This window comes from Vicia villosa, linkage group LG5 (genome assembly GCF_029867415.1).
Source record: "Vicia villosa cultivar HV-30 ecotype Madison, WI linkage group LG5, Vvil1.0, whole genome shotgun sequence".
In the NCBI taxonomy this organism is placed as follows: domain Eukaryota; kingdom Viridiplantae; phylum Streptophyta; class Magnoliopsida; order Fabales; family Fabaceae; genus Vicia; species Vicia villosa.
Window position 1 is genome coordinate 161,076,641 of NC_081184.1, and position 51,458 is coordinate 161,128,098.

At 31.9% G+C, this 51,458-nt stretch overlaps 4 protein-coding genes across 6 annotated transcripts in view; 2 read left to right on the forward strand and 2 right to left on the reverse strand.

Annotated features, from left to right (window-relative positions):
- Positions 1-3,287: 3,287 nt before the first annotated feature.
- On the forward strand, positions 3,288-5,374 carry LOC131603581 (mitochondrial phosphate carrier protein 3, mitochondrial-like). The gene is made up of 6 exons (XM_058875942.1): positions 3,288-3,735; positions 3,831-4,192; positions 4,392-4,435; positions 4,622-4,836; positions 4,950-5,074; positions 5,169-5,374. The coding sequence occupies exons 1-6, from the start codon at positions 3,451-3,453 to the stop codon at positions 5,215-5,217; spliced, it is 1,080 nt and encodes a 359-aa protein (XP_058731925.1). The 5' UTR covers positions 3,288-3,450; the 3' UTR covers positions 5,218-5,374.
- A 192-nt stretch (positions 5,375-5,566) lies between these two features.
- On the reverse strand, positions 5,567-11,729 carry LOC131603580 (uncharacterized). Its single transcript, XM_058875941.1, has 14 exons — positions 11,548-11,729; positions 11,411-11,477; positions 11,211-11,321; positions 9,645-9,742; positions 9,103-9,186; positions 8,842-8,978; positions 8,630-8,702; positions 8,495-8,540; positions 8,245-8,354; positions 8,039-8,146; positions 7,903-7,962; positions 7,084-7,145; positions 6,431-6,743; positions 5,567-6,216 (listed from the first exon to the last, which is right to left on the reverse strand). Exons 1-14 carry the CDS (start codon positions 11,623-11,625, stop codon positions 6,013-6,015), a joined length of 1,551 nt encoding a protein of 516 aa, XP_058731924.1. The 5' UTR covers positions 11,626-11,729; the 3' UTR covers positions 5,567-6,012.
- An 8,995-nt stretch (positions 11,730-20,724) lies between these two features.
- On the reverse strand, positions 20,725-23,472 carry LOC131608001 (transcription factor BC1-like). Its single transcript, XM_058879946.1, has 7 exons — positions 22,934-23,472; positions 22,673-22,843; positions 22,386-22,451; positions 22,068-22,136; positions 21,877-21,960; positions 21,587-21,781; positions 20,725-21,311 (listed from the first exon to the last, which is right to left on the reverse strand). The coding sequence occupies exons 1-7, from the start codon at positions 23,231-23,233 to the stop codon at positions 21,219-21,221; spliced, it is 978 nt and encodes a 325-aa protein (XP_058735929.1). The 5' UTR covers positions 23,234-23,472; the 3' UTR covers positions 20,725-21,218.
- Positions 23,473-50,582: 27,110 nt separating this feature from the next.
- LOC131603582 (sialyltransferase-like protein 2) overlaps positions 50,583-51,458 on the forward strand; it is a 5,027-nt gene continuing 4,151 nt past the window's right edge. Inside the window, exons 1-2 of one of the 3 annotated variants that reach the window (XM_058875943.1) lie at positions 50,583-50,864; positions 50,974-51,047. In XM_058875943.1, coding sequence (XP_058731926.1) covers positions 50,768-50,864; positions 50,974-51,047 — 171 coding nt within the window. In that variant the 5' untranslated portion in view covers positions 50,583-50,767. Of the gene's footprint in view, positions 50,873-50,973; positions 51,048-51,458 lie in introns of all 3 variants that reach the window. The other 2 variants (XM_058875946.1, XM_058875945.1) reach the window with 2 other exon arrangements.

Here is a 51,458-nt window from a genome sequence, read left to right on the forward strand (position 1 = left end):
TGATGTCTTGCCAGACCATGTTCTGATGTTGCATGTTGAACCATTTGAGACAAAGCTTCTGAGCGCTGAATTATGCATACTCTTTATATATTTCCTGAAAAGGAAATTGCATTGGATTAGAGTACCATATTATCTTAAGCAAAATTCATATTATTGTTATCATCAAAACTAAGATAATTGATCAGAACAAATCTTGTTCTAACAATCATTGTTGTGGTTCTTGATCTTTTTGCTTAAATGCTTTGGATTTGTGTTGTTGTAGAAATAGACATCATAGATCTTGATTAGGAATGATAACTGTTAGTTTCTAGATTTCAGACATGGATTTTGGGCTAATAATCGTAATGGGTATCGTGTTTAATGCCTCAGTGTTGTTTGTGTCGGTGGAGAAATCGCCGATGTGAATAGTACGGTTGAGATTTCGTCGGTGTTGCAGAAATGGACACTGATGTGGCGTCTCACATGATGCCCGGTGATTTTGATGCATATTGTGAGTGTGTTGCGATAAGATCTTTAGATTTAAGTATTAGACGAGTAGAACGAAATGCAATTCCATAACTATTTCTCTTAGACTATTAAGATTGTTTATTCGCTTTATTTACTTTTCCCGCATTTTATTCCCGCACCCTATCATGAAACTTATAACGCGAGATAGTCGAACGGCGGTTTTTCTCAACCAATCTCTTTGGACACGATAATTCCCGGATAAATATTTCCAAGTTTTGTGTTGCTTGCCGCTCTACAGCTCGAACACTCGTACTACACTTATATCAGTACAATTTAAGCACATGTCATTGTAAACCAATAATTTACAAATTACACTTAAATGTGTCGTTGGTAAAATCGGTTGGATCATCTCGGATATAATATGATGCGAATAATTTGTATTGAAGAACCAGAAGTTTCTTCAATCCAGTCAATTTTTGTGTGTTTCTAAAGGAAAATAAAAATTTGAGAAATTGTGTTTTTATGACATTAATTGTTGCATAGGTTAAAATATCATGCATATGTCTCTACTCACAACCAGAAGTTTGTGAAATTATTTTCTCAACTAATTAGACTAAGATCTTGTTTTCCGGATTTTTTTAGAAATTCGTGTATAAGTATCACATATATTATTAAAATTGATATTGAATATCATGTAATATATGTTCATAAAAAAATGGACCCAAAGATCCATTCTTCAGACGTCTAAAGTTAATTATATTGTTGATACTTATGAGATAATCAATTCCAAATTATATATTTGAAATACCCAAAGTATGATATTAAGATATTTATTCGCATTAAACCAACAAGATACTATATCTTAGTCCTCCCTAATTTATTCTAATACTTCTCATCTTAGTGAACATTTGGATGTGTTGTGTATATTCCAATTGCTCCAATATAATACATTAAGATGAGTCATGAAATAATATTGGAAAAATATAATTAATATGACTCTCAATTTTGAGGATATAATTTGAGAAAATAATCAAATACTTGATTGCAGCCCAGTTGGTTGATTATCACTTGATAAATTAATTTTCCCAATATTAGGGGAGGGAATAAACAGCTGAAATCATGAACAAGAAGTTCAAATGAACAATTTAAAATAAACTGTTGTCTTGATCCTCGTACAAATCAATATGAACCAAAAGTTCAAAATATTATTCATTTGCAAAGTTTATGAAATAAATTATCAACTGATAATACTCCACTCAAAATGGATTCTCCTATTGGATAATATAATATTGCAAATGAGTTGTTGTTGCGCCTGAAGCGTGGTATGAAAGTCGGTTCCAATATTAAAAGTTCTCTACTAAGAAAAGAAACTAAAGATGACTCAGGTGAGGATATGAAAATGCTAAGAGCACTTTGACCTAATTTAATTTTCAGTTCCAGAAGAACAAATCAAGTACTTGAAATATAAAATAAAGAGATCTCGATAAACTATGTCATGGATAAAATGAAATGGAACCGAAATTGAGATAATCAAATAAAGTCAATATTGACAATGTCTTTGTATACACTATAGCGCTAAAAGTGATCAATGATAACGAGGATCATGAGTCAAAGTCTATTAAAGATTGTAGACTAAGTGAGAATTGACCAAAATAAATATATTCAATTGAAGAAGAATTAAACTCACTTTACAAGTGACTCACTTTTGGACATGTAGTCCGAACACCTCAAAGTGTGAAACAAATTGGATATAAATGAGTTTTTGTGAAAAAGAAAAATAAGAATGATATAAAGTTTGATTTACTGCTCAATAATTTTCACAAAGACCTAAGATTGATTTTGATAAAACATACTCACGTGTAGTGGATTCAGTCAATTTTTGATAATTAATTAGCCTTGTAACATATGAAGGGCTTAATTCGAACATGATGGATGCTATGACATATTATTTATATGGTTCACTTAATAGTGACATTTACATGAAACTTCCTGAAAGATTCAATATACTAGAGGCACATAATTTTGGATCTCGAGAAAACTACTCCATCAAATTGAACAAATTTCTCTATGGATTGAAAACTACTTCGTTCCTTTTTAATTGTCACATTTTGATTTTTTACACATACCAAAAAAACTAATAATGATTGTTACTTTTTAAGCTATAATTTTTCTTTTGTCTATAACACCCTTAACTTTTAATCATTTTAATTTAATATACTTTTTTTCTCTCATAATAATTAGTTAGGGACAATTTTGACAAAACTATAATGATTACTACATTGAAATTTGAAAGTGACAATTAAATTGAAATAAATTTTTTTCTTGACAATTATAAAGGAACGGATGGAGTTTTGACTATTAATAATTCTAATAAATGTATAGTGTAATATAATAACTTGAAAATAGTGAACATAATATATATTTATATTTTTTTAAGAGAAAAAGGGATATGCACTGACAGTGTAAAATATTTTTACACTGTCAACCAATCACAACCATGTATCCAATTAAAACACAATTTTAATTTTAAAAAATTAATATGACGTGACAAGTGTAAGGATTTTGATGGATGTATGTGTAAAGTTTGTTTGCACTGTTAGTGCACAACCTTTAAACTCTTTTTTTAACTTTTAAAATGATATTATTAACATATAGTTTTGGAAGGTTTACAGATTCAAAGGGTAAACGAAAATCATGGACACATCCCATATATTACCTCTCTTCTCTTGCTCTTTTTGTTTTCTTTTCTTTCTCTCCCTTCATTTCCATAACTAAAAACTATTCTTTCTTTCTCTCCCTTCATTTCCATAACTAAAAACTATTCTTTTCTTTCTCTCCCTTCATTTCCATAACTAAAAACTATGTACCATTCCAATTTTCTAACCACAAACCCTCCTCTTTTATCGCTCATAAATCTACCTCTTCCAATAGCTTTCCCATTTTCCACCTTTTGTTAACTAGTTAGAAACATAAACACAAACAAACACTCACACATACACAACAATGGCCTTGTTTGACAAATCATCTCGCAACTCTCTTGTTCCTGGATTTCTTTACTCATCAAATGCATTCTCCCATTTGGATTCTTCTTCAATCAACCATGCACCATCATCATCACCACGACCTCATAGGAATAATATTCCTATGATGATCCCTTCACCGGCGGAGAGTAGCATCCCCATGTTTTCTCCTGCTTACTACGCCGCATGCAGCGCCGGTGGCGTCTTCAGCTGTGGCCTTACACACATGGCTGTCACCCCTCTTGATCTCGTCAAGTGCAACATGCAGGTATACGTAAAATATATTATTTTGGTTGTCACGTCGAAAGATAAATAAAATCTGGTCAAATATTGTTAATCTGAGTTGTTGTTATTTTTGATCAGATTGACCCTGCAAAGTATAAGAGCATCCCATCAGGATTTGGAGTTTTGCTGAAGGAGCAAGGTGCTAGAGGTTTCTTCAAAGGCTGGGTGCCAACTTTGCTTGGTTATAGTGCTCAAGGAGCATGCAAGTTTGGATTTTATGAATTCTTCAAAAAGTATTACTCAGATCTTGCAGGAGAAGAGAATGCAGTCAAGTATAAAACCTTTATATATCTAGCTGGTTCTGCTTCCGCAGAAGTTATTGCTGATGTTGCCCTTTGTCCTATGGAGGCTGTCAAGGTTCGTGTACAAACTCAGCCTGGATATGCTCGTGGTTTGTCCGACGGGTTGCCCAAGTTTATCAAGGCTGATGGTGTTTCCGGGTACCTTTGCCTCTAGTATTCTGTTGTTTCTTATCATACATATATACATGAGCTATGATACTACAGGATACTATGTAGCACGGACACCTCAGATAGAAGACATGTCCTGTGTTCATGTTTGTGTCGGTGCTTCATAGTAGATCAGTAGTTTAAGAATTTTTAAACTCCAAATTTGATCAGAATTTGATATGATGTGCAGGTTGTATAGAGGAATTGTTCCTCTCTGGGGCCGTCAGATACCATGTAAGTCTTTGAAAAATTATGCCAAATAGTTTTATATCTAATGCAAACAAAGTTGTTCAAGTGGTTAATGAGTTTTAGTTAAGGTCGAATCAATCGGTGGGAACGAGTTTGAACTCAAGCTGAAATAATTGTAAAACAACTAATAACTCATATTTTGTTATGTCTTTGAAATTTGGGTTCTATCAGACACTATGATGAAATTTGCTTCCTTTGAGACAATTGTGGAGATGATCTACAAATATGCGATTCCAACCCCGAAAGCACAATGCAGCAAAAGTAAGCAGCTAGGAGTGAGTTTTGCTGCAGGATATGTTGCAGGTGTACTGTGTGCAATTGTCTCACACCCTGCTGATAATCTTGTTTCTTTTCTCAACAATGCCAAGGGAGCCACTGTTGGTGATGTGAGTTTATGCATGCATGCATGCATTCATACATATATAAGAACAAAAACAGCATCAACCATGTTATGTTCCTGTGTGTAATGTTTGCTTACTTGAGTCTTATGAATTTGCAGGCAGTGAAGAAGATTGGAGTAGTTGGTCTTTTCACTCGCGGCCTTCCTCTTCGTATAGTTATGATTGGAACACTAACCGGAGCTCAGTGGGGTCTCTATGATTCATTTAAAGTTTTTGTAGGACTGTAAGTACCTCCTCTACAATTTTTTAAATTATCATTAGTATCTACGTCTCAGAGTCTTATCTTGTGTTCGGTGTTTATCTGTTTGCTCTTCCAGGCCAACTACTGGTGGAGCTGCTCCTCCACCACCGACACCTACAAATTAAAAACCATCCAAACTACTCCTGCTAGGTTATGCAGAAGAGAGATTGTTTTGACAGGCAAATAATGTTAGATTTCTAATGCTTCTCAGTTAAAGCCTACTGTATGATGTTTTTTTTGGGCATGTGTCATGTAAAATATATAATAACATTTGTTACCATTGATATGGAGTAAAAAAAAAAACAAATGTACTGCATCTAATACCATATTAAAAAAACATGAGTTATTTTTATTTTCTTTTGCATTGTTGAGCTAAAAGAGTGAAACAGCTGCCAAAATAAATTGGCTTTTAAAGAAAATAATGTTGAACATTATCTTTTCATAATGTTGAACTTAAATTTCAAGACTTTGCCATCTGAATTTGTTGTACATACAACATTAATGTTAAATTTTAGTGGTATAACGTTTGCATAACACTGTAAGAACAATATGGAAGTTTCATACTTGACAAAAGAATTATTCAATTACTAAAATAAATAAATTGGAACATAAAATAAATACATTAACTTCGGGAGATGGACGGGTTTTCCTCTTATGATTTTTCCGGCAGACTATGTACTCTTTAAGTTCCTTGAATAGCAAGATAAGTCCCGTCCAGAAGTTGTCACTACTACCCATGCCAGTTGGTGATAATTTCTGCACATACGACTCAAACGCCAGATGCTGGAATCTGACCTTCACAGCACTTCTGTTCCAATTTTGATCCGACTAGACGTTCCATTGAATGTTTACCCCGGCATCAATTTTCTCCCAATGTCTCATAAAACTTCAAACTAATGTCCTGAAAATCTAATTGTCATTTAGGACTGACCAATGCTTAATGGATATACAGTCTCAAATACAATCCTTGCAAACACGTGCCGTGTTTCTAGCAGGTCACCATGAGCTAAGGATTCATAATCAATTTTTCTGCCTTTCTTGAACGAGAACTTCTTATAACCACTTGCTTTCAGACAGTCAAAAATGCTTAGAGCCTTTAGGTACAATCCTAAAGGGATGAAAACCTGGCAAATTGTCAAAGATTAATAATACAAACTAGTAACTACAGACTAATGATGTTAAACAGTATCATTAAACCAACACATTGTTGATAGCCCAAATTCATAAAATACAATCAGGTTATCAGATAATCAAGTTCAATAATATTCTAGTCCAGTCCATCTGTAGGATAATAATGTCGAGAAGTATGTGTAAAATCAACGTAAAAGACATGCTCACCATATCTGACTGAGGGGCTTGAGGATAGTCAGCCATAGCTCGAGCTACCGAGTGTCTAGATGTCATCTGCAACAATGACACTTTAACAGACTCTGCAAGATCTAAAATCTCATTTTCCATAGCCTTTGGATTTAGATCGTAGGGATCTGATAATTCAGGAAATCTGATATCATGAGGTTTGTTGATCCTCCTAGCTATGTCTATCGCTTCCAACAAGTTTCCACCATTATGAACTGCAAGGCTAAATGCAGCAATCACCAAGGGATTCCTTGGTTCATCACTCAAAGATTTATGCAATGCAAGGATACCAACCCTGAAAGCATAGATTCATTATGAGTCTTGCCGTGATGACCCAAATGTAATCAGCTTATAAATCTTTCTAGCCAGGTATATTGTATATTTATATCACAAGGACGCTAACAGTTCTTTCTTGTTTAAAAAAAAAATTAATGCAATAATTTTTGGCGTTTTCCTTGTTTTAAAAAAATGCACACAATTGTTCACTTCAGGAGTTGAGTTTTCCTTGTTAGCAAATAACAAGTAAAATTAACACGAATTTTAGACAATAAAAATATGTAACGTTTTCACAGTAAATGGAGCCTAAAATTCTATGTAAAAACAAGAAATAGGCATTGTTGTTGCATGGATCTTACCATAAGCAGCTATGACACGGACGGTTAGGTGCCAAAAGTTTATCCAAATAGAAGAAGAAAGACTGCAGGTCAAATTCCAAAAATCAAATAAAAAATGTGCCACAATAATGGTGCAAAAAATGTGTGCATTTTAAATTGCTATTCAAGTAAAACAGAATATTTCTAAGATAATTTACCAAGCCATATGCAAATTAAGAAAAATAAACCCCCACACTGGCCCCTTCCATTTTCTGTTCAGAACTTGAAAGTCTTATGTCTCTTTTAAAAGGAAAATCTCTTTACTGTTCAAAGTCAGATGCCAATATTACTCAAATAACACCGGGCACTAAACTATGCTGATTAGTAGTCTAGTTATTCTAGATGATTGATAAAAATAAACATTCAAATATCCTCAGGTAGTGAAACCGTGGAACTCAATATTGTGCATATTCTGGTTTAATACTTTGAAAGAATTGCGCAAAAGTAGGGAGGAAGGAATTTCATTAATTCATAGACATATGCTCCTTTTGTCCCTAATGTATGGTCTTCTAAGCTTTTTATTTTTGTTCCAAAACTTTGATTGTTTTAGGAAACCAAGATACAATTTAGCATGTTTTTCCTTGTGTACTCTTACAAGAACTAAATTTATTGTTTCTTAATATGTATGCCCTAACCTTAAAGGACCAAAAATCGAGGATAACAGAGCAAGTATGTGTTTATAATCAAAAAGTTTAGTCTAAGAAACTTGTCGTTTGTATGGTATTACTAATAGACCAATCAATACATAACTTGGATCCTGGAAGTTTTCAGTATAAACTTCATAAGGAGAAATGGAGTTACCAAAAGCATATTCATTCTTTTGTCCCGTCTCCGAAATCCATGACGAACAAAATAAAGAGCCTGTAATGTCAAAAGCGAACTGAGCTAGCATTCCATGATTAAGCTTTAGAAATTAGAAAGCAGAATCATCAACTACCTGAAAGGGAAGAAGAATATCTAGAAGTCCATATTTCCATAATAACCTTAAAGAAGCTTCACCAGACCCATATGCTAGCATATAATTCATTTCCATCAGAAGCCTACCCTAAAAGGCAAAAACAGTTAAGGAAGGACACCTAAGCCGCATAATATTCTCGTCTATGTATAGAATAAAGCAGGGAGAAGAGATAACATTTTAAATACCTTATCAAGTCTTAATACTGAATATGAAAGATTTTTAATAGAACGAGCAGTTTCACTTGAAATACTAAACCCCAAGCGAGCAGTAATTCTGATTGCACGAAGAATGCGAGCTGCAGAAACAAATGGAGGCAGAAAGACCTATGTTTTCACTATTCAGAAGAGAAGGTATGTTCAATGAAGTTTACACAGCCCAAAATGAGTAATGGTGAGAAATAGGTTTTCATATTGTGAATTGCCACCCAAAACTTACCACAGTCTTCCTGAAAAGAAGTAGCTGCTGGAACTATGGTTCGGACCTGTTACATAAAATTATGATGGAAAGTTTAAATTTCTGATTAAAAAAAGAAATATAAGAAACCACGGCATCAAAGAGATACATGCACACTTTCGCTTTTATAATATCTTCCATTCCTCCCGTGTAATCATATACAATTTTTGCAAATGGATCAAACATAAACCTGAAAGAGTGTAAATTTAGTTAACAGCAGAAAGAGTTGTATTGTATAGATAGCAGAAACGTCGCAAACAAACATTTGCAGCAAAACAATAAAGGGAATCGAGTTTCTGCTTTTGAAATTGAAAGAATTGGTGCATTACCCGTTAATTGTAAAATCTCTGTTCAAACAATTCCTCCAACGAAGATAGTCCTCCTTGTCACATCCCTCAGGTGCCTCAATATCATGAGCGAGGTGTCTACCAGGCTTGCGTCTAGCGGCAGTGTTAAAACTTGAAACCTAATTGGAAGGGAGAATAAAACTATCATGAAAAGACGAGTAGGAAATAATTCAAGCAATCACCCACAGTAAAGATAACTAATCGAAGGTAAAAACAGATTGAGAAACATAGAAATATACCAACCTCAATGATTATACCATCTATATGAACATGACATATTGGGAACCTTTTACCAACTATTTCACACCATGAAAACGTTCTCATCACCTAAAAATCAAGTCAAGATTCACCAAGCAAAGTTAAGGTTAGAAAACAACAAGTTCAGAACATATATTTCAAGTTAGAAGTTAGATTTTATGCAAAGTCTGCATGTTACAACCAGTGCCTACTAATTTAGAAAACAACAAATCAAAATAGTGCAGCAATCTCTCAAATGATTCAACATCATTGAAGAGCATAATTAAAAGAAGAAGAAAAACCCATAGAATAAGAATAACCTAGACCTTTTGGTATTAATTAATTTTGATCCTGCACTTACGATTGTTTGTTCCCATTTCTCACAATAACCAAATGTGAGGCCTCATCTGAGTCACTCCTATATAAAAACATCATACGCCAATATAAAAACACCTGATGCCCTTATAAGTTCTAACTGCTTATAACTTTGCTCTTGATCTGTAAGCAAATAATTTTAAAATAAGATAGAAATAGGAAACTAAGATAACCTCTTTAAGATCTGCTGAAGTTATAATATCAAAATCTTTTGGCGTTTGCATTAATATCAGGTCCCGTACACAGCCTCCTACAAGGTAAACATTATACCCTACAACAACAAGAAAAAGGGTTACCATGCACTTCCCTCCCTTAACTCAAAGACATAAACCTAGAAACCTTGGAATTTCACACTTAAGTAATGCTCACAGACACACCTAAACATATACCATAGCATAAAGATTAATATTTCCAGATACATATAAAGATGTACAGGAAGCACCAAGCACGATTATAGATAGAAAATTTTGATCAATTTTAATCATTTGATAATGTAACTCACAAGTGAAAAATTAATAACTATTTTACTCTAAATATAAGTCAAAGGAAAAATTGGTAACACTTCACAGTGATAATGAACTATGCCTAATATCTTCTAAGAAACACAACAACAATAACAAGTTAACAACAACAACCAATCCTTACTCCACTAAGTGGGGTCGGCTACATGGATCAACTTCTGCCATAATGTTCTATCCAGAACCATGCTTCTATCCAAATCGTTAATCTCGAGATTTTTCTTAATATAACTTCTCTTATAGTTTTTCTAAGTCTTCCTCTGCCTCTAGTTGCTTGACTTCTCTCTATCTGATCAAACTGATCTACAGGCATTCTCTCTACATGCCCAAACTACCTATGTCTATTTTCCACCATTTTTTCTACTATAAGTGTTATTACCATAATACTCTCTTTAATATTGTCATTTTTAATCTTATCATGGCTAGCCTTACCACACATTCAACGCAATATCGTCATCTCTACTACACTTACTTTATTCTCGTGTTGATAGGGGTGGGAATAGGCTAGGTTAGGCTAGGCTTTATAAGGCTTGGGCCTGGCCTACGATAAACTTACAAGGTCTGAGCCTGGCCTATGGCCTACTATAGGCTCATTTTTTTAGCCTGGCCTGGCCTTTTTAAAAGTCTGGCCTGGCCTGAAAGCCTATTTAAAAGCCTTTTTTTATTAATGTTTTCAATTAATTCATATTATTTAAGAAGCCTTATAGGTCGCATATATATGAACATTTAGACCGACCTGTTTAGCATTTTTTTCTAATATATATGCATATATAGACCAATCTATTTAACACTTTTTCTAATATATATGCATATATAGGCCAACCTATTTAGACTAATTTTAATATATATGAAAATATAGGCCGGCCTACAAGGCTTTATAGGCTTTTTTAATAGCCTAGGCCTGGCCTATTTTATTAAATAAGCTTTTAAAAAAGCCCAAGCCTGGCCTTTTTATCAAATAGGTCTGGCCTGGCCTGGCCTTAAGTAGGCTAAGCTATAGGCCCCTATAGGCCGGTCTGGCCTATTCCCACCCCTACGTGTTGAGTCTTAACCGCCCAACATTCTGCTAATGAATTGCATTGGAAAGTCATTCAGAATTAAGAACATATTTCCAAAAAAACACTCGACACCAAAAAAGGGATATGTATACAGTATATAGTATACCACAATGACTAAGTAAAGGAAGTGCAAGTTTACCACACAATCAAGTTTAGCACATACCCTTTTTCTTCAACGCGTTGAGAACCTTTTTAATTGGACTAGCTATCATAGAATTTCGAAACCCAAGCTCTTTGGAATTAAACTTCTTCCATGCCGGTATCTTCTTATTTACTTCATCAAAATTCAAAATAAATATAAAAAAATCTCAATAAAACTCTACTGTTCTTCAATTGAATTCATCAGTAACTAATTTGACTTACCTTGTTTTCGATTCAAGTCTCTATTACATTCCACTGGTTCAACACAAGGTACGGATTTTGGCACAACCTAGAAACAGGAAAGAAACAATTGAATACAAAACTGAAAGAGAGAAAGATTGGATTTGAGAAAGTGGTACCTTGCGGACACATTGGAATGGGAGAGGGCGAAGATGAAGATTGGATTTGCATGCTAGCTTTAAAGTGGGAATTGCCATTGAAATGGAAATGGAAGAGTTGTGGTTTATTCAGTTGTTATGGTTTCGGTGCATTGTTGCGGTTGATAGGGTTTATGGGTTTAGGATAAGCTGACACTGCAAGGATAATTATTTCTTCATACGTTTTATTAAAAAAAAAAAATTCTAAAAAAGAAAAGCATTAAAAAAACTAAGCCAGCACCAAATCCAACCGGGAAAACGAAGGTTTTTCAGAACCGACGGTTTAAATGTATTTTTTTATTTTTATTTTATTTTTTATTTTAAAAAATTAAAACGACTTCGTTTTAATTATTTTAATGAAAAAATAAAATAAAAAATAAAATAAAATAAAATAAATAAAAAAATTTATAGATGCAGTTGATTTTGTTACTGATATTGAAAAAGGAGATCCTAATATTTAAACAGTTTTTACTTTCTTAAATTAAATTTAATAAATAATGGAATTATTTTGTTATAAATTATTCAATTATATTATGTTGCAATTAAACTTTGTTGGCAATTATACTTTATAATTTTATACTATTTTATTATGGGAGACTTATATTTAAAATTTGAATTTAAATTATGAATTCGAGAATTTATTTTTAATATGATATTTTCATAAAATTTAAGTGCTAGTTATATTTTGTAGAGGCTGAATCATACGGTTCGACAAGTTTTATACCTATATAATTTTGTTATAATGACCGGTCTATTCAACCGAGTTATCCGGTTTAACTCGGTCCAGACATGCGGTTTGACCATTGGCCAAGTGGTTCGACCAATAAACCAGTGACCCAGTACCCTCACCGGTTTGATGTTCGGTCCGGTTTTTAAAACACTGCCCACGAACAACAAAATCAGAATTTCTCTTTTCATTATTATGCCGAGATTTTCAACTATGAAAATCTTAAAATATTCTTGGATTTTTTTTCGGAGATATCAAATATCACTTTTCGCTGAAATTATGTTTGGAGATGTATTTCTAAATTTTTTTAAAGTTAATTTGGAGATGTATCTTCGAAAGTACTTCTTTTACATGGGCTCAGCGGAAGAAAAAGACGGAAAAATTATTGCATATTAAATTCAATACTAATCCTAACGGGTGAAACAAGTATTGTTTCTTGGACTTCAATCATGGTTGCTTATGTGCGAGAAGGTTTATACGATGATGTTATAGGGTTAATTGATGAAATGTAAAGCACGAGTATTAGGCCTGATATCTATATTGTCACAAGCATTGTTCATCCTTTTTTGTAGAAACTCTTTGGATAAAGGAAGGGATATACACAATTACATAATAAAGAATGACATGGGATCAAATTTGCTTGTTGCTAATGCTCTCATGAACATGTATGAAAAATGTGGAAGTTTGGAAGAAGATCGGTTAGTGTTCTCTCGAATTCTAGCTAAAGACATCATTTTGAAGAATCGTGTCCATTATCATTAACCTCAAAAAAATTTAGAGATATATCTCCGAATTAATCTCAGAAAAATTCGAAGATACACCTCCGAATTAAATTTTGCCAAAAATAGGATTTTGTGCGTTCGGAGACATATCTCTGAAAATATGGGTCTTTTTTACTTTTCACCAGGGACCTGTAAGAAGGTAACAGAGTGCACAGAGAAATTCCCATAAAAGAAGAGAAGGTCAATTCATAAACTATCACAATGTAAGAGAAACAAGCTAGAGTCTAGTACCAAAGACCACCATGAATAGAAACAAAGTGTAAATAAGTATACTATGCCCTAAGATTCAGGTCAAACACTCTTAATCGCTATTAATTTAAACAGAAAATAATGTTTTCAAGTCAGGTAGAAAAATACACTTATATACCTCAGACCAATCAAGAAACTATTTTGGAGTAGATAAAATTCTTTTGTCTTTCATGTCTTTCACGTTTATAAGCGTATCTATACAATTACATTGTTTTGGGATTTCCAAAAAGATCGCACAATCGAATATCAAATTATTAAGAGACCACCTCTAATATTAGACAACTCACTCAACGATAAAAAAATCTTAAAAGGCGAAGAAATATCTCTATGTAGAACTAAAGATCATTCAAACCACTTAAAAATCATATATCTCAACGGTGTCACTATCTCACATGTAACGATAGGTGAGGCACTGACTCTAAAGGCACACGACACAAACCACATGAAAAACATGGAGGGTTAAGTAAAACGTCATGCTTAAACGAATTCTCTCTAGTATGAATCTTGTCTTAGAGAAGTTTCCAAGAGAAAATGTTAGAAATTTTTGTGGGTTACAATTGATTGTAATTGATTTTTTAAAACAAGTTTACATTGTAAATTTGATTCATTCGATGATGCTTAAACATGATAATAATAATAATAATAATAATAATAATAATGAAATTTGAGCACTAAGATTACATCTTTTTCTTTCCCAGTGTTCGAAATGTAACGACCTTCTCTAAACACCTAAACATATGGATCACTCAAACAAATCAAATTAATCTTCATAACGGCCAGGTTAAAGGATTCGCAGTTAAGATCCATGGTAACTTCAATCGAACCTGGGGAAGAAGACATTGTGTTAGTGTCGCTAGAGAATGCAAGGTCGGTGAAATCTCTGTACACCTTGCTATTTATAAAATCCCAGTAAGTTTTTCCTATTTTTGACCTATAAGTTTTAACATATTCATCCCAAAATTTACGTCGCTCCAAGATAGTGGCAGGAGCCCCAACCTTACCCATCTCATCACACTCACGAATGACTACCATAGCGAAACTAGAAAATAGAAACACAGAAGAAAATGAAAGAAAAATAGTTTGAGGTTACTTGATGAAGTTGAGTATTCTTGGGAGCAATAGTGAATAGTCAGGGAAAAACAAAGGCTAAAAGATAACTTAGAAAAAGGAATGTTTGCTTGGGAAAAAGGATGTAGCATGAGGTTAACTTAAAGACGTTATAATAGCTACATCAATAGTCCCTAATCAATGGGAGTAATGGATGAAGCATGGATTCCCTTAAAGGAGTCATCTTTGCTGCGAAACGCTTCACATCCCATCAATAAAGTCATAATTATTATGGAAACGTTTCAGAGCAGGGAAATACAGACATGCCACCAAACACGTGGCAAAAAGAGAAATGAAAACGTCTATTGAGAACAACGCTCGATTTATAGCCCGCCATCCCGATGCAAACCATGGACTGGGTCATGTCTGCCAGACAAGTTAAACACTTCGCCCTTCATAGGCATCGCGCTTGGGGGGCTTATGTACATCCGGGATGTGTATCTTGGTTTGGACTTCCTGACCACCGAACAACTTAAACACTTCGCCCTTCATAAGCCTCGCGCTTGGGAGGCTTATGAACATCTAGGATGTGTATCTCAGATCCGCCCGCCGCCACCTGATTTCCTTATACGTAAATCCGGAATGTACATCCCATGTGTACCAGCATCTCGCCTGAAATTACCAAGCCACCCCCTTCCGTTCCTTGTATCAAGCCGCCTTTCATTGCAGAAGACATCCTTATTAAATAGAATTCAATTCCCTTTATGACCTCCCAGATGACAAGGAAACCATGGTAGTTAAGAGTTATGAATAAGAGATAATGTCAGGATTAGAGATAGCATTATAAGAAAATTAGCCTAAATACCTTAGAGGACAATCAACACACTGATCATAAAACTCATAATACATTGCGGCTTCTCCCGACTAGCTTCGGGAAAGTCATCACATTGTTTTTCAGGAACAAGAGAAATAGAAGAAAGAAAGAAAGGCGGAGAGATTAAGAGATAGAAATAAAGTATAAATAAAATAAAGCAATGGAAATTAAAACTATAAGAGAAAGTGAGCAAGAACCATAGATTTATACAGGTTCGACCTAACCATTTGGCCTACTCCTATCTCTAAAAGTTTCCTCTTGAGAGTTCAACTAAAGATGTGAGCTTTTCACAGGTTAGCCCAAAAACCTTCTTTCAGTAAAATGGAGATTTTCACTAGTTAATCTCATAAACCAAACTAGATATTTCAAAAGGATGATAGGTGCAAAATTCACGTAAAATACGTAGACAATTATTAACTTATTTTACAAGAAATCAATATAAAACCCTCCAATTGTCTATAAAATAGAGAAAACACCTGTTTGGACTTTTCAAGCTTGTATCAACTAAAAAGGTAAAAAGGACTAGAAACCCACAATTTAGAACTCAAAAACCAAGCTGCAGAAAAACCCTCAGGAGCAAGGCTCTCTAGACCTAGCCATAGGCACGCTAGGCGCAGTTAGAAGGCCAGTTGGCACGCCCAAGTCCATGTACTTTAGGGTGAAGCAAATGTTTATGAACTAAGCATATAGGCAGTGCGCTTAGTAAGGCAAGGTGGCTAGGGCCACCCGTCAGACAACTAGCATTGCTTAATGGGAAAGATAGTTGACTCGTTAGGCACAAGGGTGATGCTCCTAACAAGAGGTCCAAAATCTTACCTATAAATAAAGGCTTCCAATTCATTGCAAATGGAGTTTTGGTGGAGTGAGGTAGTGTAGAATTGGATTAGTTTCACCTTGGTCTACAATAGGAGAATGAGAGAGAGAGAGAGAGAGAGAGAGAGAGAGAGAGAGAGAGCATGAAGGCAGCAGCGTTGCTCAAGTGACGGCGAAGATAAACTTCCAAGGTCATCAGCTTTATGGGATTACTGGAAATTATGATGAGTAAGTGTAGCTAAAATCTCTTTGTTGGGGGTTATATTTAGTCGTTATATTCATGTACTAAATTGGTCATGGGATTCCTGCACGTCTTTCACGTTTTATGATGAACCAAAGAAAAGCTTATCTTTATGCACATACCAAATGGTCCACACTATAACATGTCAAATCATAACAAAGTCTCCCTTAATCTTAGCCTTAGCTCCTAAAGATAGAAAAAAACTCAAAATGGGTAATAAGATTCCTAAGAATCTACAACCCCAACTACTTAAAAATCTTATATCAAACACTAGAAGCTAAGTTACAAGTAACAAACAAATGAGAGGTAGATTCAAGGAAACCCCCACATAAGATACAAGAAATATAATGTGAATCGACTTTAACCTTCCGCTTAAACAAATTCTCTTTAAAAGGGAACCAATCCTGCAAAAGTTTCCAAGAGAAAACCACCACCCTAGATGGAGCCCAATCATCTTAAATAAGTAGAAGAATTGGATTCTACCTTCCAAGGTGAGCATCAGAAGGAAAAGTGACGTTCAATTGGACTTAAAAAATAGAAGACACCAAAAAATATCATCTATGTTATGTCTCCAAAACCACCTACCACTCTCCTTACTAAGCTGAGCCTCACGAAAGACCAAAAAGAAGTCAAATACTAGTGGTTCCTCTTGGATGAAAAACATTATCCTCAATCTAAGATCCCAAGAAATCCTCTCATCTTCCCACCTACCCATTTCACCCAGAGACCCATCATGAATTTGATATGCAGAGAAAAGTCTCTGAAACCTAATCTTAAGAGGTATATTCCATATCCAATGATCTCCCCAAAAGGATATCTGAAGACACTTATAGTGCCTTTTGATTATCAGTTGGCTCGTGATAGGGTAAAGAGACCAATTGTACCGCCTCATAGATAATATTGTGTTGACATTATTTGTTATTCTTTGAATGTAGATAAAGGGATGCAAGACTCATAATCAAAGACCTTTATGGAGGCATTAATAGATTAAGAAGAAATGGTTGATGGCGGTCACTAATAAAGAACCATACATGGGATCTTGTGAGATTATCTAAGAAACAAATGGTGTTTCGATGCAGGTGGATGCAACTTCCTAAATCAAGGTTCAAACATTGCTTGTACTTGATCAAGTTTGTTAAAAAATGATTTAAGCATTGGAAAGAAAACCAAGGTGGTTGATGGGTAAATTGGCATCACCATCAATTTTAAAGTTAATGTGGAGAAATTTGGAGATTAACTTCAAAACATTAAGAAAAAATTTGCGAGAAGGCATTCCGTTTGAAAGGAATACACCACATAGTACTTTGTGCTAAATAATGATTGATCGATACACCTAACCCAAACACATTACATAATCCACCACACTATTGACATATACAAATGTCACGCTTAAGAAGGTTTTGCCTAGTCACCAACCTATCCTTCAACAACTAAAAGGAGAAAACAACAACTTTTGAGGCAACCAACTCTTCCAACATTGATCTAGCAAACTCCTTTATCATCTGGTTTGTCCTATAGTCACCCCATTCAATAAAGGTAGAGAAACAATTATAGAAGGACGTCGGTGAAAAACTCAATTAGAATATGGATTCCAACCAAACAACCTAAGACTATTTCTTCCCAAAAAAAAAAAACTATGCCTCCATCTAAAATTCCAAATCTAAACATTCTCCTCCTATAACCCCATTCGACCCGTCGCCTGAAATTTCTACTTAGAGATGAGAAACTACCTCTCAGACGACACACTCAACGAACTCGGCCCTTCCACACACTGTGCCAAAATCGGGTTTGCAAATCATTTCCAACTACCTTACTGATAGAAAAGGCAAATCATTTAGTCAACTCAGCAAGCTTGGAGCTAGCTAAGGAGAGAAACATATTTTTACCAATGCAAAACCCTTCAAAAACCCCTTCATTGATTGACAAAGTGTTATGACTTATGTTGTCCATTCATGTGTCAACAACAATCACAAAAAGTGCATTGTTTATATTTATTTATTGACAATTATTTGAAGTTATTTGAGATACTTAATTATTATTTTTTTAATAAATGGAGATACTTTAATTATAAAAATAGTTTATGTTTTTCTATCTAATATTTTTAATTTATTTTCTTTAACTCTTTACAATAAGTCAATAACTTGAATTAGGATCCTCGACAGCTATAAGCTATGCAGCAGGATTTGCAGTCAAATTAATGCCATTGGATTCATAACATTTTGATAAGATCATTTCGTGATTTTATATTCATAAAACATGATTATTATTTTTTATTTGATCTATTATTACTTTTTTTTAAACATTGTAATATGTTTAACTAAATGATTTTAAAATTTATTCTAAAAGAATTAAAATTAATTGATTTACCTATAAAATACTCTAAAGATTGAAATTTATATTGTTATTATATTTTCAAATAATATTGATATTTTCAATATTTTCATATAAAATACTCTAAAGATTGAAATTTATAAAATACTCTAAACATGTTTAATTAAAATATTTTCAAATAATATTGATATGTTTTAATTTATTATGTAGAATTAAAAACTAATTCATTAAAATATAAAATAACATAAAGATTGAAATTTGTATTGTTATATTTTTCAAACATAATAATTTAATTAATTAAAATATTTTAAAAAATAAATATTTATATTAATTTTAATTTAAAAATTTATTGATTTTAAATTAAAAATATATAAAAATTGATATAATTAATAACTAACTAACTATTGTTATCTTGTCTTTTGATTCTTATAAAAAACGTGTTTAGTTCAAGAATTAGAAATAAATTGATCTTGTTCCGTGAAGGAATAAGAATTAATGTGAGGTTGATACGGTTGATCTAGACCGGTGGTTCCAATTTTCTTTATAGCGGCATCAGATGGACTAACATAATTAACACTCTAATATTCAAGTCAGTCTAAAATTTAAGATGAGTGATAATAAGATTAAAGATCAGAGATTGTGTACCTTCTCATCGCATGTGAACTATTTTTATATTTGGATCGAATAAAGTGGATTTGAATCGAATTGGACCAATGCAAATTAGACCTTTTGGCTGAGAACAAAATATATTTTGATAGAAAAGTATTTATTTATTTTAAATATATATCAATCTTTATATATTTTTTATTTTTTTAGTATCAAATAATTTAACTTTTTGCTATTTCATAAAAAGTAATATTTTTATTTTTTATTTTAAATATATCAATTTTATAATTTATTAAATATAAATTCATTTAGTTTTTAGATCTTTAGACTGAATTTTTAATATTATTTTAATTAAACATATTATTGTCTTTTAAAATAATATATTACTGATTAAATCCAAAAGGTTAGTTATGGTATATAAGGGTGAAATCATGTCTATTTGTGTTTTAATGAGTGTGAATTCATAAAATGATCTTGTTAAAGTGTTATGCAATCCAATGACATTTATTTAGCTGTAAATTCCGCTGTACAAAGTACAAACTACCGCGGCCGAAGATCCTGATTCTCAATAATTTATAAAAATCATTTTATGAATTCACACTCATTAAAACACAAATAGACATGATTTCACCCTTATATACCATAACTAACCTTTTGGATTTAATCAGTAATATATTATTTTAAAAGACAATAATATGTTTAATTAAAATAATATTAAAAATTCAGTCTAAAGATCTAAAAACTAAATGAATTTATATTTAATAAATTATAAAATTGATATATTTTTATTTTTTATTTTAAATATATCAATTTTATAATTTATTAAATATAAATTCATTTAGTTTTTAGATCTTTAGACTGAATTTTTAATATTATTTTAATTAAACATATTATTGTCTTTTAAAATAATATATTACTGATTAAATCCAAAAGGTTAGTTATGGTATATAAGGGTGAAATCATGTCTATTTGTGTTTTAATGAGTGTGAATTCATAAAATGATCTTGTTAAAGTGTTATGCAATCCAATGACATTTATTTAGCTGTAAATTCCGCTGTACAAAGTACAAACTACCGCGGCCGCATTTTATAATTTATATAAAAATAAAAATAATTGAAGTTTATTTATTTTTGTTTTAAAGAAATAGTTTCCACATAAATACTTCTACAACAAACATAAATATGGTCCATCAAAATAAACACAATACTTAACTACTTCTTTGGAGTACATTTTAAACCAAAACATCTCATCTTTGATCTATAGGATTTGTCTATGATCTGAAAGATAAAAACAAATAGCTCCATACAATAAAATAACAATAAATAAACAAAAGAAAAGTCCATAATAACTCCAAAAATCTAAAGATTCTTCAAATATTCATGAAGTTAACTAAACCAAGAAAAAATGCATGGCATGTCTTGTCAAAAACTTTTCTCATCAGCAATTAATCATTTCTCAATAACAGTGAGAGAGAAAATTAACTGTCTCAACAGAATAACTATAACAATAATAATATAATATTACATATGATATGAGATATGATATCTCTAGGATTCATTCATGCATTCATAAAGAGTGTCTTGAAATTTGTGCAACAGAATAAGACTTTTAAGAGTCAAATATTATTATTAGAACAAAGGATCTAGAAAAAGATATGGTCTTATTTTGTCGGCATTTTTCTGTCCTTATAGCTTCCTCATCCATTAATTTTGCTACACTTTATTCATCATGTTCATATATATCTCACTTTAATTTGGTGGACTAGGAACAACAGAATCACTTCATAACAACCTTCTTTTCATAGATTCTGCTACTTGTTTGGAAAAGATTTAACCTTACAAAAGATTACAATACAAGTGTCATACCATACAACAACATTATAAGAAAAATATATTAATATAGTTTTATTTATTACAAGGTTTGTGATTTGAGAGGTTACAAACATTTTTGTAGCATTGTGGGACAGATAATGAGAAATTGATATTAATTTAAGGAACATGTATTGTTGCTGAATCCATATGGATTAAGAAGCTTTTGTCGTTGCTCCTCTAAGTCCCAATATGGCCCATCAGTGTGCTGAAAATGATATATGATTTTCGTTAGAATATATAAATTTTATTCAACTAGACCAATCCCACCGCCATCTGGCGGGATCCATTTAAGAAAAATACTTAGATGGACACAGCTATAGCATCCAGCAGGATTCAAACCTGAGACTTGAGAGAAGTACACTCTCAGGACCTCAAGCTTTCATCAACAGGCCAACCCTACGGGGTATGGATGCATCAGATGTCGACTAGCATGAGTTGATTAATAATTGTATACAAAAATCTTATGATTTTATGAAGTACCTCAAAGAAGGTATTTGACCTTTGTCCTTGATGAAAAACTGGAGTTGAATAATCCAAAAGATATTCATTATTAGATGCAGCATGGTGGAAGCTTGTGAGGGTTGTGTCAGCAAAAGGTGTGGCATGGTTGGAGCTGCATAATGGTACTGATTGTAGTGGTGTTGATGGTGATGGTGATGTTATGCTATTTAATCTCTGAAAATTATTAATTACATTTGTTTTAATCAACTAACTAATTAATTAATTAATATATCTATAAACATGAAAATTTCTGAATTCTATTTCCTCACCTCATGATCTGGTCTAACCATGTCTAAGTCCATTGCAAAGTCAAAGAAGATTGGATTCACTGATGCAATCTTCATTGACAAGAACTGCACAAGAATTATAGAAAGAAAGTATAATTAAAATTATGCTTGTTGGTTTATAAATCAATGATCATAAAGTATCAAAGTTGTATGATTTTTGGTAGCATTATTACCTCTACTTGATTCTGTAAGGACTGTACATAATTGATTATTTCATCCAACACAAGAGCTTTTCCAGTTACCTATTTAATATATGAAACAAATGCAACCGAAACTTTAGATTGAAAGTATGTCTGATATCAAATATACGTTATTATTTGTAATTTTAAAAATTATTACAGACGCACTTGCAGTAATTTCATGGTGTCTGTGTCTGTGTCTATAACTGTCTGATGATGTCTGTGTAGGTGTTTAATATATGAAAACAAATAATCATCACAAGTTGTCAAAATTAAAAGTACACCATAAAGATTGAAGAAATGATTACTCACTTTATCACAGCCAGGCACAAGTTGCTGCAATATCTTCATCCTTTCACTTATTTTCTCTCTTCTCACCTGAAATTAGTCCATATTTTGCAACATTAATTCACAATGAGACATGAAATTTTGGGGTGATAAGAAATACGTAACCCCGACCGACACTTTTCTTAAACACGTTTCTCACACAGACAAATATATATATTTTAAAGTTATTACTAATGTCGTATCTGGTGTCTGTATCTATCAATATCAGCATCAGAGCTTGATGACTAATAAATGTATTGCATACAGCATACCCTTTCAGCAAGGCTGTGGCTATCTGTTGCCTGACCCCTCCTTGCTCTGACATGGATATAGCCACTTGGAGGAGCCTCTTCAAAGAATTTCTTTTGATCCTTCTTCTCTTCTCCTCTCATCCCTTCACAACTAGTCTTCTTTTGTTTTTTGCTTCTCTCTTCTTTTGACTCCTACAATAACATGTAACAGTTATACTATATTCATTATGCACATACATAGCAACATACCGAAGAAAAAAAAGGCGAAAAAACAAACTCTACCTTAGATAAGGGGCTACTCGAAGACGCCTTGTTAGCTCTAACCCTTCTCTTCTTCTCCATAGAACTCACTTTCTGAGTAACTTGTTCACCCTTTTCAAGATTATCAACCACCATGGACGATTCAGGACTTAAACTATTCTTAGAGGCTTGATCAACACAACTAGTTTCTTGATTACTAAGAGAGTTGTTGTTATCTTGATGAACATGAAGAGTGTGAGGAGTAAGAGAAGTGTTTATCTTAGCGAAGTTATAAGATGAAGAGTCAACAAGAAAAGGTAGTTGGTATGAAAAAGCTGCCATAATAATATATATGAGTTATCAAGATTTCAGAGGTCTTGAAAATGGTTATGTGATTGTTGTGGTGTTGGTGATGAATGATGAATGATGATGACTCAGGAAAAGTTGTGTCTGTGACAAAAACCACAGAGAGACAGACCTATATATAAACATATTGTGGCATATAACATAACTCAGTTTCATGCAGAGACCTGTACATGTACATTTGACCGGTCTAATCTCATCAACCTCTATGTTTTTTCTCTAACATGACATAATTGTTGATAATAAATGAGACTAACTGGTCATAGATAAAAATATTGTTATGCTGATTTTTTGTTCAGTAGATAATGGGATTTTGTTTTTTATTTTTTATTTTTTATTTAAGAAAAACATTTGAAAGAAATGACAATGTTTTTTTTTTTGTTTAATTAGAAATTTTTTATTCAAATTCAGTCTTAAATATAGTAGTGCTATAGTATTTTTTTTTAAGGACCTCTTTGACTTCAGATGTTAGAGTGTCACATACGATAATACACCACATGAAAATATATTCATAAATGAAGATAATATTCACATAACAAATTAATTTTGTAGGATTGGGTTAAACTTTAATCACAATTGTAAAATATATTCTCTCTGATTCAATCTATAGAAAGAGTTCACTTTTTAGGTATATTAGATAATTAATGTATCTAGACAATATATTATCCAAATACATTAATTATTTAATGTATTTAAAAAGTGAATTTTTTTCTTATAAATAAAACGGTTAGGAATCTCAAGTGAGAAAATTCTATACTTCATGAATCACAATGTAACACTTTATTTTTATTTAAAAATTTTAAAACATCGAGTAATTTCTTTTGTATATTTAATATTTAAGTTGTTAATAATAAGTGTGATACTAACTACTCACAATTAAGTTGTTAATAATAAGTGTGATACTAACTACTCACAATTAATCTAATATATATATATATATATATATATATATATATATATATATATATATATATATATATATATATATATATATATATATATATATATATATATATATATATATAGTACTAATACAAAATTATAGTTGCGTATGTTATCTCTTTAAGGGCAAGGGTACTCAGAGACATTAATTAGTAGGTTTATAATAGTTTGTGGTGGTTATTAGGATTTGCCCACGACGGTAAGAATTTCTGTACTGTGGTGTTATGGTGGTTTTTGAGGACATGTTTACGTGAGGTGAGAAACTCTATATATCAGTGTAGTGCGTTGGGAGAAACTCTATATGAGAGGGAGGCACTTGGGGCGAGGTGTGCCTCCTAGAGGGAGACATATGGTCGTAGCCCTTTCGGGGGCTACAAAAGCTCCTGGCCTTCCATGTCCTTTACAAATATAACATTACATAGGCCCTAAAAAATGAGAGCTTTGGTAAAATACGAAGTGTTTTAAGATATAGAATGAGGGAGTATCCTAAGGCCCCAAGTTCCTTAATGATATGTGTGATAAACCAGAATGATTAGACTTTGGGTTCTTATGAGAGATTATACAACTTGACTGATGAAATGTGTAAATCCCTCGTACAAGATTTTAGACTATGTCTCTTATGCTAGACTTTAGTCACATTTCTTGGGCGAGATTTATATGTTTTGGTCTCGCCCGAGGAAAATCAAAATCAACAATACCATCTTCATCTTTGTATTTGACTCCATCATTCAAACAAGTAAAATAGCCCTTAATTAAGAGCTCTGATGCCACTCTTGTGGGAAATTAAGACACAATAACATAACAATACGCGGCGCATATAAAATTTCTCATACTTGTAGAAACCTTGAGGATCAACAATAAATATAAGACGACAAATTAAATAAATAAACGCACAAAAGAACACCTATATTTTTAATGTAGAAAACTCCTTAATATGAAAGTAGAAACCACTAGTCGTCTAGACCAAAGAAATAACTCCACTATAATCAATTGAGGGTACAAGACAGTCTTTAAATGATTCACAAACAAATGCTAACAACCACAAATCACAAAGCAAAACTAACTTACAAACAAGAATAAAAAACTAAAAAATAAACCAAATTTGCAGCTCCAATGCGAGGCACGTATCTCTCAGCTCAGACCTTGTTTTCAAATTCTGAACACTCAAAATTTAGATACATGAGTTACGAATATGTCCTCAAAATTTCAACTTGATCCGACGATGAATAAATCGGGATCGTTGATTTAGTGAGACTGATGTAGAAAAAATGGGAATATATTTCTCTCCTTTTTTCTCTCATTCGAATCCTTATTTTCTCTCCTTATCTCTCTTATTCCTAAATTGACACTCTCCACTTAAATAATTGAGACAAATGAGCTATTCAGATTCAGGTCTTTCTCCATATAGGAAAGGAATCTAATCCCAACAAAAAATGGGTGGTCGGATAAAAGTTTCACATAATTGCTTGATTTATGAAACAAATACTACTAGAAGATAACAATTTGTCGGATCGTTGTTATGATACCAAGAAGATATTGTGTGTAATGGGTTTAGAGTATCAAAATACATGCATGCTCTAATGATTGCATATTATACATGACACAGTATGAAAATTTGGATAAATATCCGGAATATGGTGAATCGCGCTACAAGTTGAAGGACAAGAATGGTGATGACAATGACAATGTTAGTAAGAAATGTCATTCTACTAAAGTGTTATCGTACTTGCCAATAATTTCAAGGTTCAAGAGACTTTTTGTTAATGCGAATGACACAAAGAATATTAGATGACATGCAGATGAAAGAAAATATGATGGAAACATTCACCATGTAGCTGATTCTTTGCAATGGAAGAAAACTGATTTGTTATTTTCGAATTTTGGCCTTGAACCAAGAAATCTTAGGCTTGGGCTTGCCACAGATAGAATGAACCCCTTTGGTAAGATGAGTACTAACCATTATTCGTGGCATGTTCTTCTCACGATTTATAACCTATCTCCTTGGTTGAGCATGTAGCGCAAGTATATGATGTTAAGTATGATAATTTATGACTAAGACAACCTAGAAACGACATAAATGTTTATCTAAGTCCATTAAATGAAGATTTAAAACTTTAATGGGATAAAGGTGTTGACGTTGATTATGCATACTCTGACAAAAAATTTAAGATCGTGCAATGTTATTTTGCACAATCAACGAATTTTCCTGCATATGGTAATTTGGAAAAAAGATGGTTTACCTTGGGCATCATAAATTTCTAAAACCCTATCATCATTATCATAGATTGTATAAGGCTTTTAACAGAGAGCATGAGTTTGAAATTGCTCCTAATCTTTTAACTGGTGATGAAGTTTATAAATGACAAGAATTTCTTACTGTTGTCTTTGTAACGAATAAAAAAGGCCGCGTTGAGATAAATATTTGGAAAAAGAGATCGGTGTTCTTTGATCTTTCATATTGGTCTAGCCTCGATGTAAGACATTCTATTGATGTGATGCATGCGGAGAAAAATGTGTGTGATAGTTTGATAGAAACACTTCTAAACATTCTAGGAAAGACTAAAGATAATAAGAGTTCCAGTTTAGATATGGTGGAGATGAGTATACGACAACAGTTGGCTCCAGAAGATAGAGAAAAAATAACTTATTTGCCTCCGGCATGTCACACTCTATCTAAAAAGGAAAAGAAAAGTTTTTGCGAGTATTTGCATGGTATCAAAGTTCTTCAAGGTTACTTATAAAACATTAAGAAACTTGTATCAATAAAAGATCTCAAGTTAATTGGCTTAAAATCTCATAATTGTCATGTCTTGATGCAATAAATTCTACTAGTGGCTATCCGTGACATCCTTCCAAATGTAAGAGTAACTATAACCAGATTATGATTATTCTTAAATGTTATATGTAATAAAGTTCTTGATTTCAAAAAATTAGTTGAATTAGAAGATGAGGTTGCAATAATCTTGTGTCAATTGAAGATATATTTTCCTCCATTATGTTTTGACATTATGATTCACTTAATTGTTTATTTAGTCAGAGAAATTAGATTTTGTGGTCAAGTTTATTTAAGGTGGATGTATCTAATAGAGCGATACATGAAGATCTTTAAAGGATATACGAAGAATCATCACCGACCGGAAGCTTCGATCGTTGAAAGATACATCACAGAAGAAGTTGTTGAGTTTTATTTAAAATATTTGTCAGAAACAGAGGTAGAGGTACTCAAGGTTTAAATGTTAAGTCATTGGCTCGGGATGTCGTACATGCCAAAACTTAATGTGATAACTTGGATGACATACGACATTTCAAATTTTTTCTTTTATACAAAACAAAAATATGATTGTAGTACAATGAAAAATAGCGGGGTTATGGTTGAGGCCGAATCCATGTATTTCTCTTGTTCGAAAGATAAGAATCCTATTTTGGCAACTACCGCGTTCAATGGTGTCATTGAGGAGATTTTGGAGATTGATTATGTTATTTTCAAAGTGCCTTTATTTAAATGCAAGTGGGTTTCCAGTAACAATAGTGTAAAAACAAATGAGTTAGGACTCACATAGATTAACCTTGGCAAGACAACTTATATGACCAAACCATTCAACATGGATACTCAAGCAAAACAAGTTTTTTATGTAACAGACCCTTCAGACTTATCGAGGAGATGGTCAATTATTTTCAATGGAAAGTACATTCCTCATAGTGATGAAAATTTTAATATTCCTTCCACTTCTTCTTACGCAACACAAATACCTACTTCATACGAAGAAGTTGATAGAGATGATGGACATGTTATCTGTACGATCATCAAGAAGGCATATGCGAAAATTAATTAACAATTAAGTATTTTATATTCTTCATTCATAATTTATTGTAAGTTATAATTTCTAAGGTTATTTACTAACTACTATTATTAATTGAAATTATAGGTGTTTAAAGTCAAGACACCAAGAGATAAGACACCAAGACACTAAAATACTATTATTTGATATAATGATGTGTACATTGTAAGTTGTTTTGTGTCATTTTGATTTTGATGTAATATACAAATTTTGGTTCTTAATGGAATTTTGTCATTGATGTAATACAATTTTGGGTTTAATATACTTCACCCCCTGCCAATATAGCGAGTTTCGGTTTGGCCCCCTTGAATGTTTTTTTTAGCAAACGCCCCTTATAAAACCCAAAACCTGGATTTACCAAACCCTTTTACCATATTTGCTGACTGGGCTTTGAATGAATTGATGATGTGGCAAAAATGATAGATGACTGTATAATTGCCAAAATTAACACACTTAATACCATTCAATTATAATTAAATGAAAATCAAAATAAAAGAGGATTAGGTATTATTGATTTTTGGCTTCTTCTCCTCCTCACTCGTGAACGGCACGACGGCCGGAATCTGGTGAAAAATTCCACCCATAAAGGGGTTTGTGAATCTGGTGAAAAATTCTCACCCAGAAACTGTAACAAAAAACTCATCGGTGAGAAAAATTCTCTCACTCACACCCAAATCAACTTCAACCTCCTTCTACGTAAATCCCTCAAAACTCTTGCATCAATGTCGCAGGGTAAATCCAAAAGACCCATTTGCCCTTCATATTCCAAACCCACTCGAACCTGTCTCTGCTCTCGAATCCTCACTCCTCCTATCCCTAATTTCGTCCATGTAACCATTCTCCAGCACGCTCTAGAATGCAACCACCCACTCAATTCTACTAGAATCGCTAAATTGGGTCTCAACAATCTCCTAATTGCCACTGTTTCTGATGTTAAATTGGATGCAGCAATGTAAATCTAATGAGTTAAGCTTTGACAAGATTTTGTCTTGTCCTGAAGCATGTGAAGCACTTTCAAAAGGGTTTTTGGTGAAGAAGTTGCAAAAGAAGCAGTTGAATAGGGAAGAAAGTGTGGAAGAATATGAGGAATTTAAGCTTGACCTTTGTTCTGGATCAGTACTACTTTTTCCTTTTGATAATGTTGTTAGTGTTGGTGACTTGGATGCTGATGGTTTTGAGGTGAAGAATTTGATTGTTCTTGATGGAACTTTTTCCGCTCGCAGCAATTCCACAACAATAACACTTTCATCAGTGAATAAGCGCAACGGAGGAGGAATAAGCATCCGATTAAACAGTTCAAAAAAACTTCAAATTGCTTTGATTGCCCTTATTCCTCTACTTAAGAGGGTTGTTGGTTATTCTCAACAACTGCAGTTTGGACAATGATGACGGTGTTGGAATATTGTGCGTTGCATCACTTGCACACTAGTAGGTAACTATTTATGTTGACATATCTTGCTTGATGCCATTAAACAATAATGTTCTAAATTGTGTTTTCATATTGTCTATGCCAAAGTCAATGTCTCTAGTTCATCACTAGGGGTGGGAATAGGCCAGGCCGGCCTACAGGGGCCTACGGCCCAGCCTACATAGGCCTAAGCCAGGTCAGGCCTATTTAATAAAGAGGTCAGGCTTAGGCTTTTTTAAAAGCCTATTTTATTTAATAGGTCAGGCTTAGGCTATTAAAAAAGCCTATGAAGCCTTATAGGCCGGCCTATATTTTCATATATATTAGAGATATGTTAAATTAGTTGGTTCATGTATGCATATATATTAGAAAAAAAAAAGCTAAATAGGCTACCCTATATATATATATATATATATATATATATATATATATATATATATATATATATATATATATATATATATATATATATATATATATATATATATATATATATATATATATATATATATATATATATATATATATATATATATATATATATAAAACAAATGCTAAATAGGTTCACTTATATATGTATATATAGGCCGACCTACAAGACTTCTTAAGTTATATAGATTAATTGAAAACTTTAATGAGATACAGGCTTTTTAAATAGGCTTTCAGGCCAGGCAAGGCTTTTAAAAAGGCCAGGCCAGGCCAAAAAACTGAGCCTATGATAGGCTTTAGGCCAGGCTTAGGCCTTTTAAGTTTATCGTAGGCCAGACTCAGGCCTTCTAAAGCCTAGCCTAGCCTAGCCTATTTCCACCCCTATTCATCACTGAGTCTAACATTATCTATGCTGTGAACTTTCCAGATAAGCATAAGCATGACGCCGGCTGGAGCTTACAGTAAAGATGGGTTGGCATAAGTTACAGAAGCTATAACAATTCTTTTGAAAAAGATTGAGGGCTAGGTTGGTTTTAAAGTTACCAATAATTTGGGAGTTCAATAATATTTTGTGAAGCGCTTGCTTTATGTTATTGAATACGCTAAAGATTTAGATGCGGTAGTTATTGAATCGCCAAATTATTGTAGATAATCCATTTGTACTGTTGATAACAAACAAAGTGTCAGTATACATTGAATGTATTGTGGGGGAGGAGGAGGATATGGTGGTGTTGGTTATGGTGGAAGTAGGGATCGAGGGATCGTGGATATGGAGGAAGTGGCGGTGGAGGTGGTTATTCTCGTGGTGGAGGTGGTGGTGGTGGAAACTATTTTGTATTAATGGTTAAATATAATTCAATTAATTATTTATACAACCCTTTTGCCACATCAGCCAAGGTCAAAGCCCAGTCAGCAAATGTGGTAAAAGGGTTTGGTAAATCCAGGTTTTGGGTTTTATAAGGGGCGAAGTATATTAAACCCTACAATTTTTTATCTAATTCAACTCACAAATGAAGGTATTGTTGTTTCTGGTCTGATACGATTTAGAAAAATTCAGGTTAAAAATTAGGGAATTCTATAAAATAAAAATTATATATTAAAAAAATAATAACATCACAATGGTTGTTTAATACAACCGTTGTTATAAGTATAGTGCTATCCAGAATAATAAAATTTAAAAATGACGTTGTTGGGAATTGAATCCAAGACCTATAAATTATTTTACAACAGTTATTTTGTGCAACCGTTGTTGTACGTAGCACACTACTTAGCTTATCACCACAATCATACGTCTGTTGTGAAAACCAACATACATACAATTACATGCAACCTAAAAATAGATGTACAATCGTCATTACATTACATGTGTTTTTCCGTAATAATGCATGCACATAATATTGATTCTTTTTATCCCAGTGTACCTAAGAGGAACTATAAAAATTAAGGAATCTAAAATTTAGAAGATCATTGTCCTATAAAATTATTATCTTCTAGTTAAGATTACATGGATCTTAGAAGTACCTTTTGCTTTTGCTTTCTATTTCATATTAAATTTGGATATAGGTTTGAAAACTATTGATTTAGAGTTGTGCTGTTTTTTAATTCCTATATGAATATAAACATGTTTTTAGAACAACTTTTGATTATTAGAAACCAATGCTTATAACTTTTTTAGACACAAACACATTTTTATCCTTTTTCGTTTTGTCTTTATCTATTTTTTTTTTTTTTGGTATTTTTTAGTTAATAGCTCAAACATCAAAAATAATAAAGAACTCAAACATGTATTTTCTTCCTTCTTCAATATAATCTATAGAATAAAAATGAATTACTATTAATAACCTATATAACACCAACTACTCTTTAAAAAATTTTGTCTGTATTCGTGTTTGTGTCGAACACCTGTACATACATGTTTAATTTATTCGTTTTTTAAATAACTATCAATGTCATTCTATGAGTGTCGGAGTCGTGTTTGGCGTGTGCGTACTTCATAGTTGAGTCGCTCAATAATATTGATCAACTATTTGCGTGCTTCATAGTTGCCATTACATTGTCACAAAACTTACTAGTGTGTTCTCGATGTAAGGGTTGCACCCCTAGTGCGATATCTTATAATCAATTGCTTATTAAAAAAAAATATTGATCCACTATACATTAACAAAACTTACTATTGAGTTTAAAGTTTATATCACATAGATCATCCATGCAAAACGTTACTAATATCTAAAACTTTTTGATATGTTATTGATATCCATCAAGATTAAACATACTCAGTATACATGGCTTAAAATCATTGAGTGTCTGAGTAGTTTTATGGACGGTGGCAGTTTGCATTATTATTATACTATTAAAAAAAGAAGGCTTCAAATGTGGCAGAAAAAACGTTATTCATAAGGTGTCAAAGAGACAAAGCTCAACTTGACCCTTTATCAAGACTGTTATGTTACTGTCTCTCAGATACTTCTAACAACGGTCTTTACCACCAAAACCGGACAGTTATGTACCAGAAATTTCACTTCACATGGTAGTACTGTTTATAAGAGTTAAAACACCATGCATTCTTTCTGGATGTTTGGTTGGTTCAATTAATAGTAGTTTTTTTTGTTTTTTTTTTATAATTATAATAGACCTAAAATCTCATAACCACTGGGAGTGTTATATACTGTATTTTAAGGTGTTAACTTTTTTTTTTTTTAATTATTGGTGGTAGTTTACTGTTTACCGTTTTTGGCTACTCAATGTAATGAAATGATGCAATTTAGAGTTGGTTGGAGAACCAAATTTAGTAAGAGTCAATAATTTCTGAGCCCAACACTTTCTGAGATGTGGGCCTATGGACCGACCTTTTCAATTATATTTAAAAAATATTTTATTATCTATTTTTACTAATTATTTCTTTATACCACCGTTTCTTATCATTCCATGTATTTTTTATTTTTATAAATAATTTATAAAAATTAATTTTTAACTATAATCTACTTTTTAAGAAAAAATATATTATTTTTTTAATCATTAATTTTTAACTATAATATATTTTTTAAGAAAAAATATATTAATTTTTTAATATCATTTTTTAGTTACTCTCCTCTCCTCTCATCTCTTTTCATTTTTATTTTTTTTTTTAATTTGTAGACCAAATAGTAATAAGTATTAGACACACATTTTTGAGATACAAAATGTGAATTTAGATATCAGCATCCAACATAATAATATTAACTTTTTGTCAATTTACTTAAGAATTATAGATTTTATAAATACTTTTTATTTGATTTATAATTAAATTATTTATTATTAATTTATTTAAAGATGTTAATTTATAAATATCAATAGTTTATTTATATTAATACATGTCATCAGAGATTAAACCTTAAATCAATATTTTATACTCATTTAACTCAATTAACACATCACTCATCTATTTTATTTTCTTTATTTCTTCATATTAAAATTAATAAATATATAGAATTTAAGTTCTTTCTTATTTTGAGACACATTTTTCTTTTTCAAGTGTTATAATTCTATAAATCATAAGTTTTCATACATTTTTATTATATTATTTTTAACTCTATTGGATGTTTTTATATTTAAACTCAAACTCATAAACTATTTTATCACTGATTTAGTTTTTATAAATCACAACATTTTCACCTAAAATTATTTATTTTAAAATTCATATAAAAAAGACACAATTATATCAAACATATATATCCTCTCTATTCTCCACACTTTTAATAAATTTTCAAACATCAGTCACCAAGTGATACACTTACCCATCATGCTTTACCAATCACTTGAAGATTTTTCATATCTTTCCAACTCCTTTTTCCTTATATTTCATTCCAAAAATTTAATGATCGAACGAAACTTTCAACAAACATAAAAACAAAAATAGAATAAAACCAAAAAAAAAAATTCAAAGATATCTGCACTGAAAACACATGATGCATAGTGTATGAGAGTATTGAGTAGGTACGATACATTTATTTAATCGAATCTGAAAAAGATAACTGGAACTTTCTGTAAAGGATACAGTTATTAATACAGAGTAACACATGAACCGTCGTTATAGATAGATAAGAGAAGAGAAGAATCAACCGCGCGTGATTAATGTGTAGTATGCCCTACGTATTTGCTGTCGGTTTATCCTTCTTCATACCGTGAGTCATTTCTTCTTCATGCATTATCATATGCATGTGCATGTGCATGCACCTTCATGTCTAAATGCATGCACCTTGTTTAACTTATTTTATGTACTTTAGGATAAAATAATATAGGATGGGTAATTTCTTATTAGTAATAACGATATACACATGCTCAAATGCATTATACTCTTTGAATTTTGTGAGTCATATGGAAACCAAAAGGTATAAAAATGACAAAGTTATTATATACCACAATATTTTATTGGTTTACTTTGTATAAAAGGTCTTATATCATACTATTCTTAAAATTTAAAATTAATAATCTTTTTTAAAGAATTAATATTGTATTCATGCATAGTATCTTGATGATGGGATCAGAAAATTTAGAGGAGGTGGGTAAAGTCTTTGACATTATGTAGGAGATGAGTTAAGGATTAGGTCTCGAATTAAATTTTTGTAAGACTGAGATCGTTTGGCTTTGTGATTGTGAGATATTGGATCAAACTCTAGTATGGTCGAAGGGTAGCTTCTTGGTTTGACAGGATTAAGCATGAAGTCGAAGGTTGTTCACATGCTTGTGTCGAAGATGCTAGGGTTGTTAGCATGTTAAATTAGGTTTTAGTGTTTAAACCATAATTTGTTGAGTTGGCTTGTTTATTAAGTTGGCTTGTGTAATGGGTCTTATGGAAAAAGCCCATTAGTTAGTATGTTAGGTTTTATTATAAATAGCATACTAGTCTCTCATCATTGCTAAGCTGCAAATCCTAATTTCGGGTGAGAGAGGTTATTTGTTATTCTTGTAAACTTGTAGTCTTGTTTTAAGAGAAAGTAAAAGAATAGCAGTTATAATCAATTCTTGTGTTCTTCTTATCTTCCCTAATTCCTATTATATTTTGTTCTTGACATCGTTTTTCACAACAGTGATGGTAGTAAACTTCATATGGAAAATTGTTTCTTTCAAACATTTGTAGGTCGATGTTGGGGATGAAGTGACTTTGAAGAGTTGTAGTCGAGATGGAGGCTTTATATAGGAGGGTGACATCTTTATCCATCAAAGTTGGGGGATATAGTTTCTACTTAAAGGTAGAGGCTGCCTCATTTGCTTTTGTTACTTCTAGTATGAAATTTTGGGTGTTATAGGACTATATATATTAAGAAAGAAATAGTGGAATATATGGTATGAACTCTACTTTGGACAAAGTTTTGGATGGTTTTAGTGTTGCGATTCAAGATTTTGATCTTAGTAGTTTTACTAACAAGGAAATTATCTGAAGACACATGGCATTGGGATCGTTGGAAATTTATACGAATCGTACCTTTTTTATACCCCCAAAGCTTGTCCTTGTCGCTCTATAAAACGAAATGTGTCCCAATGTCAAAAAAGAAAATGAAATCACAATGTAAGCAAAAACGAAAAAAATGCAATGTCAACAAAGACAAATGAGGGTTCGAAAACGATTAAATGCTATGACGCTAAGGTTTAACATTCAAAGAACAATTATTTGAATTTTTTAGCATGCAATACAAAGAAGAAGAACGACTATTTAAAAACAAGGGTTTCCAATTAAAATAGAGTTAATCACTTTTTTATTTTAGTTGAATTACATTAATCTGTTATAATTTGTGTCTAATCAACTAATAATATCCACAAGGAATATAATTAAAATGAAAATGCCAAAATATTACAGTATGTCTTTATCCCGTCATAATTTTTAATTACTGTTTGAATTTAATAAGAGAGCAGAAGAATCTCCGTCCGTTAGAAAGAAACTTCAAACTTTTTTTATAGAAGACTTTTTTAAATATGAGTCATTATTAAGCAGAAAATAAATGTTATTCTTTAATAAACTATATATAAAAGAAAAACTATAATACTTAAAATTTTCAATTTATAACATAGCAATGAACGCTTATAATAGAAAAATATTTAATGAAGCCAATATTTTTTTTTGTCAAATAATCTTTTTTTTTTTTGGAGACCATTGCCTGCATTTTTCTGCCTTGTTGGACTAATTCTTTGAGGTGGAGAAGAAGCATAAAGGGAGAGGGTCCACTCTTGGTGTAAAAGATTTAGAGAACATCTTACCAAACCCTTAAATCTTTCACCAACTATTGATTTGTCAAAATTGTTTTCCTATTTCTATAAATGTATTTCCAAAAATACTTTTTTTTAAAAAAATATTGATTTTTTTCCGTAGGTGCATCTATGTAAGTCTTAAAACTTGGAAAATTTATAAATTAATTGGAAAAATCCCAAATTAATTGGAAAAATCTCAAATTAATTAAGTTTATGAAATCTTCTGTAGTCACAACTACGAAAGGTTTTAAAAATAGAGTGTTCTGTAGATGTACCTACGGAACATTCTGTTATATTTACAAATCAACTACATTTCGCTCCTAAACTCCAATTTTTTAAATAAAAATGGAACTACTGTGATTTATTATAATTTGATGTTCCATTTTTGTTATAAAAATTGGAGTTTAGGAGTGAAATGTAGTTAATTTGAAAATATAACAGAATGTTTCATAGGTACATCTACGTAATACTCTATTTTCAAAATCTTCCGTAGATATAACTACGGAAGCTTTCATTTAATTTGGGATTTTCCCAATTAATTTAGATTTTCCCAATTAATTTGAAATTTCTCCAATTAATTTAAAATCTTTTTAATTTTCACTATGTTTTAAAGCTTTCGTATATGTACCTATAAAAAAAATATACTTCCGAAAGTAGGAGATATAAATATAATTTCGCCGGGTGCATTGTGATTTTCTCAAGATTTAAATGTCTGCAAAAGTTTGTGGCTACATGATGCCTAAAGCAAGTAAATTAAGGGTAGGAAAAGACATGGTTGTTAGTTACATTGATGAGTCTCATCTTATTATGATTTTCAAATCATGTTCAATCAATGCTAGATTTGGTCGGTGCATATAGAGAAGTTCATACCTCTCAAAAGCTACTAATAATGAATAATATGCAAGTAATGCAATTACAGTAACACTTTAACATATATTATTTTATGGATTAGAACTTATATAGATTTTATTAAATTTATAGAATTTACCTATTTTGAAATCCATACGAATTTTAATCAGTTAAAGTGGGTCTACTAAAAAAATATGGAGAAACAAACATTTTGATTCATATTATTATGTTGTGTGTATGCTGCTAAAAGTGTATTTGCATTTTACATAATAGTGTGAAAAGAAAAGATAAAATCTCAAAAAGAAATCTTGTATCAATAATTGATGTGACCAAAACAAACAAAATACAGTTTTGATATCAAACAAACAGAGGAAATGTCTCCTAATCAGACAAATTCTTACTAAACTTTTTAGGTTTTGTTTCTCACTAAACTTAAGAGATGGAGCTAATTAATGTCTTAAGATCCAAATCCTTACTATAGACTTTAGGTTTTGTTTCTCACTTTGGAGGAAATATAAACAGAAGGTAATGAAAAAATAAAAGGAAAATAATTTTTAAAAAATCATATTTTTTAAAAGAGTATTTGTATAATGAATATCTATTATTAATATATTTTAAACTTTAGAATATTAACAATAAAAATTAAATTAATTTTTTATCTAAATTCTTCAGAATCTCTCTTTAATACACTTATTGAGTTTTTTTTTTTCTTAAAGATAGAATTTTGTATTATAAAAATAAAATTTCTATCTAAATTGAAAGACAAGACAATCACTTCATCGATTTTCTTTTTCTCCTTTTTTTTATTTATTTAAAGTTCTCTTCAAGAAAAAAAAATATATGTAAAACAAAAAAAATGCAATAGCTTATTTAAAACTTAGCTTTGTAAATAAAGTTTAATTTTGTAACTTTGAAATATGAAAGTTAGAATCCACTGCAATATAGTTATAAATTAAGAAACATTGTTAATTTTATATAATAATATAAATGATGAAATTTATAAAATTATTATTTATTAATAATATTAAAAAATTATAAAAATTTGAAAGTAATTTAATATATAATAAAATGTATAAAAGAAAATAAGTAATACTATTTTATATATTCAAACAAAAAAAATCAACATTAATCAAACTAGAAATGATGATCGAAATTACAATGCCAACAAAAATAAGTTTGCAGCGTACAACTCATTCCTAACCTACTTAACTACCTTTTTTTTTTCTTTCTATATTTAGTATCGCTCTCAATTGACACTTTGACAGTGTCTCCATTAATCACCTTTAGAATTTGAAAATATAAAATTGGTGAATAATTGAGTAAGTGGAGAGAGAGTGAGAGAGATAATACATGATGAAGTACAATTAAATAACAAATAAAACAGGTACAATTAACTAACAAATAAAATTGAAAAACTTTCCAGTGTGACACTTAGTTACTAACTCAGTTTTTAACTAAAACTTCCAAAATGCAATGTTAACCAGTCGAATTTAGCAACTGGCTCAGTTTTTAACTACAACTTCTAGAGTGTAACATGTTGACATAATATGTCAACCTGTTGGTTATTGCACTGACTTGAGTAATGTTATTTTCTCAACACACCTCCTTAGTTCAAGTCCTCCAAGTCTTCCATACCCATTAGCTTCTTCAATTTCTTAAACACTTCAACTATGACTCCTTTGATAAGTAAATCAACCACTTGGTCATCACTTCTACAATACCCCAATCTCAATATGTTTGCTCCTCCCATGTGCAATAGGGTTCTTAGGAAGATTTATAGCGGAAACGTTATCAACCATGAACGTTACAATGTCACCCTCTTCGTTGCCTAGCTCCTTCAACAAATTCATCAACCACACGGGTTGACACGCACACAACAAAGCTGCAATGTACTCTGCCTCCAAAGAAGAGAGTGCCACTATCAGTTCCTTCTTCAAACACCATGAGATTGGTGTTTCACCGAACATAAAATGTATCCAGTTGAGACTTTCTATCATCCTTATCTTTGTACCAATTAGAATCAGTAAATCCAAGTAAATTGTATATATTATGCCCTTATCCATTGCAGAAAAGAGAATTCCACAGCTAATAGATCCTTTGATGTATCTTAGAATCCTTTTGACTGCTACTAGGTGAGACACCTTAGGTCTCTCCACGAATCTGCTCATAATACCTACACTAAACGCCAAATTTGGTCGTGTCTTGCACAAGTAATGGAAGGATTCAACCATCCTCCTATACTGAGTTGGATTAACATCTCGCTCATCCTCATTCTTCGACAACGACATCCTTGGTTCAGCCGAAGTAATTGCAACATTACAATGCTCTATTTTAAACTTCTTCAAAATCTCAAATGCATGCATTATTTGGTGCATAAAAAGTCCCTTCTTGTACTTCGCTATGCCAAAGAAGTATGTCATGAGGCCAAGGTCGGTCATCTCAAACTTCTTTATAAGCTCACTTTTGAACTTAGAAATGCAATCTTCATCACTGCCTATGATAAAATATCATTTACATAGAGACAAAGTATTATCACCCTTTCATTTGTATCCTTCTTCGCATACACATCATGTTTGGATACACAATTTTTGAAAACAATATTCTTTAAGAAACCATCTACCCTCTTGTTCCAAACTCTTGGAGCTTGTTTCAAACCGTACAACGCTTTCTTCAATTTATAGAATGCAAGATTTTTGCAAAAACATACTACTTCGCAATCGTTTCTCCACATGCTTTTACTTGGTCCACCAACAGAGTAATTCTCGTCATGAAATCATTGATGGTCTCAGTTTCCTCAATTTGAATCAACTCAAATTGACGTTTGTAAGTTTGTAATCTCACAATCTTCGCCTTGTCGGCCCTTGTGTATGTCTTCTTCAAGATTTCTCATGCTTGCTTTGATGATTCACATTCACCAACTTTCTTGAAATTATCCATATCAACATATTGATGGATTAAAAACAACATTTTGAAATCTTTCTTCTTTTCTTCCTTATGTGACTCTCTTTGCTCTTGAGTAGCACCTTCAACAACAAGATTCACACCGTTCTTGATCACATCAAAAACATCTTGGTAGCCAAACAACACCTTCATTTACTTGCACCATTTGTCGTAATTTTTTGCATCAATGATGGGTAAGTTTGCAGGAATTCTTTCATTGGAGACATAATTCATTTTTGCACACTAGTGTTTGATGGATTGAACCAGACTCTTGATACTAAATGTTAAAACTTGAAACCACAAGGTTGGTGAATAATTGAGTAATTGGTTGTGGAGAGGGAGAAAGTGATAAAGGATTTGAAAGAGTGATAATTGAGGGTGAAAATAGACAATCTATTCATTCATAAGATACCCAAAAAATGTATATACACAATACATAATGAGGTACAATTAACTAACAAATAAAATTAAAAAACTCTCATGTATAACCCGTTGACATATTATGTCAATCGGTTACCCTTAATTATTGACTTAATTTTTAGCTAAAACTTCAAAGTATAACCTATTGACATAATATGTGAATTGATTGTACTTAATTACTGACTCAATTTTTTACTAAAACTTTCCTAATATAATCTATTGACATTTGTTACACTGAATTATATTATTTTCTCAAAATCGTTTGGTTCCTATATTTAGTAACGCTCTCAATTGACATTTAGACAGTGATTCCATTACTTTTCTTCAAACAAATTCTAAAGCCTAAACCAGATTGTTTGTCATGTTGCTAATGCTAGCCGACATCCATGTATAGATACGCTGGTACCTTTGCTATCAACCCAAGTCCTTGTAAAGACATTATTATTATTAAGAAGTGACATTATTACTAATCTTTGCATACGGTTTCTTAAAAAGTCCCGAGAAAAATTAGCGTAATTAGCACTACTACCAAGTAGTATGAAAGAATATCTAATCCAAAAACTATGACCACTAAACGAATCTCAATTATTAGGTGCTAATTTGGAGTATATAGCCCCCTTAATTATAGCATATCTTTGTAACAAACATCATATATATACATGATGTACATTTCTTGATTGAGTAGCTTGGATCTAATTGTCGGCATCGACAGTTTGTCGGGTATGCTTTGCATCTAATTAAGGCCATCTATACTATATATACAAATTGATAGTAGTAAGTATAGCTGTGATAATGACACTACAATAAATAAAGTATTATCTTTTTTTAAATATAAAATTCATAGGCTAAATTATAAAACTTCACAGGAGAAGTGATTATCAATTATTCATTGTGAATTACTAATTAGTAATTACATTAGAGAGCCTAGTCAAATTGGAGCGGCTGCCCACACTCCTATAAATAAGAAGAAGCTCAATATAACTCTAATCATCGACTAATAATGATAAATACCTAGAATTGTGCATAACACAACATTGTCAAAATTTCCTTACCACCTAAGAGTGCTCTCAGTCAAAAACAATTTTTTCATATAAATGCATCTTAGTTGGCACCACATCAATGAGACAGGTCGCCTCGTCACCATTGTAAATAAGACTTTCAATGTAAATAATTAATTATCTTTTATGTTTTTTTGCGAGTTTGGAGAAAAAGAGATGAGAGAACTTTGGAAAATAAAAAGAATTAGGTGAAAAAAATAAAAAAGATTTTGGGCATGAGGATTTTGGAGGGTTTATATAAATTTTTCAAATATCTTTTAAGTTGTTATACTATTCGGAAAATTAAAAATTTAGTAATGATAATGACTCTTTTATCATTCTAACCAAAATCATTTTTTCAAAAAATGTCAAATATTTTTCTAAATTTTTCGTTTTCAAAAGTCTTCCCCTCCAAACTCGCAAACATAGCCTAGTAAATCATCGCATGTGATACCTTTTTGCTGGGAAAAAGTAGAGATAATAGTCTCTATAAAGCAATATATTTTTATCATATGTAAAGTTAAATAGGAAAATAGAAAGATACAATTCTATTGAAAAATAGCAATAGCATATAATAAATAATAACGACGCCAAAAAATTTAACTAGGAGAAATTGTTTTCCACTGCATAATGAAGAATCTCCGATCATTCCCTCTACCACCTTTTACACATAATTAGCCATTGTCCTAATTGACCTAGCAAATAAAGAAGTCGTTTTACACTCCTAAATTGTTGAGCTATCGACGTTAAAAGAAGCGCTGCGTGTGAGACAATCCACGAGTTTTTAATTTAATGTTTTCCTATTACTTAATGAATTTGTAGAAAATAAAGAGATGAATCTTTTGTTACGTCTCAGCTACTTTTAGACGAAAAATCTCGAGATGACAAAATTAGAAATGAGCTAGGTGCCCACAGACATTCCTGCGAATGTCATTGCTGGTGGTGACACCGATGATGAGTATGATACGAAAGAGCATGTCTCAATCATTTGTAACTCAGCTCCTCCTCGTTTTTCGCATGGCCAGGTTCCACCTGCACACACCGGACTGTATTTTTATAACACTTTTGTAGGTACTTCCTTCGGAAACAGACAACATGATAGCTGCTTCAGAAAAGAGAAGTGTCAACAAATGAAGATATCTCAAAACGCCCGTAGCTGAAGCAGAACTGGCTAGCGAAGACATGAACAACAAGAGAGGATTTGGCACGCAGTAGCATTCACACAAGTTTTATTTTTCCTTTTTCACCTTTTATCAAAATATTGAGGACAATGTTTGGTTTAAGTGTGGGGGAGGAACTTTACCCTTTCCATTTATCACTTTTTAGTTTGATTTATTTGTTTTCTAGTTTATTGCATGTTTTTAGGATTTTATTTGTTTTCAGTATTTGGTCGAGTCATTGCATGTGATGTCGAGTCTGTATGTCTATCTTTTAGTTGTTATTGAATTTCCCCAAAATTTTAACCTGCAATAAAAAAATTCGTTTTGATGCATGACATACACTCTGAAAGTATATAGGTTGTCACACTTTAGACTGTGTTAGAGAGACTTGGGAAAGTTTCAATAAAATTGATACCGTTATGACACCCTAAGCCCCCTCAGTATGTGATACCGGGACCTTAGGCTCAAGTTTTTAAAGTAGCTGTTAAGTAGTTTATATTAGCAGTCAACACCATCTTAAACACAAACTACATAGAGAGTCGATGAATATAAGTGAATGATTCCGTTTTTAATAAATAAGTTATTAATTGAAAAATAACCTTCTAAGTTAGGCGTCCCTCACCCAGTCATTTAGCCCAACGGTTGTCAAGCCTTTAAGAATTTAATAATAAGCACCCATTGTTGGTTGGTCCAGAGGTCACTAGTACTGGACTTAGTAGGGCGGGCTACGGTCAAATCCCCCTCAACCACAATGCTTAAATACCAAAACCCCGTGCTAAAGAAAAGAAAAGGATCATAGTCGCTAACTGGTTTCTCTATAGTGTGCATGTACGAATAATATGCTTAATGTGGTTGCGCTTGAATGAAAAAGTGAAAGAAAAATGAGAGATATAGCTTGAGCTATAATGGCATGATTCGAATTGGTTTGCATAAAGAGGGAATCTTTGAACATTGTGTTGTTACGGTGTCCTTGGTATTGAACATTGTGTTGTTACGGTGTCCTTGGTATTGAATATTTAGTACTTATCGATCTAACATTAACCCAGCATCCACATATGATTAGGAGTCGTGTCGTGCCCTTGTTTCAACTCACGCTTAATCATTTCTTTTACCGTGTTGGTTGATTGCTTGAGGACAAACAATGGTTTAAGTGTGGGGAAATTTGATAACGCGAAATTGTATCGTATATTTGACTTGATTCACATAAATTTGAATATAATTTCGTTTATCTATGTCTTATTATGCCGGTATTGTTGTTATATTTCAAGTACTTAAGTATAAATGGCTATAAAAGAGATTTGAGTAAAAGGAAACGAAATGAAGTGAAGTGAAAAAAAAAAGATAAAAAGAATAAAGAAAGAAGAACGAAGAAAAGAAAGAAAAAAATATAATAGTAAGGGTGGCGCCCACCACTTCTAAAATTGGTGCCCACAACTTACTAATAATTGTATGATTGAATTTAAAACATGTCTGGCTAAATCTTTTGACACCGGTATGTGATAACCATTGTCCGGACGGGATTCGGTAATAATTGGCGTTAATTTCTATAAACTATTTTTCTGGTATTAGTTTCTAATACTATAATTAAAACAGTTTCTGTAACGAGAGTAAAAATCCAACAAAGGTTACGGTCAATAGAGCGATAGTTTGAGATTTTAATCAGATAGTAGAAACTACACATTAATCCTAAACGCAGCGAGAGCGCTTTAGGATTAATTAGAACTTTTAATTTCCAAAAATTACTTTTAATTCGAACGAGAGAGCGACAACAAAGCATTATGGTTTAAGAGTATAGTCAGAGTCAATAGCACGACAGTGTGAGATAAAGTCTTTTAAATTATTATTTTCTGCTCAAAAGTATTTTGACATATTTTTACGCCAATGTTTTATCGACTCTCTGAAGTATGATGCGAGTTACATATCGGTGTCTCGTTATTTAATATTTATGCTAAAGTTTTATTTCCTAGTTTAAATTTTATTTCTTGTTTTGCAACTAAAAATCATTTCTGATAGCCTTAGATTTACAAAGCAATAGTAGATAGAGGTAGGTTGACTATTGGTCTCTTTGGGTTCGACAATGTTTTATATTATTTCGATATTTCCAGGAACTTGCGGATACATCAGTTGCACAAAATGTAATCTTTTCTCAACTCAAAACACAAGGTTACAAGTGAATAAAATATATGAACACAATTATTTTTATTCTGGTTCAAACGAAGTTACTTCATTCCACCCACCAAGGTGATTTTTCCTTCTTAATAAGGACTTAATTCACTATAACCAAATCGATTACAACCAACCAGAATGACCGCAACCAATATCTTCTTGAGAATTCTGACTAACACTAGTCCCCAAGGAATCAACCACAATAAGTCTGATCAACCTTGTTGACAACCCCAAAAGTGTTGAAAGCAAGATACGAACAAAAGCTCCTTGTTAAAAATATAAAACTATACAAATATTTTCTCTAACATAGTTTTTTGCAACGCATTGGTGTAGTTTTGTAGAACTGATTCGTTGTCTTCAAATTCTTCCAATGGCTTCGTTTATAGAGAAGGATAGATCCGTTGGAGGGTAGAATAGAAAATACAAATTACAACTATAAAGTCCCTAACGGTCACGGTGGAAATGGTAGATAACAAGTACATCTAGAATTGTCCTTACGCCACCCTTTAAGAGTAGAGGTCACAGTTTACATTAGTACTTTATGCTCACCATCACACACAAGTCGTTCTTGATCTTCTAAGTCTTCATAGGCTTCTGATTATATGTTGATTGAAACATGTTGTAGAAGCATCAAAACTTGAGTCTTCAGAGTCTAAGCATTTGAGTCTTCAAAACCTATTCAGCCAAACCTTGTCTTCAGAGTCTTCAGCCCTTGGTCTTCAGAAGAGATGTCTTCAAATATCTAGAACCTGTTAAGCATAACCTTTGTCTTCAGCATCTTCAAAACATATGACAACAGAAGCAATATCTTCAAAACTTGTTCAACATAACCTTGTCTTCAATGAAGATCTAGCATAAATAGCCTCTTTGGATGACAAATATCCTTCAGTGAAGGTCCAACGTAACTAACCTTTTTGGGCGACAAGGATCCTTTAATGAAGGCCCATTATAAATAGTCTCTTTGGTAAGCAAGGATTTTTAAGTGAAGATCCAACGTAAATAGCCTTATGGGCGGTAAGGATTCTTTTTCTGTCGACGCAACCTGGAAAATTGGTCGACTCTTTTTCTGTCGACCATATAGAAAGTTGAAGACTTAGAAGAATTTTGATTATGTTGGTGCTAAAGGGAGTGTCGAGAAGAAGACTGGAGCGGGATAATTTGAATTTTAAATGCTAGCAGTTAGCATGAACAATCCTCAGAGCAAGCGCCAAAAAAATGTGGAGAGCAGTTACTTGGGTCGTGTAGCAAGATGTTTAGGCTGCAGTCAGTTAGTTTGCAGTTATTTTTACGTGTAGGCAGTTACTTTATTGTATTATAAATAGGAGATTCCACAAAGGGCTCCAGGTGTTCACTTGTACTGAAATCACTTGTAAAAAACTTCATATTCTCAGCGCGAAGAAGTAAGAGTTTCAAGAGTGCTAATGTACGTGAATCACCATTTTTACTTCAATGCAATTTCCCTATTTATTAGTCGTTCCTCTTAAACATTTTATTTTACTTTCATTTACGTTTAAACTATCTTTTTACTTCATTGTATGCGTTGTCGACTATGGTTCTGTTACGATGATGGAATTCACCATAGATGCATTCGTGGTGTATCTTTTCTAAATGTTATAGCGTTCTGTCGGTCACGAGTCACCCTCAATTGATAACATCAACATCTTTTTGTGGAAAACTTTGCTTGTTTAAACTCTTTGTAGGAAACAGTTTCTCTTAGAGTCAAGTTTGTGTTGAACCGAACAAGTCAAACCTTAATTGCATTAGCACGTGTCTTAGAATAAACTAGTCGATTATGCAAATAACCCTTAATTTGTAGGTTTTGGGAGGACTAACGGTTGCTTACCAATTTCCACAGTAAACAGCACAACTTCTATCATCTCAAAATAATTAACTTTTTTTTTTTTTAAATTTTCAATACAATATATTTCTTTTATTGTACACTCCAATTAATAATATTTGAATCCCTATCAACTCAATATTTTTTACTTTATGTTAACGATAAAAATAAATATGTAATAAAAATATTTTAATAAACCATTTTCTTTTTCTTTTATTTATAAATTTTTTGATTTATATAAAATAATCAACTAAATCAATTTTTGCATCAATTGATTATCCTCTACATGCAAAACTCTCACTTAAAAGATTTAAGTTAGAGAGAGAGAGATGTATTCAAATCATATTGAATTAGAATGAGTGACAAATAACTAATATAATTTTTATGTTAATTTTTATGCGAGGTGTCTTCATTTGTTGCCGGAGATTATGTTATTCCTCTTTATTTGAAGAAGTCTAATGGTTCAATTCAAAGGGATGGAGGCCCCCATCTTTGGAGACAAGATGGTTGGGGATGGGTCATGGCATATGTAACACTAAGAGCCAATCCCCAATGGTGTATATATATGGTGGTCCCACGCATAACCCTTAAACCATTGAATTGCCCTGTCCCTTTTGTCTAGAGGAACAAGAGAAGATCATATAGAACTTGACATTGATTTATAACATCTTAAGGCATGTGATGTCCCAACAATTCAAACTTCAACTTAATTTTGTACTCTATATTAATTACTTCATATGCTATATATAGGGAAACAAACAAAGAAAAGCTATTTGGATATAGATATGAATCTAATTTTAGTATATTGTCGGTATTGAACTTCATTTAAAATAAAATGTAAGTAAAAAGTAATTCAAAAAGTTAGTGTATTTATCTCAAATTTAATAAATATATTTTTCTTTTTGATTTTTTTGGAATTTATTATATATTGAGTAATGTTTTTACTCATATTTCTTTAGTAATTATTTATAACACCATTTACCTTATTGAAATATTAATCTTAATCCCTTGATTATCTGTATACCATCCACAGTTTATTCTTGAAAAAAAATCGTATAAAGTAAACTTCATAGGGGTGTAGATGATAGTTGTGGTCATGTGGATAGTATCTTACCGAAAAAATAATAACTTCGTGGGATGGGTTGTGATTGAGCCATGCTCAACTTATTTTAAGAGAATTTGTTCTATCACCACTCTCATCTTAGATCTTCTAATTGCAGTGTTTTTACTATATTTCTCTTGCATATTAAAAATTATTTTATCATTTAGATATAATATTTTGATTTTTTTTATAAGTTTACATATTTATTGACAATTTACATTTATACCAATTTTTTGTAATAAAAAATATGAATTTCTGTCGGCTTTTTTGTAATGTCGGATAAAAATCCATGTTTTCTCATGCATTTTTACCGGATATTTTGGAAAAAAAACTATAAAAATGCATGTTTTCCAACCTAATTGACCGCACATTAAACGGACTTACGGACTTACGAAAATCAAGTTATGCGTGAAACAAGATGATCAATACCCTCCTGTATTTTCTGCAATTTATTTGGCTTAATTCGACTTATAAAACATATAATAATATAAAACATATTTCTCGTAAAGGAACATCAATGTAATATATATCACATCAAATATTCATGTTTTCTCCATCAAATCATCATATAGCATATGAACATCAATAGTCAATTTCTACAATATAGATTCACATGAATTTCACATCAACAACATTAAAATCAACATCAACAACACGAAATAGAATTCACAATCAGTATAATCATGGAGATTTTGCACAAATCTCTCATAATTCAATCAACAACATCATGAAAGCGAAAAGGGGCGAAGGGATCCCCACTATCCCTTAAGCTTAACACCCATCAAGAAATAATCTACCTCTTACCTCGATTAAGCCGTAAAACTTAAGTTCTTCGTGATTGTTGATCCTACTCTTGCAATTCTCTTTGCTAGGGTTTCTCTTCTTCTCATTTTTCCTAAAACTGACAGTTCTCTAGGGGTATGTTTGGATTGGTGGTATATGATGGAATGAAATGCAATGAAGTGGTAATTAATGAGGTTCCATTGTTTGGATTTGCAAATAATCGATGAAACCGAATGGAACATTATGGAATCAATTCCATCCTATTCCATCAAATTATCTATTTTTTGCTCCATCCGATTTGGGGTGTATGAGATGGAATGAAAGATTTTTAAAAAATTAACCAAACAATGGAGTGTCATTTATATTCTATTCCGCTCCGTTCCATTCCGCTCCGTCATGTTTTGTTCCACTCCGCTCCGTTGTGTTCCATCAATCCAAACATAGCCTAAATCCCTCTATGCTTATATAGAGTAAACCCTATTTTATTTTATTTATTTTATTTTCACTAAATCTCTTAATGTTTTTATTAATTTTATTAACTCCCTCTATTTTATTAAAAATCTCGATATTAACCCAAAACTTCTGAATAATTGTAATTATTTAAATTCTCTCCTATTTCTAATATTTTTAAATAAATAAATTTTTAATTTATTATTATTACTCTAAAAACAATCAATATATATATATATATATATATATATATATATATATATATATATATATATAAAATAAGAAATTAAAAAAAAAATCCTAAATAAAATTTTGGGGTCTTACAATCGCCCCAGGTTGGAACCTAATAGCTAAAGGAGCGGGAGTCTCCCGGACACTAGCACCTGGTAGTCCAACGAAAGAATAAGTCTCCCTTGTTAGACTTTAGATAAGATACCTAAAGGGTCAGCCAAAGGAGGAATCAATTCCTACATGATTATAAGAAGACTAAGTGTTTCCTTGATCACATCCTTGGTCATATAGATAAGACCTAACCTCTCACAAACTCTTCAACTCAGACCGAAGAGAGCTTCTATAAATACCTCACCCTTAGCAGGTGAGAGGATAAATCTTAAGTCATAAATCACACCCACATGCGCTTATACCTAAACACACAATTGATCTACAGAGTCTTTCACCTTACACGAGCAGGTCTTTTAAATTCTTGGGAAATACCACCATGCATGGCTTCTGACTTTCGTGGACAAACCCTAACTACCATACATCATAATATATCTACCAAGACCTCTGAGTGTCCATGCTCTTACAAAAGCAACACACTTTTTGACCAATACACAAGTCATCCATTTATTGCAAGCTATTAAAATGCATTATCTTTAATTGTTCAATTATTATATTTTCTTAATCTTCATCCTCCATTAGAGCAGGCTTAAAACCATCACTCAACTCATAATAAATTTTCATGCCATCATCTACCTCTTCATACTCTAGAGATTCATCTTTGCCTTATTGTACTATATTTTGATTACATCTGGAAACTAATGCATTTTTAACTCAATGGCTTATGAGAATACATTTCTCAAAGAATGACCCACAAGAAATTCAATAAGAGAGTGAATTATACATCACTTCAAAAGCAACCACTCAATAGAGCAGCCCATTTTGCTTTTACCTACATACATACATGATACAACTTATTGTGAGAGATATTTTTACCACGTTTCTTTAAAATAGTTTGTAAAAACTATCAAATCATTCATGTATTTTAAAATTATTAAAATAACATAACAAAACTAATTGTTTTTTTATTTGACGAAGTCCATCTCTATTAAATTCTTCCAATTTTTTTTTTAATAATAACTTTACAAAATATTCTATAGAGTTTTTTTTACATGGGACACATGTTATCCATTCTACAATTAAAAAAAATTGTGAACACTATTAATATTTACAATTGAACACTATTAATACTATTTATTTATAAAATGGAATTTAATATCACATCGCTTATTGCTTATTTATTTTATTTGTAGATAAGTTAAAATTAAAATACAAATGGCCGTATATGTACGGATATTCAATTTAAACTCATGTGTACGAAAAAATTTATCTTTAAAAAAATATAAAATGGAAAACCATTTTTGCATCTACAGTCTTTTTTTTCTCCAAAATAACTCACATAAACTTAAAATGTTTTAAAAATATATAAAATGGAAAACCATTTTTGCATCTACAGTCTTTTTTTTTCTCCAAAATAACTCACATAAACTTAAAATTTTCAACATTTGATCACAAATACTCAGAACTTCAGTGAAATTTGATATCACATTCATACATCAATTTGAGCACCAGATTCAATCTCGAGAGCTTCATAAACCTTAATCCACATCTCGCACTTCATCAACTACCTTCAATTGGCAACTAAGTTCAATGAGGGTTCTTCGATTGGGCTTATTGCTCGCTCTGGCATCTGGATTTGCAGCCATTTCCATTTACATCACCGGACTCTCCAATCCTTCTTCTGTATGTATGTATGTATACAACGTTTTTTTCCTAAAACATATTATCGGAATTGTAACAGATTCGTTTCTATTGCGTTGAATCTAATGATTGTTGTAATGTAATCATTGAGACAGATACCAATTATCAACTCACAGATGAAGAAACTGAATCGTTGCTTTCGTTGCATAACTCTTTCGAGAAGTGTGTGGTAAGGTTTTCACTTCTGTGTTGTTGCATTTGTCTCAGATTTGTATTGGTTTTCTAGTATGGTTAGGTGATGTTTGAGTTTATGATTGTTTGAGTGGTATAATGGGAAAATAGTGTAAATCTGAATTTTGGTTTGGTTTTGACTGGATGCCAACGATATTTTGATGTAAAATTTGTGCAGATTGTTAAATAGTTGAATACTTTACTAAATTTACCAATATTGAATTCTGGATATAGATTTAGGTGGTTTGGGAATGCAGAGAGAAGACGTGTAGATTCTGTGGTAAGAAGAGTAGATCGGATGGAGAGAAGTCAATTACCTAGAGGTAGAGGTAGACCTAGAAAAATTCTAAGAGAAGTTATTAAGAAAGATCTCGAGATTAATGATTTGGATAGAAACATGGTCTTGGAT

What these genes read in the sequence shown, in the direction of transcription:
- LOC131603581 (XM_058875942.1), top strand. Translation starts at nt 3,451, where the DNA reads ATGGCCTTGTTTGACAAATCATCTCGCAACTCTCTTGTTCCTGGATTT. An exon ending in TCGTCAAGTGCAACATGCAG is followed by an intron (nt 3,736 to 3,830) that starts GTATACGTAAAA and finishes ATTTTTGATCAG; the next exon opens with ATTGACCCTGCAAAGTATAA. An exon ending in CTGGGGCCGTCAGATACCAT is followed by an intron (nt 4,436 to 4,621) that starts GTAAGTCTTTGA and finishes GGGTTCTATCAG; the next exon opens with ACACTATGATGAAATTTGCT.
- LOC131603580 (XM_058875941.1), bottom strand. Translation starts at nt 11,625, where the DNA reads ATGGCAATTCCCACTTTAAAGCTAGCATGCAAATCCAATCTTCATCTT. An exon ending in CAACGCGTTGAAGAAAAAGG is followed by an intron (nt 9,743 to 11,210) that starts GTATGTGCTAAA and finishes TTGTTGTTGTAG; the next exon opens with GGTATAATGTTTACCTTGTA. An exon ending in AGAGATTTTACAATTAACGG is followed by an intron (nt 8,703 to 8,841) that starts GTAATGCACCAA and finishes ACACTCTTTCAG; the next exon opens with GTTTATGTTTGATCCATTTG.
- LOC131608001 (XM_058879946.1), bottom strand. Translation starts at nt 23,233, where the DNA reads ATGGCAGCTTTTTCATACCAACTACCTTTTCTTGTTGACTCTTCATCT. An exon ending in CGAGTAGCCCCTTATCTAAG is followed by an intron (nt 22,844 to 22,933) that starts GTAGAGTTTGTT and finishes ATGTTATTGTAG; the next exon opens with GAGTCAAAAGAAGAGAGAAG. An exon ending in GGTCAAATACCTTCTTTGAG is followed by an intron (nt 21,312 to 21,586) that starts GTACTTCATAAA and finishes TATCATTTTCAG; the next exon opens with CACACTGATGGGCCATATTG.